We start from the raw sequence: 67,229 nt of genomic DNA on the forward strand, positions 1-67,229 counted from the left end.
AAGCCCTGATTGCATACCTATCATATACTCAATCTTGTGCTTGCATACAGACCTATCTTGTTGTTATACAGGAAAAGTGAGCGCAAACCCAAATAATATCAAAAATATTAAAATGTGGAAAATAATAAATATCACCAAGAGGAGATGCAGCTGGTGTGAGGAATTTCTCAATCCCCCAAGGGAACCTCTGGAGTGGTACACAAAGCGCAGGGACTCCTCTCACAGGTGGAAAAGGTTTTTCACAGGAAATCAGGTAGTAATGTATGCAGCATATGTTGGAAAGAAAAGAAAAAAATATAGTGCAACACAGTTTAATGAACAAACAAAACTAGAGCAAGGAGCTCCAGTTCACTCACATGCTCCAGGAATAAAACAAGCGGTTTAACCACTCTGGGTTCTAAACGGCGCAGCTCTGTTTGGCTCTACTCAGCTCCACTCGTGTCTCTCACTTCCCGCATTCGAGCGGCGTCTGACGTCACCGACCTTTTCGTCACTCCTCCAATAGCAAGGTAGGAATTTGCCCGGCTTCTTTGTCAGCGTCAGCGCGAGGTCTTTCAACGGGGAGACACAGGGAAAACGAGCTGACGGCACAGCAGAGGATCTGGGTTGCTTCACGGGTCACGGCACGCATACAATAACCCTATGCGTTTCATCCTGGTTACCGGACTTCTTCAGGGGTGTCATCTTGTTGTTACAAGTATTGTAAAAAAAAAAAAAAAACCTGCAAACCATTTGTTTACCATAGAAATAATAAAGTAAAAACACATAAACCGGCGCCTCAAAGAAATAAAAATAATAGTCTGACCGAATATAGTCCAATAAAGCTGGGATGAGTATGAGGAAGTATCTTCAATGTAGTCTCAAACAAACAAACATAAAAGACGAGAACATTGAAGAAAAAAAGAGAAAAAGATCATAGTGCAACTAAAAACAAAAGATCACTGATAAGGTATGCAAGAAATGATAGCAGTTTAATACAATGAACAAGCAAACTCATACCAGTGATACTAAACATAGAAATACCATAAAAGAAATAAATAACATTGAAATACATGAAAATAAAAATAGACATAAAACACCTGCTCTTAAAGAAATGTTTAAAACACCTAAAACACCATAAAACACCTGCTCTTGTAATGTTATTCTTATGTATGTTTTTTCTGTGTACTGTTTCTTTAAGAGCAGGTGTTTTATGTCTATTTTTATTTTCATGTATTTCAATGTTATTTATTTCTTTTATGGTATTTCTATGTTTAGTATCACTGGTATGAGTTTGCTTGTTTATGATTGAATTTTATTACTGTGTTTTATGCTAATATGTTAATTAGTGTTTTAGTATAAATATGCTGGCACTTTTTTATTTCCCATCATGCCCCTGACGAAGTGACTGACGTCACGAAACGCGTAGGGTGGACCTTCTTCTGGCAGAGACATTTGGCGTTCTTCCCTTGTAGCCTTTATACCTTTCCGCCCTAGCCTTGGCTCTGAGAGCTCCCCGGCACTCGCGTGTGTTCTTCCCCTGTCCCTGCCTATAGTGGTGACGTCACTGACATCGCGAGACCTCTGGTCCGCGTGGTTTGCTTCAGTGAGTCCCCCGGCAGCACTGAGTTCAGGCTGTTGCCTGTTTTGCTTCCTGCTCATGTGCTGACTCGTGGGTGTGTGGACAGCGGTGTTTTGCGGCGGTGTGGAGCCTCAAGAGCGGTGCTTCCCAGCGGTGTGGAGCTTCCAGAGGTAGAGCTGTGCCATCTCTCTCCCAGGCTTCAGAGTGAAAAGTGACATTGTGCTACAGGCTCACGTTTATCAGCCTTGCTGTAAGTAGGGTTTTCATTTTAGCCCCACTGGATGCCATTGCTTTATAAGTGTCTCTTGCCCAACAATCAAGTGTTTGTTGTTTTTATATTTATTTTTATTCATTGTATTAAACTGCTATAATTTCTTGCATACCTTATCAGTGATCTTTTGTTTTTAGTTGCACTATGATCTTTTTCTCTTTTTTTCTTCTATGTTGTCGTCTTTTATGTTTGTTTGTTTGAGACTACATTGAAGATACTTCCTTGGAACTCATCCCAGCTTTATTGGACTATATTCGGTCAGACTATTATTTTTATTTCTTTGAGGCGCCGGTTTATGTGTTTTTACTGTGTTTATTGGTTTGTGTGACCTATTTTTTTTCCTGGCTGCCTCCACTCCAATATTTGAGTGTATATTCCTATTATGTTAGTTGCCTAATTGTCACTAATTTTTTATATTAATTGCATTAGCGCTGTTCCCACTGCCCTTCCCCTTTATAGAAATAATAAAACCTTACATTATTATTTTATAATACTTATACTTTAAAAAAAATAAAGTTTTTATCAGCTCCATGTAACCAATTATACATGCCACCCACTGTCCTTAGTTCCCTTTTGTCCGGGCAGGACTGCCCTTAAAGTATATCACAACTTGCCCAGCGATTGTGCGCTTCCAAAACACTAATAAGGCTACTAGAACTGTGCAGTATTTGAACAACAGCTGAAAGATCACAGTTATTTATAGGATACAGATAAATATTATACTAAAGGACAGATAATTTCTTTGCAAGTGAACCGCTGATGCAGTGATAACGACCCTACTAATAGTGGGGTGAGCACATTTGTAACAATATGAAACAATCTACTATGTTGTTTCAGGTAATGGGTGTCTTCTGGAGCAAAGGTTACCATCTCCAGTCCTCAAGGACCACTAACAGTGCAGGTTTAAGGCTATCCTCTTATTAGCACAGGTGGCCCAATCATTTTGACTGAACCACCTGTGCTCAAGCAAGGGTATCCTTAAATCCTGCACTGTTAGTGGTCATTCAGGACTGGAGGTGGGGAACCTCTGTGCTAGAGGATTTTAATTTCTATATATGCAATTAGCCAGTAGAAATGAAATGTTACAGTATGCACCACTGAGAGTAACTTTGACCACTGTTAACGTGGATGGACGGAATTCCATTATCACAATGGCTGTCATCTTTATTTTGTGCTGGCCCACTACAGACCAACAAATCTTTTGTATTGGGTGATGACTTATAGGGGTTTGCTCATACCATGATGCATGCATCTTAGGCTACGCTTATAGTGTAGTCGCCAGCGACAGCAACGCCAACGGTGACATCCCGCTGCGGTCGCTGGAAAAATTGACTTCCAGTGATCGCGACCGAGCCGTCGCTCCTCCGCGTCGCTTCTACGTTAAGCGCTCGCGACGGCGGCAATGCATTTGTTTTGCCGCGACGTTGCGTCGCCGGCACTATAAGCGCAGCCTTTAGATTAAAAAGCAGCACACCGATCATTACATTAAAGAGTGATATTAGAACAAACACAAGCATTACAAGTTTTTATGAGTTAAAGGAAAGAAAGGAACACCTGTGGGATGTTTTCTAAAGGCACGTCTCCACGATTTAACCCATTAGACCCAAAGACGTCCGCCTCAAAAGGCCCGATAAACCTACTACTGCCATTTGATGACTTTAGCCATAAGTGGGACTGCACCTTTAGAGTTGATGATTCTATGCAGCAGATGAATGTAAGGCTGCGGCCATGTTCGGGGAGACGGCGAGGAGGCGTGAGCGCGCGAAGCGATCACAATGCCTTAATGCAACGATCGCAGCCATGGACCGCGCGTGCGACATTGCGAGGGGGCGCGTGGTGCGAGAGGAATCGGTTAAATTTGATTCCACGGTTCGACGGCCAGGTCACGTGAGCGGTTCGCCCAATGAGGGCAAACCAGCTCCTTGACGTCACGGCCACACACCCAGTCACGCCCCCCCCCCCCCATCGCGTCTAGCCTGGCCACAAAACACTCCCGCTAAAACTCGCGTGACGTCACATGCGCACGGACGCGAGCGGGCGGTCACCATGGACGCAGTCTTATAAGAAACACTTACCTTAACTGACATCCGATAGATTGAAGTCATCAGATCTATTTACAGCTGTAGAAATAAAACAGGCTGGTGGATAAAAAGATCTGCTGCATTTGGTTTTCTGGGAAACTTGAAGTAACCTTTTTGTCATAAAAGAATTAGGAATTTGGAACTGCCTTGAAGTATTCTTATTCCATTGAATAGACGGACTTATTTCTCTAACAATTCAGCCATTCAATTAGCTGCCTGAAATGGCATTTTCCTTTTGTATAAAATAAATGACCTTGCAAATGATCCAAATTTCAGCCTAGCTGTGAATACATTTTATAACAACAAAATTCACGGCCAGCTTCTGGTATTTGTAGTATATTGTTATTTAGAGGCTCTAATCTCATTCTGGAGCCGAACGCTACTTTGTATAAGTGTCCTACCATGTAAAAACATGCTATTTATGTTGTGTTTTCGTGCATCATCTTGGTTTATCCCATAAATATAATCACAGATGGATTCTTCCCATTAATGTGTCACCTCTTTTTATTCTAAACAAATTCTTCAAAGTGCAGGTCTTCTCTGGGACAGAGGTACAAAGTAGAGATCGACTCACAAGTTCATAATGAAGTTCTCCATTTAATGTGACAGCCAAGAACAGTGGAAAGTCAACGTTTCAGGTCCCATATGGACCTTTCATCAGGATGAACGGATCAGGATCAGAATGTCTTTCTACGCTATGCAGCGTAGAAAATTAGGCCCGGATTCACAAAGCTCCGTTCAGTCAGGGCGAATAACGTGACGTTACCCAAGACGAGGAACGGACCGTATTTTCCCTGAGTTAACGTCTTGTTCATTAAGAGAGCTGTAAGAAACAAAGTAACAGCCGTAACTGAGCTCTTTGCCGTAAGCGTCACATTATTTTAGGACGACGTTGTGTTATCTTCAGATGACGTGACATTATTTTACATGTTGGTGTTACTCCCATCTAGACCCTAAAATAGGGCTTTTTGCTAAAGATGAGAGGGAGAGAAATTGGTTTTACATAATGCTAGTAGTGTTCACGTAATGTTATACGGTGTTATAATTACTGGGCGTTCATTTACAGTAGGTTAATGTCATGTTTAATAGGCTAATGGAGCCTAGTGAATCTGAGCCATAGATGTTTATGACAAAGCCACATCACCCACAACGCCTCTAATTATATCTGGAACATATTTAGTGAGGGGGGCAGGATAGTGATTTGGTGTACATTCAATTTCCAGGCACAAGCAGAGCTTAGAATGTCATTTTTGTGCTTAAACAATATGGATATAAAGTTAGCTCTTTAAGGTCACATGAAGCTCACAGTAAGATTCAAAGTTGCCTATGCCATTTTCGGGAATGTCTGTGTCTGCCTGCGATGAGATGAAGAATTGATGGATCCAGTGGGAGGAGTTAGGGCGTTCGTTTTCTCCGTCACCTTAACGTGGCGCAAGGCTTTTTGTTTTTTTTAGCAAGCGAGATGAAGACAAAATGGCGGTGCCCAACGATAGAATTAAAATTGAAGTGCAGGGCGTGAGTTGAAGATATTTAAAGAAGAATTTAAATCAGGAATAAACATGCATAAGTAGGTCACAAGTCCTGACGCGTTTCGCACCTGTATAGGTGCTATATCAAAGAGTTTTGGGGGGGGGTTTAAGCGCAGAAATTGCGCAACAGTAGAAATACACATCATAAATATGTCGCGTTTCAGGCAGAATTAAAATGCTCATTTGATGACGAAACTGCATCAGCGCACACGTACATCTTGAGATTATGGAGACCAATGGGTTAATTTACGAGAGTCTCCTGGCTGCAAAACTGGGGCCACATCAAATGCAAACAAATTGCACGAGATTTATTAAAGGGAACCAATTCCACTACTTTCAATTGGATTTTGGTTGATTGATGCATATAGTGCAGTGCTTTGCACGAGCATTGCAGCCAGTCTTTAGTACAGGGGTGGCCAACTCTAGTCCTCAAGAGCTACCAACAGGTCAGGTTTTCTGGATATCCCTGCTTCAGCACAGGTGGATCCATCAGTCCCTGCATCAGCACAGATGGCTCAATCAGTGGCTCAATCTTTGACTGAGCCACTTGTGCTGAAGCAAGGATATCCAGAAAACCAGACCTGTTGGTAGCTCGAGGACTGGAGTTGGCTATCCCCTGCTAGTACATAGACCACTCAGTTGCTAGGTATCACTGCAGGCAAAGGGGCAAAGGAAAAAACAGCTAAATTATTGTGTCAAATTATTGGCGAGAAATACATTGAAACGACAGGTTTGGTCCATGCAAAACCTCCTGAAAATGGAAAGGAGATTGAAGCGTTAAAACTCAGGAGATTTGATGCATCTTTTCAGAACCAAGACACACACGCAGACGCACGCAGACACACACGCAGACGCACACGCAGACACGCACGCAGACACGCACGCAGACACGCACGCAGACACGCACGCAGACGCACGCAGACACGCACGCAGACACGCACGCAGACACGCACGCAGACACGCACGCAGACACGCACGCAGACACGCACGCAGACACACACGCAGACACACACGCAGACGCACGCAGACACACACGCAGACGCACGCAGACATACACGCAGACACACGCAGACACGCACGCAGACACACGCAGACACACACGCAGACGCACATGCAGACGCACGCACATTTATTTATTGCTTTATCAAGGAAAAACATTTCTACTGAGACCAATTGGGACTTTTTCGTGGATAATTCTGATGCTGAGTAGTTTGTCAACCAGATGGCCCCATTAATTGGGACTTGTGTTGATCGTTGTATGACAGCTACTACATGCATTGCGGAGTGTTTTTATGTTCTCTACCACACACCAACACACACCCAGGTGGAAATCCCTGCTCAGAGACTTTATTTAGGGTTACCATAAGTCCATAGTAAAAAAAAAAAAAAAAAGAGGATACCAAATGGTTGACCGCGCATGCGCGAGTTAAAGTCGGCCGCGCATGCGTGAGTTATAGCCGCCGCGCATGATCGGTCGCGCATGCGTGAGTTATAGCCGGCCGCGCATGCGTGAGTTATAGCCGGCCGCGCATGCGTGAGTTATAGCCGCCGCGCATGATCGGTAGACTTTAGTTTGTGCATGCGTGGCCGGGGTTCCCGGACACTTTTACTTATTTGAACATTCCTCCCGGGCGGCGACCTTCAATCAAGAAGCCGGACATGTCCGGGAAAATACAAGGTAACCGTAATATAATAGGGCATAACACCAGAAGTGGATTTAACATGAAGACAGCATTTAGTGTTTAGATTACAATTTACAGCATTGTTGCCAATGCATTTTTGTTTTGTATATCGTAGTACACAGTGCAATTTAAAAAATATAAATACTTACAAACCTTGCTTATTACAAGAATAGAATATTCCCTTCATTTAAACAACATTCCAGATGTGTGAGAGAAACATATCCCGTTATAAGGAATGTGCTTGTTTTCTTTTATACATCCAATGCAGTTTTTGCAACAAAAAGTGTTAATGGGGGTGGGAGGGGGGTCTTATTTACAAAAATCCCCTGCAAAACTGGGGGAAATCTAGTGCAACAGCATTGCACCAAACGTATTAAAGAAAAACTGCCATGGTGGTCATTTATCAATATATCCCAGCTTCAAGTCCAGGGCATAACTAGAGAAAAAACAGCACCAGATTTAGCTGACATAAAAATCCCATTGGTTTCAACAGGGATAGTTTTCTGCAATAAATCTGGTGCGGTCCCTTTGCCCCAGTTTTACAGCTGGGACACCCATGATGACCCCCATTGAGTTAAATAGGAATAATGTTCCTTAATAAATTTGGTCCAGTTTTTTGCCCCAGTTTTTCAGTCACGAAGCGTTGATAAGCAGACCCCTGCAGCGCCCCCGGATACATTTCCCCTATAAACGGCTAAAGTCGTTTTTGAAACATTATTCTCGTATCGACATCATGCACTTCTAATTGACGTCTTCTTCTCCATGGCTGTGCAATCTTTTTGCCACTGCAGTGATGAGGGCGGCACCTTTCCCACTCCCGTCCTCCGACAGCATAAACGTCACGTCACATTCGGGGGACAACGTGTTCACCGTTTCCCGCAAGATCCTCGAAAAACTTAAAAAATAAATAAATAAAAATTATGAGCCAGGTTATAATCTGTAATCACACTTCAGTGAACAGGTATTTATATATATATATATAACTCAACCAATGTGTCTATGTATCAAAGTCTGGGCAACAAAACTACACCGGATTTATGAAATAAATAATTGTAGTGAGGTTCATCATAAATCTGGTGCTGTTTTTGCTCCAATCTTGCAGCAGACTAACGGCAAAACCAGCGCAGAAGAATTACACCAGATTTAGTGGCCAGAAGCCGATTTAGAGATGACAAACAAGAGTCGTAGCACTAACCTAGTATATAACAGGGGTAGCCAACTCCAGTCTTCAAGAGCTACCAACAGGGTAGGTATTCAGGATAGCCCTGCTTCAGCACAGGGGGCTCAGTCACTGATTGAGCCACCTGTGCTGAAGCAGTGAGGACTAGAGTTGACTACCCCTGGTATATAATATATTTACACAGTAAATCATTGACACACACAGTAGTTGGCAAAAAACAAAAAGCAAGTGTAATTTTGCGCTTGGGTCAGTAACATTACATCCTGCGGAGTGTGGGTGTGCCTATTTCTAATTTATTTAAAGGAGTTTCTGCATGGGCCTACATCCATTACATAGTATCTGTCTTCCATTTGCAGTCAATTTTAGTCATTTTATCGGCTGTTGTTAATTTAAGAAGGCTTCTTAATTGTGTTCCTATGTGGACCCAGTGGAAATCAGAACCCACTATAACAGGAGTGGCCAACTCCAGTCCTCAATGGTCACCAACAGGTCAGGTTTTTAGGATATCTCTGATTCAGCACCGTGAATGCCAATGAATGTTATCATGGATTTTCACGACCCGTGGCTGCTTTCACTGCTCTATTGATGCACACGCACTACCTGGCACAGAATGCTTTGCAAGGCAATAGACCAAGAGGCGAGAGAAGAAGGCAAATAATTTATAGGGCTCGGGTTTGTTTGCCCCGGGCTCATGAGCAGTTAACGTCTAACACCTACTATTATCCTGGAAACCATAGATCTTATTCACGCTGATATAGTGACCAAGATCAATACTACAGCTACTTTATCCCTTCTATTACTAAACTCCTGTCAGTGCTACCTGTCTGTGCATTAGGACAGGGGTGCGCAAACTGGGGGCGGGGAGGCGGGGCGCTTACAGAGGCCCCGCACTCTTCCCCACAACATTTGAATAAAATACCGGGGGAGCGTGTGAGGCCTATGTATGTCTCTTACCTTCTCTCCGGCGAAGCGTCGCCATGACAATGCGGAGTCGAATGACACCACGGGGTCAAATGGCAACACGTTGTCACATGACATTGTGACATCAATGATGCCGCCGATGCCGGAGGAAAGGTAAAGGGGGGGGAGGGGCACGAGCAGGGGGGGATAGCAGGCAGGGGGGGCGCAAACAAAAGAAAGTTTGCGCACCCCTGCTCTAGGATCAGGTGAAGGGGACCGTCTGATGTACAAATACACACAAATTTAACGCACATGTAATTGTGACGCCCAGTCCAATATTATCGACCACAATTATGACCTAATTAGCTTCATTTTAGACCAGATGCTAATGACCTGACTCCAAATCCCATAGTGAACCTTATTTGTTTCTGGTGGGATTTTGCGTTATTGATGAAACGGCGTGCTGTTTTTAGGATTCATTTTGCCCCCAGTATGGCAGCTGGAAGACTTTAATAAACATATAAATGCAAAACCGGTGCAAGTTGTGGGCAACAAAATTGTATCAGGTAAATCAATTTCTGAAAGTAATAGAACTTTTTTGTAAAATGTACTACATGTTGGGCAATTTTGTTTTAAACCAGATTTCCCTACATGCGTACAGAATTATGTATCACAATTTCCCGGCTGGAAAACTAGGGGACGATTCAGCACTAGATTTATTAGGAATGTTCTCTGTGTTTCAGCTGTGAATGTTTGTTCTTGATAAATCTGGTGCCGTTGTTTTCGCCCTGGGTTTTGCAGCTGGGAGACCTTAATAAAACAACTCCCACAGACCTCTCTTCCCACTGGCTCCTGAGATGTGGCGTGTTTTTTTTCTTTACACTTGTTACCTTGGTGAGACCTAACCTGGTGGCCATATTTTTTCTCCCCTATTTATTACGTGATTCTATACCATAAGCCCCCTTAAAATCTATTTGCTTGAATGGACTGTAAGGTGCCGTACGATTTAGCACAGTTTAGTAAAAGTGGGCCCAAATCCCTTGAGAGCTGGGGGTTCCTCGGCACAGTAAGTAGCATGGTTCATGGGGGACCCCCTGATTGAGATAGTTAATTAAAAAAAAGAGCAACACAAATTGCTGCTTTAAACTTGTATGGTCTATACTTGTTGGCACAACATAAAATGACTATTGCGTACTGCTTAGCGTACAAATGTATTCCGTGTCCTGCTGACTTACTGCGGATGGAGCTTGTACAAAGTTCCATCAACACTAACGGTGATCTTTAGCTGGTCCAGCCCTCTGTTCTCTCTTATCTTATCCACAACAGCAGCCATCCCTGCTCCACACAGCTTGGCGGCTCTCTGTGACACAGCCCCACAGACCTCCTTCACGATGATACTGTCATCACAGGTGCTGTCCAAGCCAAGCTGCTGCAGAATCTTTCTGACCTGAAGAAGAGCTAGGCGATCACTGTGTAAGATAAAAGGAGTTAAAATACAAACAGGACATTTAATTAATATATATATATATAATATATATATTAATTAAATGTCCTGTATATATATATTTGTTAAAGCACAATGAGGTTATTGTAGGTATTATTATGACCAAAAAAGACCGCATACAAAGATAGAGGGCTCTATGTATGAAATATTGACACAAAGTTATTATTTTGTCGCAACTCCCACTGAATATACCTGCGCCAGGCAACATTATGTATTAATCTTAGTTGCGTTATTTTCGGGTGTCTGCGACGAGGTGAGGAATGTATGGAGCACGTGGGCGGAGATACCTTTGCTTATTAGCGCAGTTCTAAATAGTAAAATAGGTGCCGCGAGTGTTACTTTTCTTGACTGTTTTCAGCGTTGGTTTTCTCCGTCACCTTAAAGGTGGCGTACGACTTTATCACCTACTGACATGACCTCATTGTTAGTGGCTTGTGGTACCACTACAACTTCACAACACAGAATCAGTGACCACACCCAAACTGAAGAGTTTGTAAGGACAAAACATGCCATTTGTGGGACTTTGACTGAGCCACCTTTGCTGAAGCAGGGACTGATTGAGCCACCTGTGCTGAAGCTGGGATATCCATAAAACCTGACCTGTAGGGGGGTCTTGAGGACTGGAGTTGAGCACCCCAGATAAGGGCACTGTAACATCTACTAAATAAATTAAAGAAACATAGAACGGGGGACTCCAGAAAAGGCCGGGTGTGCAAACAGCACATATTCCATTCAATCTTCTGGTTCAGCAAAGGTAAAACAAATGCAAAGGGAAATGTCTACTGATAGTCTACGTCGTAGCTATCCCAGGTCTGACTATTCATATTAATCTACAGCCTCACAAACTGTTATTACAATGTGAGACACCCACAAGGGCTGCAATAAACTAACGGCAGTGTTATGCTTAATACGGTAAATATAGGTGATTGCCACCTTTAAAAAATTATTTTTTTAAAGTATAAATATTTTAAAATACATTTTAAGCTAGTAACATTTCCATGGTAAACAAACACTTTGGAGGGATTCACAAACTTTATCTAATCTCATTTGATAATGAATCTGCTGGTAAATCCTTGAATTTACAGGTTAAATTGTTTGTTTTCCCCTTTGCTGGCAAACTACTCATTATGACTATTAACACATAGTAACAACAAACAAACATACTTTAATACAAAACAATGACATCAATATTAGTTTGGTCCCATGACGTGTGACGGCCCCTTCCATGTAACTGTTACCTTTCAATCTGAGACAAAAATTTGGTTTCAAATATTCCTTTTGTCCTCAGTCTTTCAGAAATGTGTCCACGGAACAGCAAGCCACGTTTGGTGAGGTCGATAAGAATCTGCCTTACTATTTCTCCCAGGTACATTCCACTGGTCATCTTCTCATATCTAAACGAAAATGAATCATTTGCTGAAACATTGTATTTTTGTTAAATAACCCAGAACGCTTTGGAAGATTATTATGACGGACGGAGCTGGAGCGCTAACTGGGAGAGTTAGTCGAGAACCAGGCGAGATTTTAAATCTTACTTATTTGCGACATTATTAACCCTTTGAGGCTTGGGGAAACGGTTCACAGGGAATTTAATTTGGGGGAAAGATGCCCAAATGTTCGCGCATGCACTACGGAGAGTTTCACACATTTATAAAGAAGATCGATTATTTTTCTGCTGCATCCTTCATTTTAAACTGAATTCATTGTAATTTAAATATAAAAAAATATCATAATATTTGTTTCTTACATAGCACGTAGTGTAAACAGCACTGTACATTTGTGCAGGCACGAGTCCTGCCCCGTAGAGCTTACAGTCTAATTTTGGTGCTTGTGGCACAGAGAGATAAAGTGACTTGCCCAGGGGTCACAAGGACACATATGACAATGGTATTTTACCAGGTTCATCCTGACGGTGACATTGTCAGAAATGTCAAACTTTTTGGAAATTGTGTATTTTAATGTGAAAAAAAAAAAAAAGTGTGGCATTTCCTTTTTTTTTTCTAATATGGCAAAAATAGTGAAATGTTGCCATTCGAGGCCACATAACCAATATGATTTTTTTAAACCCACAAAACAAAAAGTGTCTGCGTCTACTGAATAAATCCAGTGGGAAACTGTTTTTACAACTGAAATCTCAGAGTCCGCATTTGATAAATAAATGTGTTTGGGGTGACACATTAGATTGCTATCAAAACATTTCTTAGTTTCTGCAAAATTGCATTTGGGGTAAAGATCTGCAGATAGAAATCCTACTATTTTTATGGACTGAGATATATATTTCTGTAAAAGGATGTTATATTTTTTAAACCCTATTAGATGTATGTTGTTTGTTAAACTACACATGTACATATTGCATTTGTAGATAGGTTGTGGTAGAGATGTAGAAGTTAAATATATCTACTTTTATGGGAGGATACCTATACCTGTAAAGAAAATGTCAAACATTTTAAAATTCCTATTACATTTGTTAGAAAAAACAAACTTGAAGAAAAGACTCATATATTCTAATTTAATCTATGACTAACTCTCCTGTTTAAACAGTTATCACAACCTACAATAAATGCATTTGTCTTAAAGAAACAATCAAAGCGTTTTTTTTACATTTATTTAAAAAAAAAAAAATTAAGAACAGAATTGAAGCGGGGCGTCTCCGGAGCGGAATCCCAATCATTTCAGTAATAGGAGGTGCCGGTATACGCTCCGTCTAAGCAAGCTGGGTTTTAGAGTTTAAAGCTTCCGCGTCACAAGGGCCAATAGGAAGCTGAACCTGATGATGTCACGGCTTCCTATTGGCCCGCAGGGCAGGGGAGCTTTGAAACGCCACAATAATGTGAACCCTGGTAACCGTGCGGAGCGGCTGCAGGCACACCGCACAGAGGCAAGTACGTCCGGAAGCAGGGGGCCCCCAGGATTGCTCCTCTACATACACAAATACCTCTGCTGGTAGTAGGCTGTTACCACGCCTAGGTTGGCGGCTATATCGGTTGCAGAGCTGCACAAAGATTCCCCCTCCCACCCCCCTATTCCTTTTATTGTATTATATTATTCGAGCCCTCCCCACCACCCCACAATGTTTTAATTTGCATCCATGTCATTGTTTGTTTTTTATTGTCTGTACCCCGTCCCGCATTTTCTGTTCTGTACCCCTTTTTTAAATTTTTTTGAAAACTGAAAAATAAAGTGTGTTATGAAATGAAAACAAAATATACCAAGAAATTGGGACAAATGGGTCGGCAGCAACCGGGAAAAGAAAATAACCGTTTATTGCGAATCTAAAGGGAGTTCCCCGGGGCGTGTCCCATCAGCAATATCTCTGTTTATAGTACCTGGTAGCCAAGGGAGCTGTATAGACAACAAACAGGGTTCCCCTAGTCAGAAGTCTAATCGACCTTCATTGTTATGCCTTGTTTGTAAGACTCAATTAGAATAGTAATGACTCTTTGGTAGTCACAACATTCCTTACGTGATAGATACAACCTGTCCCTCAATATGTTGTCTTGCTGCTAATGATTAACATGTAGAGCAGGCGTGGCCAACTGCAGTCCTCAAGAGGGAAGATCCACACCCCAAAGAAGGTCCGGAAGCTAAAGAAACCTTGATGTGATAGAACTTACACAAGGCCGTGTAAGTTACTTACTTATTTTATTTTTTCCACCTTCATACACACACCATTGTATGTTCACCTCCCATCCACAGAGTCTATTTCATATACTGATGTTTCAATAGAGGTGTTTTTACCACATTGATCACCAGTCAAAGAAGACATACCACCTACTTATCCTCCCTCACATTGTGCTCCCCCATTTTTCTTGTGTTCCATAGTCCTCAAGAGCAACCAGCAGGCCAGGCATTGGGGATATCCCTGCTTCAGCACAGGTGGCTCAGTCATTCTGAGTGAGACACTGATTGAGCCACCTGTTCTGAAGTAGGGATATCCTTCAAACCTGACCTGTTGATGGCCTTTGAGGACTGCAGGTGGCCACTTCTGCTGTAGAGGGTTATTTAGCAGTGTTCCAGCTGCACAAATGGGGCAGAAAAATGGCACCAGATTAAACAGGGAAAAACATTCCCATTTAACCCAAGAAGTTTTTTGTTTTATACTGTAAACGTGATTTATTTTATGCACCAGTTTTGCAGATGGGAGCCTTTGATAAATGACCCCCGAATAATCATTGCATTACTTGCAGAAATATATTAGCGTTTGTTCCACAACTCCCTTTAACTCTCACAGCACACCGTCTGGACCAGGGGTGCGCAAACTGGGGGGTGCGAGATTTTTTTTGGGGGGGGGGGGGGGAGGGGGCGCGGCAGTTTCAGAGAATCCAGACTCTTCCCCAAGGCATTTAAATTAAATGGCGGGGCACCACGTGAGGCCTCTGCAACTCAACTTACCAAGATTCAGCTGGCTTCGGGACGTGGCGCCATGGCACCGCGGGTCATGTGACGTCACATGACGCTGCACTAAGGTAAGGGCGGGTGCGAGCACTGGGGGAGAGCAGGCAGGGGGGCGCAGCAACAAAAGTTTGCGCACCCCTGGTCTAGATTACACGCTCACGCAAGAATTCCTTTAACTAGATTTTTATATTTTGAATCCCTGTAATCTATTGTCTCATTTGAAAAGCACTGTATATATTGGTGCAAAATACATAAAAATGTATTGACCACAATATTTAATGAAGTAGAGATATTCCCAATGGCAGAATTTAGGGTGTTATGGTCTTAAGTGCGTTATTGGTGATACAAGCACTAACACACGGAAACTCCCATTCAAGTCACGGGGCATTTCCATGAATTAGTGCCCAAGCTGCACTAACGTACATGTATGGTGTGGTTCCCTTTAGAGAGACACTTTAGTTCAGGCAAATGTATATTTATATGTTTGAGGGAATTGCTGCTTTAGATGCAGGGCTAAGCAATAAAATAGGATTCATTTTCAACCATTTTTATTTCTAGAATAAATCTAATATAAAGTAGATTTTTCCCATTGCTACCAGAGGAGGCTCCATAGGATAGCGTGTGCATTGCAGGTACAGTATGCTTCCCAGTCCCATAACAATCAACTAGTGCGATATGAACATGTACATGAGAAGAACCAACTACATCTACTTGTAGCTGGTTTATAAGTGGCACTGAGAGATCACTTTGTTGCCTTAAAATGTTCAATCCCATGTAGTTGGCCAGTTGAATTTCTTAAGGGTTTCTGAATGGGGGAGTGTTTGTCAATCAAGTGTTTTCTTTACCCTTATCGCACTCTGATCTTATTAGAAAACCAATAATCAAGAGGGAGGGGGGTGGGGGGGGGGCGCACTCTGGCTGTACAAGCACTTGCTGAACCCACAGTAACATAACACAAACGTGAGCAGCCAGGGGGAATCAAACCTCGCCCAAGTCTAACTTTATAAAAAATAGGTAAAAAATACTTATAGGTGTCAGATTTAAGTAAAAGGGGTTTCAATTACCTAGGTGAGACCCCTTTAACATGTCAAGATTAAAATTCCCCATGCTACATCCAATATGACAAATTACATAGTTAAATACATATCAGTCTTGCAGGGTTTGTGCATGTTCCATTTAACATGTCACTGGCACTTGTTTACTTTGGTCTTTGGAGGGATTGCCCCTTTAAACTGTCTACAGTTAGCATGGACCTTTTTGCGTTTCCCTACAGACCTGTGCAAAGCGGGACTATCCCAGATAAGCCAGGGCACTCGGTAGCTTTATCTTCAATGCATCTGATTTGCTGCACTTATGATGTGTGCAGGGTACTTGCCATGCAGTAAGACCAACAAAAGGCAGAAGATAAGGGAACTAAAACAAATTCTCAAGTGTCAATGAACAATATTCCCAGACATTTTCCAGACCAACTGGTTTAGCCTTTAAAATGATTACTGGGCACATTGTGAAGACACTACTATAGACCACATCCTTTCCTTAACTCTGTTACTGCTGATCAATTTGGCAATCTATGAATGAGTTTTACCTCTGTTTCCCGGGATTTAAAGATTTTCCATCCACATCTATGTCGTATTTTGTTCGAAAGTCATCCAGACAGCCGTTGTCTCCGAAACCTCCCCATTCTGTGTTGATGCACATTTGTCCCTCATTTCCATCCACAATTTCAATGTTTTTCATTTCTTCCATATAACAAACATTGCTTCCAGTTCCTGGTGAAAAGAATTCAATGAATGTCATCAATAAATCCAATGCCCTACATAGGCTGCACAAAGTAACATATTTATTCATTGTCTTCTATAACATTGAAGCCTCAACCTTTCCCAAGTTTCTATGGGGTCAAAGGCCCCTATTCAATATGTCCTGTATTAAATTCATTGGGGGTTATTCATTAACCCTTAGGGTGCACTTATGACGTTCCCTTAATGTTGTACAGAACAACACTCCGGGGGTCCTTGTGATGTTCAAGCAACGTCGTATACATTCTGCTTGTTGTCCAGGGGGTGATCACGTTCACGGCTCCACTGGATCAGTGGAGTGCAATTACTTATTTAAATATACTTTGGTGGTCTCTCTGCTACAACACTACTACAAAATAATGCAATAATCTACACCAGATTAATAAAATAATTTCCATTGGTTACAATGGTTTTTTCCTTGATAAATCTGCTGAATATAGATGTGCGTAGTCGGCAAACCAGGCAAAATTTGCCTTTTTGTTTCTGTACAAAATGTTGGGAGCATTGGCAAGCTTCCCAGACAATCGCTAAGCATTCAAAGTCAATGCACCCAGTCACATGGCCCTTTCAATACGGCCATTTGTAATAAATTCTAGGAAGACTGATGTTTGTAAACTTTTTTTCTATTAAGGAACCCTATAATTATGTTATGACATTTTGCGGAACCCAAACCCACTCTAGTAGCATGCGTGAGATCAGATGTAAATTCTTCTGTATTTGGCTCTCCCAAGCCCCTCTATCAAGAGCCAGGGTATAGGTGCACACTCTCTCCCCCAAGGGGAAGAGGAACAGAGAAGGCCCCAATCTCAGACACTCTGCTGTGTGACCTGCCTCTCTCAGTGGGGAGAGGAACACCTACAGAATTTGGGAGGCAATCCCCTTAAGTACAGCCAGGAGGAGGTCACTAGGTCTGACCCCTGATTGAGTATACTCAGGCCTAGCTGACACCGCCTCTCCGTCACTCAAGGGCACTGCAGGGAGTCGGGAAACCCCATGATTACTACTGGCAGCCTGTTCTTACCAGGACTTACTGCCAGGAGGGCAGACTGGTAGCCAGAAAACTAGTGCTGGCTACATAACCCTTTAGGGATGCCCACAGAACCCTGGTTGAAACACTGCTCTAGCTGTAAGTCTAATGCTTTCTGGGCTCTTCTGCTTCATCAGAGGAACAGAGAAAGAAACTGCAGACTGATGAAGTCATTGTCATTTTGGTTTGTATAAGTGTGCATGCATGTATGTATAATGTTATTTATGTAGCACCAACCATGTACGCTGCGCTTTACAACATTACAATAGGAGGTAAATGTACATGACAAACTATGGGAATACGCGCAACAGGTAAATGACAACATAAGGCCAAAGAACACCCTGCCCAAAGAGCTTACAATCTAAGTGTAATGTTGGGAGGCTTGCAGACACATTTGTAGTAAAAAGTGCATTATTAGAGGGCAGGGGAGGTCACGTGCGCCTGGAGTTCGTAGCAGAGGCGTAAACGTAAAACGTTTAATGAGCGGGATCTTCGGGTGGATTTTGAATGTGGAAAGTGAAGGTGTGCGACGAATATTGAGTGGAAGATCGTTCCATAGGAGGTTGGAAGCAGTTAAGTGCCTAGAAGAGCAGGAGATGATTCGAGCAGCAGCATCTGACTAACAGAGAGAGCTGGGAAGCAGGGAGGCCAGATACAAGATGGTACATGAGGACACTTTGTTCCAAGGGAAAGTAATTCCAGGATATGTAGCTCTGAAATGGACTATTCTATACAAAGGCAAAGACATCTACATACCCCCACCCCAAATAAACTTATATCCCACCCTTCTTTTATGGTCTATACTTCTATACCAAATGCTCATTTTAGCTGAATACCTCAGCAGAATACCCCTGCAGATCTGCTACTAACGTATGCACTACTGCCACCTGCTGGAACCTATACTGTACTCATCAAATCCTAAGGCCCTGCCTCTACTTATTCATAATTAAGGGGAAATAACGAACATCTGTATCTGTATTTATTGTGTACCATAAAGGGAATGTTGGGCTTTTCAGGAACAATGACCATTATTTAATATGCTATGAAGCTGCTTCACTTTGCTGGATCAGATTTGAGTTCCATTTATGTGAATGGATCTGATCTGTTCTGCAGCACAGGAAAGAGGCATCATACCATATTGAATAGGTGCCAATATACGATAAACACTGAACACTGAACACTATTGTATGACTTGGTGCATCACTACCACTACCTATAGGTCATATTCAGTATAGCTGTAAGTCTGTATAGTCTCACTTTTCAATGCAGTTAAAGCGGCAATCCAAACACTTATCGCGAAACCCCATTCATTTCCGCTTCAGGAACCCCCTGCTCTCAGAGATACTAACCTCCGAAGGGGTTGCTGGTATCACTCTGTTTTTTAAAATTCTGCGTCACGTGGATCAATAGGAAGTTGCTAAGGAGGACATCACCGCTTCCTATTTGCCTGTAGGGCGCGGAAGCTTTGAAAAGCGTCCATAATATGAACACTGCTACCCAGCCAGAGCGGCTACTGGCACCCCCTACAGAGGTCTGCATCTCGGGAAGTAGGGGGCCCCCAGAGCTGGAATTAATGGGGTTCAGCCCCGGATAACCCCCTGCTTAAATCCTGTGTAAAAAAAAATGCACTTTGGATTGCCTCTTTAGGTTGGATTTATTACAAATTAATATGAACTCGATTGCGATTTATTACAAATTAATATGAACTCAAACAATAATTGTCAGAGTCATGGCAAAAAATGTAAATAATAATGTTTTCAAGAAGTAGTCTCGTGTCTTGACCTTTACTGCAAACAAGTAGGACTCACTGGCAATGAACCAGTTAACTAAACAGGACTCCATGGTCAATATATGCTATGATAACAAATGCAACTTCATACTAACAAGTAATTATATAGACAAAGGGGATCTGCATACAGATGAAGACTGCAGAATTTATTCTGCTCAAGCAAAAAGAGGGAAGGTAGCCAAACAGTGAGCGGGAGGGTGGTGCTCACAGGGAATAAGGCATTAGCAAGTGTGTGGAAAGAAAGAATCCCTATGGTGTGGCACTAGAAGAGAGGACACCCTAATTAAAACTTAATTTTATTATATACTTGTTAAAATAAACTGTTTGGGGAAAACCACATATACAAAACAAACAAAATATAGTTAAAAGCACGGAGAGGTGTGGTAGGGTGTTTAATGGAGGAATGTTATATATACCTCTTAATTAAACCTTAATGAACCCTATAATAGATATGGGTAGTCTCTATATCAAAGAAGGGTTTGAATACTTCAAATGATATATCTCACAAATCCCCTGTAACCAATGTAATGTAAATTGGATGGGGTATACACAGTTACTTATAAGCTTGTCTGCTGGATGCAGAGTCAGATTGAAAGCAATAGTGGCTAAAGTGAAGCAACCATAAGCACATCTGGCAATATAAACACATCAAGCCTATTGCTGAACAAGTTATGATAGCTGTAGAGATAGGAGAGACTAACCCTAAGGTCTGAGTGCTCTTGCTGCCCACGGACGCAGTCTGCGAAGCACTCAGACGGTACACAGCCCACACCTCACCGATGAGCCGACGTCACGTGACGGTGACGTCAGATGTACCCTACGTACGTTTCACCGGGGCCCCCGATGAAGCCAGTTACGGTGAAACGTACGTAGGGTACGTCTGACGTCACCTTCACGTGACGTCGGCTCATCGGTGAGGTGTGGGCTGTGTACCGTCTGAGTGCTTCGCAGACTGCGTCCGTGGGCAGCAAGAGCACTCAGACCTTAGGGTTAGTCTCTCCTATCTCTACAGCTATCATAACTTGTTCAGCAATAGGCTTGATGTATTTATATTGCCAGATGTGCTTATGGTTGCTTCATTTTAGCCACTATTGCTTTCAATCTGACTCTGCATCCAGCAGACAAGCTTATAAGTAACTGTGTATACCCCATCCAATTTACATTACATTGGTTACAGGGGATTTGTGAGATATATCATTTGAAGTATTCAAACCCTTCTTTGATATGGGTAGTCTCTATATCTATTATAGGGTTCATTAAGGTTTAATTAAGAGGTATATATATATAACATTCCTCCATTAAACACCCTACCACACCTCTCCGTCCTTTTAACTATATTTTGTTTGTTTTGTATATGTGGTTTTCCCCAAACAGTTTATTTTAACAAGTATATAATAAAATTAAGTTTTAATTAGGGTGTCCTCTCTTCTAGTGCCACACCATAGGGATTCTTTCTTTCCACACACTTGTTCATACTAACAAGATATGAATTTGTAGTTAGACAATGCTTAATCATGTCTTGCTGTAAGAAAAATTACCTCAGGGCAGAAAGAAACAGCTAACTAAATGCTCTGCTCTCTATAACCTATGTAACATTTCATTCCTGCTAAGGGCTGGAGGTTGGGATTGTAAAATGCCTCAGGAATAAAGATATTGGAACTGCAAGAAACCTGTGTCGGATCTGTATTTTCACACGACAAGGATCCTATGGTCTTCAAAGACTAAAAGAACAATCATTTATTGACACACGTCGACAATGTATGCTGCTTTAAAACTGCATGCAAATGAGTTTAGCACTAATATTTTTGCATATGTAATTCTTATTAAATATGACGAGAACGCCCAATCCTTATTGCCACAAACTGTCTTCCTTTATCAGGCTTCTTTAGCAGCGATTTTCATGCATTTTAAAAAATACCCTGAGAATCTACATGTAAAATGTTCAGTTACCACTTCATTTTCACCCCGTAAAGTATCTGAGGCCATCACTAGCTACCAAATAAGATTAGAAATACAAAAGAAACCAGTAAAAAAAAAAAAATACAAATACATAATTTTTCACACAAAACGTTTACATTAAGGTAATTGCGTTTTTCAAAGGAAGCCCATTGTATTGATACATTTTGTTAAAAGTGTTTGTGGGTTCGGACCCTTGAAATCAATGGTTTATTAAAAAAAGATACAAATTCAATGAACAAATTAGATCACATTTATCTTTTGAAAATAACAAACATGGAGAAAGTCGTAACCTGACTTTGTACCGTATGTAAGACGTTACCTGCAATGAGACCAATTTCACAATCTGGGTTTTCGTATGCACACGTCATCATTGTTCCTACAGTGTCGTTAACGATGGCTACAATATCCAAGTCAAACTCCTTTAAAGCAAAAGTAGAGTGGAAAGGTGAATGTATACATAGCATATGGAGGCAGAGAGGTCTCATTATTCAATTGTAAGCTTCTACAGGAGTAAAACTCAGTTTGATTCCCAGTAACAATACCCAGTAATTCTCAGCAAGTCCTTTAATATTAATATTTTTTATTGTATAGTGCTGATAATGCAGACAGATGTGTAAATAAAAAAAATGACAGGCACAATAAGTCCCTGTCCCAAAGAGCGTACAATCTAAAGTTGGTTCTTGAGGCACAGGTGATATGTGACTTGCTCAAGGACATCACAAGGAGAGGTGGCACTGGGTTTCAAACTAGGCTTACCTGCCTCCCTATGATTATGCATCAGAATAAATTGCAAAATAAAAAATAATAAACTCAAAGTTTGGGGTTAGCCAATCATTGTTAAAAAAAAATGTTGACATTAAAATAACAATAAATACAATGAATAAGTTACGTTCTTTTAGCATACATAAAGCTTATACATTTAAAATTAAGTGTAATAAATAATAAATCAAGAATAAATACAAACATATATTATATACATATATTTTATAAATTAATATAATTAATAATAATATTATGTATGGTGTGTGTGTGTGTGTGTGTATGTATATATATATATATATATATATATATATATATATATATATATATATATTCATTATTATCTATCTATACATATATTGAATAATAAAATTAACATAGAAGTTTAAACATATTATCAATTGCCATAACATTTATTAGAAAGGCAACCAATGTATTGATTTAATAAAAAGCATTTCTGATATACTATTATCATACCTTAAAAATATAAAGGCTATATTAAGAGTTAAATGAAAATGTTTTAATTACGACTGCCATGTAAGGTTTTTCCAGCTATAGTAGAAATTCTGCATTCAATTATGAATAAATGATAGAAATCTGAATTATTAGAATCATACAAAAAAATCAATTTATTCTAAATAAACTAGGATTGGAGATATATATGTAATTCAAAGTATTCTAGTAAAATGTAGCACAGTGCAGAACATGAACACATACAGTAACATACAGAGAGCAACATATAGTATGGAAACAAATAATAACAATAATAATAATAATAATAATAAAACATTACAATGTAGCACAGTGCAGAACAAGATCACATACAGTAACATAGTATGGAAACAAATCATAATAATAATAATAATGCATTACAGTGTAGCACAGTGCAGAACAAGAACACATACAGTAACATACAGAGAGCAACATACAGTATGGAAACAAATAATAATAATAATAATAATAATAATAAAACATTACAATGTAGAACTGTACTCACATTTCTTCTCTTAATAGCTTCTCGTAGCTTATCAACTACATCCTCGCCTTCACAGTCAGTTGCCTTAAAACCTTTGGTCCATCCAACAAGAGTTCCCTATCAAATGGTAACAATTATAGTGAAGCAATGAGCAAGTAGTGAGATTATATATAGCAGAAGTTCGTTTTATATGCGACTGGTGTGATGCTTAATTCCCTGAGGCCATGTAGTGGTTCTGATGTTGCTTGATTAAAATGCAGAGGGAACTACAAAGTGATATACTGTACAGTAAGATGTGGGCCCCTATTTATGTTGTGTAGCTACTTCTTGGTGCTGGAGAAGAGATCTAGTTCCATATATACAGTACTAAGCAGTCCAATTCCTTAAACATTATGGCTCATTCAAGTCGGTGTCTTCCAGCACTAGAGGGTTTTATGTCTGAAGACTGCTTAGTACGAATTACCCTAAATGAATGGAAAAAGGGACGTATTTCCCATTAGCCCCGGGGCGGCAAATTTCCCTTCCCCCCACCCCTCCCTATATACAGAAAATGAGCACGGCCAAAACGCCTCCGGGACACGTCACCACATGGCAGCTCTTCGCTGGACAAGCCAGGTCTGCCACGCCAAACCACTCTGACAAGCCAGGTCTGCCACGCCAAACCACTCTGACAAGCCAGGTCTGCCACGCCAAACCACTCTGACAAGCCAGGTCTGCCACGCCAAACCACTGTGACAAGCCAGGTCTGCCACGCCAAACCACTCTGACAAGCCAGGTCTGCCACGCCAAACCACTCTGACAAGCCAGGTCTGCCACGCCAAACCACTGTGACAAGCCAGGTCTGCCACGCCAAACCACTCTGACAAGCCAGGTCTGCCACGCCAAACCACTCTGATAAGCCAGGTCTGCCACGCCAAACCACTCTGACAAGCCAGGTCTGCCACGCCAAACCACTCTGATAAGCCAGGTCTGCCACGCCAAACCACTCTGACAACCCAGGTCTGCCACGCCAAACCACTCTGACAAGCCAGGTCTGCCACGCCAAACCACTCTGACAAGCCAGGTCTGATAAGTGCATGCTTAAATGTCCCATGCATCAGAGCGGCAGCTCTAGGCAGTGTAGCAGGTCCGCATGGGACATTTAAACATGCACTTACTAGACCTGGCTTGTCTGAGCTGTCGGGTGCGGGAGCGCGCGCGGTGGACATTGTGGTGAATTGTCCCGGCGGCGTTTTGGTCGTCTTAGGCCGTACACAGAGTCCTGCTCTCTTCCCCACTGATTGCTGTGGGAGAGCGTGGGGCCTTGGTAAAGTTTTTACCTTCTTTGTGCCACCCTCCTCCTTCAGTGTCGCTGCGTTAAATGAAGCTGCGTGTCACATGGCAACGTGGCATCACGTGATGTCATTTGATGCCACGACGCTGAAGGAGGAGGGCGGCCCCAAGGTAAGTGCCTGTGGGTGGCGGATGTTTAAATCGGCCACTGAATGGAACGAAGACGGGCAGGGGAGCAGCTTCACAGCATATTGAACAAGGGCTTAATATGTCTCTCTATATTAAAGCTGCAACCCTGCATTCCTTTTATCTCAAGAGCGGAACTGTGCTAATTTCAGCTCCAGGGACCCCCTGCTTCCCGAGATATTTACCTCCATATGTGGTGCCGGTAGCAGCTCCAGCTGAGCTGTGTGGGGTTATCGAAATGGCAGCTTTAAGGCTCCCATGTCACGCTGGTCACTAGGAAGCCATCATATCATCCTTTGCAGCTTCCTATTGACCCTTGTTACCAGGACCTTTAAACCTCCGGAGCTCCTACCGGCAGCACCTACCACGGAAGTAAGTATCTTGGTGAGTAGGGGGTCCCTGGTGCTGAAATTAATGCGGTTCAGCTCCGGAGACCCCCTGCTTCCACTATTAAAAAAAAAAAGAAACATGTTCTGCCACTTTAAAAGAGAAATCCATGCATTATCCTCATTGTGTGTTTTTTTTTAAAATAAATAAGTTCTGTAAGATTAGATATTGCATTTTTTATTTTTTTTTATTTATTAAACTCAATGCCATTTTTAATGAGTTTTCATGTAATGAGCATCCTTTGATTTCTATAGCAGGGTTTTAACACATTTCCCCAGCAGTGCAAGATCTTTGCCACACTTTCCTGTTTGGGATAATTTGTTGCCAATATTCCAAGGAGGTTGAGCTGTAAACTGTAACAATAGATAATGTTACCTTAGTAATTTAAGAATATATATATTCTATCTCCTGGGCAGTCACAGGATGTGAGGGAGGTGGTGACAAAGACCATATATGGTGATTGTATTTTATAGGTCACCTGACACTTTTTGCGTCACATTATCCTTTGCTGCTTTGCTTGTCTGGGGTGGCACTTCTCCTGCGAGAGACTGCTGTCACCCAGAATTCTCCAATCAATTAAATCTTCTTTTTGCCTCAACTCCCTGGGTCTGAGTTGCGACAAATTTGTCTCCTAACAGAATTGGTCTAGAGTAATGGAAAAAAACCGGAGCACAGCCCAGCAGCACATCACAGGACACGAGGGTCTTCTTTAGAATGGTTTATTGATAAAAGAACATAGGGCAGAGTTCCTAAAGACGCTCTGACACGTTTCGCGCACAGGGCGCTTTATCACAGAGTAATTTTACCACGACGTGATCGTGCTGCATGTGGCAGCCAGTCGGTAACAAGCCTTTCATTTGCTATCTTTGTTTACTCATTACCTTCTTATACGTTATCCTTACTGGCAATTGCTCACAGGCTGACGCACATGGTGTGTCTATTACAATATCTAGAGACACGTATATACAGCGTATCCCCAGTCACAAACCTCTACAAACATTTTTTTGGAGCACTGGATTGTTTGGACTGCCCTGTGGTCTGAATCTCTATATATCCTAACAGAATTGATCTGTAGCTTAAGTAATTCGTTTTCAATAAAGTTAATCAATGGCTGCATAGATTAAAACAAAAAAAAAAAGATTATTTCTTCATACAGTAGTGCTGCTCGGCTTTTCTCTTTATGATACCGTTGGGGATATTTATTGAAGTCTTCCAGCTGTCAAACTGGGGCAAAACCAATGCAAAAAAACAGCACCTATTCGTTAATCAAACAAAGGGACTGCCGTTCAAAGCAACTGGGGTTTTTTCCTTTGATAAACCTGGTGCAAATTTTACGCACTAGATTATCCCCAGTGTTGCAGTCTGTAGACTTTAGTAAATAATCCCCTTTGTTCCAGTTTTGCCCCATGTGAGTGTGGGCAGTGTCAGTATGAGCTACTGTAGGTAACAGGTACAATACATGACACACATACTGTAGTGAGGAGTCTTTGCACATCATTTTTTCCCCTTGTTAAACCTCCCTGGCTAATGATCTGTATCAAAAATATGGAACGTAATTAACAAGCTTGTTTTATTGGACACAGCATCAAGCAGAAAACCAACATTTCCTTTGCATATTCCCTTAGTACAGTATATTCCATGTCTTGAAGTTGACACAAGACAACCCCCCTAGTATCTAGTGTCCTTACCTTATCAATTCGATCTTGCTTGCAAGGGAAAGAAAAAGTGAAACCGAGTGGAAGAGGGGCCCCTTTGATTCCCATGTAATCGAGAAATTCAGCAATGCACTGCACAATGTGATCAAACAGCTAAAAGACAATAAAGAACGCAAGCTATGTTACCTGCACATAAAAAAACAAGCAATGAAACCATGATATTTTCATAGCAATAAAGCAAGGTTTTCTTTACCTTATGTAACACCACTTCCCTCCTCCTATGGGAGATTTGTCTGATATGGGTGTTATGGTGCTAACCTGTTAGGCTCCCTGCGCTTGGGGAGCCTGGGGTGGCTCGTGCAGCGCCTCCACCCGTGAGGATCCCAGCGTTGGCGGGATAGTCCCTCACGGTAACAGGTATCCAAACAATATATATGCAACACACTTTACTATGGTCCCATAGCGCGCCCGGTAACACAATATAGACACAATAACTGTAACCACTGGTAATTACATTAGCAATTGTCCCCCCAAAGTACGGAGGGTGCACCTAGAACCTGGTGTCCATCAGAACAATCCTTCCCACAGATATATTTGTCAGGGCAGCGCTACCCTCCCTGTGTGGTGTTGGTGCACGTGGGTACCTTCCTGGGTACTCGGGTACACCAGGGTATGCTCAGATAGACCGCATCCGTGATCCCACGATGCAAGGCCTCCAACACAATCCCCATCTCGCTTTACGTCCGGTAGCACCGCGTGGCCGTTCCACCAGGCCTGGGGAATCCTCCGCTGCAGTTCCGTGTGCTCAGCTGGATCTTCAAGGGGCAAGTCCTTTACTATTGGCCAGCCTTCCAGTACTCCACTACGGTGTAGGGAACCTAGCTGGGGCCTACGGGGTAAGGGTCTTGCCTAGTCCAGGGGGCTTGACTAGCTCCCCAGACACTACCTCTCCCTTCAGCGCCTTAAGTCCGCGGAGGAAATCCTGAATGACAGGACCTCCTCTTCCTGCAGCGCCAACCCCAAGATGGCAGCTGCCTTACACAAAGTCCATATGTATGTGGTCGCGCCAAACACAACATGGCCGACGCAGCTCACTCAAACGATGGGACCACTGCCTGGGAGGCGGCAAGGGAGGGTACCCTGCTACACTTATATGAACCGGGGAGTGGCACTCAAAGGTCTGTGCATATCCCAAATGCCGAGATATTTCTTTTGTAACTTTTGCTAGTACTTGCAAGAAGAAAAACAAAGATGGCGGCAGGGTTACTCAATCAGAAGCTGAAATGGTATTTCATGATGATATCATGGGTTTATATTGGCCAGAGTGACCATATTCTACATCTGCGTCGCCCCAAAGGCGGACACCTGAAAGGGTTCTACAAGAGCTGCTCGCCTCTGCACCGAACCAGCGTGCTAAGAGTTAATATCTGCATTTGCTTACTGCTATGTGTTTCGTCAGCCCTACCCTCTGGAATGTTAATGACTCAGGAGGACAAAGGACTTTGAAACCACAGCTGCATTCAATCTGATCCCCTTCAGTCTACTTCTGCGTCACCCCAAAGGTGGACAGCCTTTGGCGCAGGCGAAGGGCAGCTAAAGGGTGTGAGCCGTTTGCTGATGTTTGGTGATGTAAAAGCTGCTCCATTGCAATATGAAACTCACCAGCCCTTTCCCAATTTTCCAACTCTAACTGTCCAAGAAATGTCTGTGAATTGACTGTATAACCTCTGTTCATTTAATGTAACCATGTATTGTCATAACTCTGTGCCCAGGACATAATTGAAAACGAGAGGTGACTCTCAGTGTAATACTTCCTGGCAAAACATTTGATAAATAAATATTGTTGCTCCCAAATAAGAATTATAGTAAGGGATTTTTTAAATTATGTATCTCAGGAAACAGAGAGACACACTATCTTGGAGTGTGCGGTTCCGCTCCAGAAAACCCCCTTTTTAAAATAAGGTTAAAAAAAAGTTATACTGTATATGTAAAAAAAAAAAAGAAATGGAAGTGGAATTTCCCTTAGAGCAGGGCTGGGCAACTCCAGTCCTCATGGGCCACCATCAGGTCACAGTTTCAGGATATCCCTGCTTCAGAACAGGCGGTGCGGTCTTCGACTGAGCCACTGAATGAGCCATCTGTGCTGAAGCAGTACTAGCCTCAAACCCTGACCCTTTGGTTGCCCTTGAGGACTTGAGTTGCCCACCCCTGCATGAGGCTGTGGCCCCAGTGCGCGTGGCGCGTTTGTGACGGGGTGCCTGGCAGCGCTCGTTCCCAGCAGCGTATGATGGGGAGGCGTGGCGAGGCGCGGCGGCCATGACGTCACACGGCTGGTTCCCCTCATTGGCTGAACCACCGCAGTGACGTGGCCAGCGCTCCTGTCATCGACAAAATCTGTGTCTTTGCTAAATGTGGTCATGCATTGCGCATTGTGCCGGGGCGCGCAGTCAGCTACTGGGGCCGCCCCCATAGAGGGCCGTAACGTGTGTGCACCGCACATGCCATCGCCGTCACAGCTGCGGCCACTGGGGACCCAGCCTCAGAGACACTCTGTTACAGACAGACAGTGCTAGCGAATGCTATGTATTGCAGAAAAGCCTTTACATATACAGTCACTCAGAAGGTTTTAATAAAACTTTTGCACGTTAATAAAATTGGTTAATTTGGACATTCAAGGGAATCTAATAAAATATGAAGCCAAAAAGCCCTTCATTTAACACCTCAGCATTAACTTTTGTGAAACAAAGTTATCATATTTTGGCAAATACTTACATTTAAAAACCAAGAAGTGGACTTTTTGGACCCTGAAAATTGTCAAAAAGCCTTTGATTGAACGGCTGAATTGAATGATCGAGCAGATTTATGGATTTCTTTTAAACCATTGCGGAAAGTGGAAAAGTTGTAAAAATCCCTACTTCATGTCAGGGTCAATTTAGAAATATATTTTTTGTACAAATAGGCTTTTTGTTTTTTTTCTTAATGAATTTATGCGAGAAGAACAAAAAAGTTACAGCTAACAAGTACATATAACAATACTCGGAATCCGTGGCGGATCTCTCACTAGTTCCGCTGGGCGGCCACATTTTGGGGCAGCAAATTCTCAGTTTTCTCTTTTTTTCCCCATATACAGACGCCCTGCTCTCTTCGCCACTGACTGCTGGGGGAGAGTGTAGGGACTCTGCAAAGGTCTCCTACCTTCTCCTTCACGCCGCCCTCCTCCTTCTGCGACGTCAAATGACACCGCAACGCCATGTGACGACTTGTTGCCATGACCGTCACATGGCATCACATTGTCATGGCCACGCGACTCTGTGGCATCATTTGACCCCGCGCCGCTGCAGAAGGAGGAGACCAGGGGCGGCAAAAATGGGAAGTGCCCATGGGGGGCAAATTTTAAATCCGCCACTGGTCAGAATACATAACATTGAATGGCACAGAAACCTTGCAGACCAATCTGAAAGATGTGTGCATGTATGTTGAGAATAATAAACCTTCATCAGCCGCAATATACAGAAATAATGTCCCCATAAACCTTTTCAACCGTTATTTTTTTAATGTAGTAAACTTTAAAAATTACAAATCAGATAAAAGGAACATTAATGAACACTATTTTAAATGAATATGTATAAAAGATTATTAATAAATCTATTAACTATTCTGCTGTACCAATGTAAAAATATTGGGTAAACCCACCATAATACAGTAATTAAATATAGCATAATTTAAAATTGCTAACTGGTTGACTAATTAATACATGAATTAAAATAATTTAGTGTTGATATTAATGACAAAAAAAACATCATGGGTCACTTATTTCTAAGGCTATGTATTTAATAGAGATTCCAGTGTTTGCTAATTCTTTAAATTTAAGAAAAGGTATTTATTATTGTTTTCTGTACAAATTTTCCATTTACTCAGTAATAATTAATCTAATGTCCGTATGAGCGAGTTAACTAATTAAAAAATAAATGCCCAATATGAAGAACAGATTGATAGAAGAAAAGATAGAAAAATTATACACCAAAAATGTGACCTATTCGGACATGAATGCAAAAAGATGTTGACCGAGGTCACATAAGTCCCCTTTTATCATGCACTCATGGTGCAACAATAATGAATAGTAGGGAGGATATAGTAATCCTTAGAGGAGCCTAACTGATGCCAGTCACCCACAAAAGGCAGGGCTATATGGCGACAGGACGTCTAACCTGTTAAAATGAAAATAATAAATGTTTATTAAGATATCAATACGCCGAAACAAGTGAAAAGTATGTAAAAGGGAATTAAAACTTAGAATAAAATATTTCCCAAGCTGGGAGGTGCTAGTGCGGTTAGTGATAGTGCTGGCTAGTAATGACAGGGTTAAATGCACAGCGAACCAAACGCTCTTGTCACACTCTAATGTAGCCCTCCATAAATCACTATAAAGTAGCTGCATGGTAAATGGTGTCATACAATAAAGTTGCAAAATGTATCACTCAGTAATAATAGGACAAATAGGCAATAGTAAGCACTGTATGTATAACATCCATATAAATCACACCATCAACCACAGACAGCAGCTCAGTGTAATATGTAACACACTAAAGTAGCAGGCTGAGTACACAATAATACAACTATGTTGCAAATACTGTAGTACCAAGGGTAGCTTATTCGGACATGATCATACAAAAAAAAATGATAATTTTTTAATGATATTTTACGCCCAAACGCATATAAAGGCATTTGCTGTTCTACTGTATACAGGAGGGCTCCGCTCATACGGCAGGGTCCGTTCCAGGGTGCCACCGCGAAGTGAAAATTACCGAAAAGCGGAGCCGCTGATTTTTTGTGTCTCCTACCCGTCTGCGCATGCGCAGACTCGGCCGCTCCTCCATTCTGCAAATGCACGAACTCGGTCGCTCCCCCATTCTGTGCATGCGTGAACTCGGCCGCTCCCCCATTCTGCACATGCGCGAACTCGGCCGCTCCCCCTTCTGCGCATGCACGAAATCGGCCGCTCCCCCTTCTGCGCATGCACGTACTCGGCCGCTCCCCCTTCTGCGCATACGCAAACTCGCCCGCTCCCCCTTCTGCGCATGCACGAACTCAGCCGCTCCCCCTTCTGCGCATGCACGAACTCGGCCGCTCCCCCTTCTGCGCATGCGCAAACTCGGCCGCTCCCCCTTCTGCGCATGCACGAACTCAGCCGCTCCCCCTTCTGCGCATGCGCAAACTCGGCCGCTCCCCGTTCTGCGCATGTGCAAACTCGGCCGCTCCCCCTTCTGCGCATTCGCAAACTCGGCCGCTCCCCGTTCTGCGCATGTGCAAACTCGGCCGCTCCCCCTTCTGCGCATACGCAAACTCGGCCGCTCCCCATTCTGCGCATACGCAAACTCGGCCGCTCCCCATTCTGCGCATACGCAAACTCGGCCGCTCCCCATTCTGCGCATACGCAAACTCGGCCACTCCTCCGTTCTGCGCATGCGCAAACTTGGCCGCTCCCCCTTCTGTGCATGTGCGAACTCGGGCGGCCCCCTTCTGCGCATGGTACCGCCGTATTGGCAGATCGTTGAGAAGCGAAACGCCGACAAGCAGGGCCTTACTGTACTCTGTTTCAATAACCAATATATCAATGGAAATATTGGATAAGAGCTACCTCTTCACCAGTTCCTTGCATGATTTCCAAAGGAATTGAAAAGATCTTGTTATACATCCGCACATATTTTCGGCGTCCACTCCTGATTTTCACAAGCAGGACTCTGAAGTTGGTTCCTCCAAGGTCCAGAGCGAGGAATTTACCTTTTTCTGTAAAAAATGTTGCCATTAAAAATAAATCCCCTTGAGGAAATATGACATTATATTGTTGATGGGGGGAGATTTTAAATGGGAATCTTATGTCAGATTCTGTTAGGAGGCTGTGGGGTGATAGCTTTGATGTTAATCTTTGAAAAGGCTATTATCTGTTTTTTCTTTTTATTATTATTTGTGTTAATGTGAATTTTTACATTATAAGTATGAGCAATACAAAAAATAACTTTGTGTAAAATTATATTTTTTTTCTGTATCTTTTTGCTTTTTTCTGTATTGTAATGTTGTTTAATGTTTAAAAACCCAATAAAAAAACTATTAAAAAAAATTACAAAATCCCAACCTGTATAAAAAAGGTAATATTACATTATTTATACCATATTTACCCACACAAACATATATATATATATATATATATATATATATATATATATATATATATATATATATATATATATATATATATATATATATATATATATATATCTATATATTCACAGTGCTTTTTTAGGAAAAAAAAGAGATACTGGTACTGTACTCAGGGCCGCAGACAGCTTTCCCAGGGCCCAGGACTAGAGTGTCCACTGGGCCGTGGCCACCCCCCCCCCTTCAGTGTCAGCAGCCTTGCGAGAACCCCATCTCTCTCTCTCCCCCCCACACCCCCACCTGATGACATGCAAATGGACACATGTGTCACCTTTTGTCTGAAATCCATTTTCACATGGAACCCTTATAAGCAAATGCTATATATATATATATATATATATATATATATATATATATATATATATATATATGTATGTGTATGTGTGTGTATATATATATATATATATATATATATATACACAAACATTATCTACACACACTGTATATATGCAAAGCGGCATCCACCTCACTCGGCTCCTCTAACCCAGCGAGTAGTCGATCCTGATCTCAAGGCAAAATCAATAAAGCATAAATGAACGGATCTGCTAGAAGACAGTGAGGCGGAGAGCAGCCTTATCTGCCTTAGGATTTAAGGAATTAAGTTAATACACCTTTTTTTGCTGGTTGCTTGTACGGCACCTATGCTTAATCAAAAAGTTTATATATATACTAGCTGAGAGACCCGGCGTTGCCCGGGATGTAAATGCGTAATAGGTAGTATTATTTATAAATCGTGGAACAATAGGTGAGTATTTGTTGTAAAGGTTGGATAATAATGTTGAAAAGAAAGATGGAATAAAATGTAATACGATGTTGTTTAAAAATGGTTTATTGTAAACACACCACAGTACAATGTATATTTTGGTGACATAACAGATGTAAAAATGTGAGGCGTGTGTCCTGCTAGGGTGTGAGGCGGCAGGTGGCGCGTGGGTTGTGAGTGCTGTCTGTGAGTGGGGGTCCTGCTAGGGTGTGAGGCGGCAGGTGGCGCGTGGGTTGTGAGTGCTGTCTGTGAGTGGGGGTCCTGCTAGGGTGTGAGGCGGCAGGTGGCGCGTGGGTTGTGAGTGCTGTCTGTGAGTGGGGGTCCTGCTAGGGTGTGAGGCGGCAGGTGGCGCGTGGGTTGTGAGTGCTCTCTGTGAGTGGGGGTCCTGCTAGGGTGTGAGGCGGTGGGTCAGTGATGTCGGTGCGTAGGGGCGGGAGGCAGCAGGTGTGTGTGGCGGCAGGTATGTGTCGAGTGTGGCGGGAGTCTGTTGAGTGCATGCAGCGGCTGTGAGGCGGTGGGTGAAAGGCAGAGGCGGGCGGAGTAAGGGCGGGTGAAAGGCAGAGGCGGGTGGGCGTGAAAGCAGAGGCGGGGAGGCAGGAAGGCGGGCAGGAAGGCGAAGATTGGTGGGAAGGGGGGAAGGGTGTGGGAGGGGGGGGAAGGGGGTTGGGTGTGGGAGGGGGTAGGGTGTGGGAGAGGGGAAGGGTGTGGGAGAGGGGAAGGGTGTGGGAGGGGGGAAGGGGGAGTGAAAGGGGAGGAGGGGAGAGGGAAAGGGGAGGAGGGGGGAGGGAAAGGGGAGGAGGGGGGAGGGAAAGGGGAGGAGGGGGGAGGGGAGAAGGGAGGAGGGGGGAGGGCAGAAGGGAGGAGGGGGAGGGGAGAAGGGAGGAGGGGGGAGGGGAGAAGGGAGGAGGGGGGAGGGGAGAAGGGACCGAAACGCTGGGCTTGTGTGCATTTTGGACATGATAAATTTACCTTTTTGCTTTATATGAGTGTTGTGCCGCTGCCTTAACTAAAAGAAACACACTACGAGGAACGTCCCCCTTAAATTGAAACATATACAGTAGCATTCGTTAATACCTGTTCCATCTGGTGTTCCATAAACATAAGTCGGTAACATTTTCACTGTTGCGGAGTCGTGAGTTTCTTTTTTGAGCCCGTATTTTAGTTCTGCCATCATTCTCATTTTAATGTCAGCGAGGTTTGCGTCAGTAACTTGCAGTGGAGACAGAATCTCTGTAATTTGCTCATGTTGGGACATTAGCCTACAAGCCACTGCTGTGACCATAGCCGCTCCCTTACCGCTCCCACTTTCGGAGAGTACAAATCGAACATCGCAGTTTGGGACTAATCTCCTTACAACTTTGTGCAATCGTTTGGCATATCTGAAAAACGCACCATGTTTGCAATAAACTGCACATTGTTAAAAGCAATGCATTTCCAATCTAAATATAGCTCAATCCCCTTATAACGCTGTTCTTTGGGTCCAAAGAATTACATCGCGCTATAAGCGGATCGCGTTAGAAATAATGTACAATTGTATGCATTGTACAATAAAGTATTTAAGACACCAATAATCGTGTTGTAAAGAATTCATAAATACGAAAATTGGGAGCCACTCTTGCAACGCGTTATAAGCGGATTCGCATTGTAATTGTTCACGTTATAACGGGGTTGAGCTGTAACATCCCATAAACCTGTATTTTCACATAAATATTTAAAGTAGTCATTTTCCTCATTTTTTTAATCGGGGGTCACCTAAAGTTGTACCATACGATTCCTAGCACCAGGAACCCTCTGGTCCCCATGATATTAATTTTGTTATGTGCCGCAATGAAAGTAAAAAAAGATGGCCACGAGTTCGTCCAATAGGAAGCTGCATATTCATGCTCTGATGATGTAGTGGCTTCCTATTGGCTTGTGGAAGTGAGGCTTAGAAAGTGGCCATATTGATTTCCCCAAATGACCAAAAACACCAGCACAGCTAAATATCTTGTGATTCACCAGGTCCTCAGAGCTAAGAATTGCAAGGTTCAGCTCTGCAAGACCCCCGTTTCTGATTCAGTTAAAAATATATATATATATAATAAGAGGGATTGCTGCTTTAAGCTAAATATTTCAATAGGTTTTCTGAAAGTCAAACTCAATACAATATATAAGGGATAATTAAGAGATTACATGAATGATGTATTTGCTTGTGAGCTTGTGTAACCCCATTAGCAGAGAGAAACATAATTGCACCACTTTTGCATTTGGGTCAATGATTTTTGAAAAATACGTGAAAATCGTAAACCACCTATAATCGCCAATATTGTACTCAAACCGAGCTATTAAGTTTGCAAAATGTTTGTGAGATGTGAAATTTGTGCCTCTGGATACAAAATGGCGACTGGGTCAAGGCTCGGTCTAGTGGCCAATAGTAATGCAGTGACATCAGTAGATAACATTGCAGTGCTCTATTGGTAACCCTACAGCCGTGTGTGTAGTCCAGCGGCCATCTTTGTAGTTTTTTTCCCATATCAAAATCGACACAAAGAAAAATCTAAATATATGAAGAACAAGTGGGGGTCCTGGAGGTTGAGGGACCATGGAAGAGCTCGGGGTCCCACCCCCAGCCCCCCAGCATAGGTAAGATTCAAAATATATATCCATTTGGAGTGGGAAGGATTGCGGCTTTAAAACATTTGCACGAACATTCACAAAAGGAACGGAAACGTTATTGGACACCTGCACCCACAAGAGGTAGAGTCATGATTGACAACCATGACGAGTAAATAAGTGATGAACATATATAAATATTTTATCAATTAACCGGCTATTATGTGTTGTATTTATGCAGCAGAACGTGATGTTTTAATAAAGAAGCAGCTCCTTTAAGAATGTAGTTTAGGAATTGATAATACACGGAGTATAAGGGTGCATTTATTGTGATTACATCCCCTTCTACAAGAATATATTGGATTTATCAATAAAGTAACAACAACAAAAACTTATCTGAGTCTGAGAAATAGTTTTTTTCCCCTGTTCATGTGATGACTTTGAAGCAGTTTAAGTTCTTAGGTGTACATTGATTTTTGAAATATTATTGCTCATATATTTATACACTTTTGAGTGGAAAACTAATCGTTCCCTAGACACGCCTACTCCATGAAAACAGAAAATAAAGTAATGCTGGTGGTGGTCCTGCTCAGAAAATGGGCCTTCCTGAATGGCCCAATGAGGTATGTGTATCAATCCCTCACCTTGATAAAGGTTGCATGTTGCAACCGAGACGTCGTATTTTGGGCGTTTGCAAAGACCGCTGTGCCCTCTTCTATACACTTTTTACCCCCTCTGTTTTGATAACGCGTTACTAATAATGATACTTGTGTATTCATTTAAAAAAAAAAAACTATATTTCCTCCGTTGCAAATACAACATGTGATAAGGGGGGTGAGGTCTTCCCATATACTTACTGAGGGTGCGTTTTGTAAACGGTCCCATCCATTCCCACGGTGGTCCTCAGTCTGCCTAGCCGCTTATTTTTCCTAAGACGGGTAAGGATTGCAGCCAAAGCGGCGGCACACAGATTGGCGGATCGGAAGGAAACGATGGTGCAGACGTGTTGCACGGCGATGCAGTCTTCTTCGGAAGGCTCCAACCCAAGGTCGGTTAATATCTGCTGTGTGTTATACAGACCTTCATTATACCTACCAACAAAGAACGGCACAAAAGGTGGATTAAAGGGGCTTGGCAGAGGACCGGGACGTCCGAAACGTTGCTCCAATTTTTCCTGTACTTCTCCCCTGATGTTAGATGGATGCAATAAACCTTTTTTACATTGGAAACTTGCCAGAGAGTGCTGCTGAGCTTTTTTCCTGTCTATCTATCGTCGCTGGATGGTGATCCCGGCTACACTGCTAGCACCCTGCTCCTAAAGATAAGTTATTTGTCCAACTCTTGCCCAATTAGAGTGCCCTGAACACATTATATATATAATATATATATATACAGTATATAGCACCCTTATTCCCCCCACCCCCCCCGGATATGGTAATATTGTATCCTATGCAGTCTGCAACTCACATGCTAGGCTCAGGGACCGAAACGTTGGCTGCCCTGTGTTGTTAATACACTTTACTTACTTCATTATATTGCGGTGTGCTGTCTCTTTGTTACCTGGATTTCCCTGGATACCCTGTACATGTTTCTATATGGGACGAGCATCTGCCTTCATTTGAGAAACCGTGATTGCAAACTATTTTTTCATTGACAATATATATATATATATATATATATATATATATATATATATATATATATATATATATATATATGTGTAGCACCTTTATCCCCCCAACCCCCCCCCGGATATGGTAATATTGCATCCTATGCAGTCTGCAACTCACATGCTAGGCCTCTGTGCAGGAGCTTAACCCCAACGCTGCCTGTTCCTATCAGGAGTTATAATGTTAGGGCCAGGGGGAAAGGGGCACCAGGGGCACTTGGCTACATCTATATATTTTTCATGAGTGACAAGTATGGGGTCCCCGGAGCCGAGGCACGCTATTTTTAGATCTGGGGACCCCCAGGTTCCTAAGACTCTTACCTGGAAAGGTGCCGGTGTTACCGATCCCTCCAGGGTGACACAATGGTAGTTTAAATCTCCAGTGTCATCTGTTGCTTCTTTTTATTGGCCGATGTAACACAAGGGAATTAAGTATGCAGAGGTACACATTATGTATGGGGAGCCTGGGGTCCCGGAATCCATGGGGAAACATGAAATTAACGTGGTTCAGCTCCGGGAACCCTCTGCTTTCCACCCAAGAAAAACAAAATGGGAGTAAGGGGGGTGGGGGGCAGGAGGTGAGCTGCTGCTTTAAAGTGGCAGCCCAACGAAACAGGGAAAAAATAGCTTAAAGCTGCAGTTCAAACTGCTGTTTTTTTTTTTTAATATATATATATATTTCCCCCATTCAATATGTGCATCAATACAATCTGCACACTGACAAGTGATTAGCTAAGCTGCAGATCGATCTGTTCTCCTGTGATCGATAGCTTGCTCCGGGCTATTTAACTCCGTTCTTGCACAGCATTCTGGGCAATGTAGTCCTGGAATATGATTGACTGGGCAGTTACTCGTTACAATTTGTGCTAGAGAGAGGTCGGGGCTCAAGAGCCAGAGCCTATCAGAAGGCAAAGGGGGCTGTCACTTTAGAAATGCTTCCTACATTAGAAACATTAAAAATGTCTTTAAAACATTTCTTTTTTTTTTAAATTTTAAATGCTACAAGTATTTTCTCATAGTACAGAACTGATTTATTTAAAAAAAAAAAAAAAAAAAAAAAAACATGAACTGCTGCTTTAAATATATACAACATAATGTTATTTTTCCCATTTCATTCATTATTAGAAATGCTGAAATAAGCATGAATCACTCAAACATGATCCAACTGACTCTTATGGGAAATATGCCATCTTAATTTCAGTCTAAAGGAAAATATTAGATTACAAAGCCCAAGAGACTCTGTTAAATGAGTACAATAACACAACAAATATATAAGGTAAGTACCCACGACTGGTACCTTTTATAGGGGCGAACCCATGTAGCCAGCCAGAAAACACACCTAACCATGCTAATAGAAAATATTTTGCTTCTTTCTTTTCGGGAAAATAATTACAAATTGTATTTGTTTGTAGCCCCTGAATATGGCAGTGTATGTAATGTAATATTGTGTGTGTGTGTGTGTGTGTGTGTATATATGTGTGTGTGTGTGTGTGTGTATATGTGTGTGTGTGTGTGTGTGTGTGTGTGTGTGTGTGTGTGTGTGTGTGTGTGTGTGTGTGTGTTCATATCTTACTTCTCCATAGCAGCTACATGATTTGTATCAATTTTCCCCTTTGTAAGTAGAGCTGTAGATATCTTTCCACCAAAAAGGAGGCCTCTCTTTGCCATCTTTAAGAGAATGAGTCTGACCAGTTCTCCCATGTACTGTCCACTAATCAGCTTCTCAAACCTGTCATAAAAAGAGCGAGGATAAGATGTAACATAGGCAAGCATTCAATGAATGATGCAATTAATGATGAATTATGCAGTACATTAGGACAATTAGACATCGATAACAGAGCCAGTCCTTTACTACTATAGGAATTGACTTAGCTTTCCTCTTATACTTGTATTAATAACATTGTATCTCCATAGTACATACATAGTAATAGAGGACAATTTTGTCTATCTATGTAGGATCTGCAGGCACTTGCATAGAGTATAAACACATCCTAAAAGTACTTGACTATACAGGGGTAAACAGGCTTATACATTTGCCAACACTGTTCTCTAGGACAGGGGAGCGCAAACTTTTTTCCCTGCAGCCCCCCCACCCCCGGTCGGCAGTTTCCCTCTCTCTGCGCCCCCCCCCCCTCTTACCTCGGTGTCACATTGCCATGGCAACGTGACGTCAAATCACCTCACAGCATCATTTGACGCCGCGTTGCCATGGCGATGCGTCTAAGAAACAGCCGGAACCAAGTTAAGTGAGGTTTACAGAGGCCTTCGCTGCTCCCCCGGCACTTAATTTAAGTGTCTTCGGGAAGCGCGCGGGGCCTCTGTAAACCCGCGCTCCCCCAGCAGACAGTCTCGCGCTCCCCCAGTTTGCGCACCGCTGCGCTAGGAAATGCTCATCAACTTTCCTGTCTTATAGAGATTTGTCCATATAGTATACATACAGTAATATTAACTATACTGGTCACTGATACCCACTACCATTGTAAATATTCCCCCCCACCCCCTCAAGATTTTTGCACCATTTATTTTATGAATATTTGATTAAATGTTACGCTTTAAGTGTCTTCATTTTCATACCGGTAGTTCGGTTACACGTTTATAGGCAGGCCTGAATAATTAGTTAATCTAAGTGTGCACACAAACAAGAGGTGTCCTGGGGTTTCTTTCCCCAGCTTTGCAGTTTGCCCATATGTATTAAGCATTCTTCCGCCATAAGACACCTTCCGGCTTCGAGAACACCTTATAGCCCATTGGCTTGAAATGCGTCTTATAGCAGAAGACTGCTTAGTTAATACGGGTCTAAATCCTTGTATCCGTACTGTATATACCAGCGGTTACCAGCCTCATTCTGCTCTGTACTAGCATAACAAAGTAACAGATTTTCCTGTAACATTTAACATGTGTCACTGTCTATACAAACAATCAAATATCTACTTGGGCATTAGTAACGTTTATAGTACTTTGTATACCACCAGTTCACTTGCACCACAGGTCGGGAACCCTTGCTATATACAAATAGTGCTTACAGTTGTTTTCCAGGGTTAATAGAGCCTAAGTCCATTTCTTTGTCAAACGACGTTCTGATATCCTCCAGTAAGCCATCATCTCCAAAAGCTCCCCATTCCGTGTTGATGCACATTCTCCCCTCGTCACCTTCAACAAGCTCAATGTTGTTCAGGTTTTCCATATAGCAGGCGTTGGTACCAGTACCTACAAAGCAGTAAGTGATGTCCTGCCAGCTTTAGCTATCTTTATTACATTGCCCAAACACAGCGGAAAGTTACTTATTACATCTAACTATCACAATGGGGACATTATTGATAATAGATTAGCTGCACTTAAAGTAAATAGATTTTAGAGGGTAATTGTTCAGTCTACTGACCACAAAATAATGCATCATATTTATCAAAGGAAATAATCCCTGTGTCTTTAATGGGGATCATTTATCAAAGTCTCTCGGCTGCAAAACCAGTACAAAACAGGTGCAGAAACATTGCAACAAATGTATCAAACAAGAAGACTCCATAGTTTCCGTTCAATATGATGAGAAGTGGAAAAAAACACAGTTAACAATGTATTCATTTCAAAAATGAAGTGAAGTTCCTGCAGTGCTAACTGTGTATTGCACAGCTTCTCGCCTAAGCTATATAGATTTCGAAATAATAACTAATTAGTTTCGGCGCATATGTATTAAGGCAAAAGTGGTGCAATTCTGGGGTAAAAATGTGCACCCTATGTATCACGAGAAAAATCCAATTAAAAGCAATCATCATTTTTTTCTTTGATACCCCTGAAGCAATGTTTTGCACCAATATCGCTCCTTTTATGCCATGATACATATGAGCCTAAGGCCGCGCTTATAATCACGGCGACGTCACGCTGCGGTTACCGAAAAAATCAAATTGAATTGAGTTCCAGCGATCGCGACCACGCCGTTGCGCCGCTCCTACTATAAAGCGCACACGTTGGATGCAATACATTTGTTTTGATGCGACATCGCATCACCGTCGCGGGGACTATAAGCGCGGCCTAAGTTAGGATCAGCTATTGTATCCCCTATTGATTTCAGATCATACAAATACAGCTTGATTGGGTTCCCCTTGCCTGTCCGTGTACTAAACCAGCTACGGAATTCACAACCAGGTGTCCATAGACACAGATGCAAGCTATAAATATCATTATTGCCAAGCACACATTTTCTCTGTCATTAAAATGTTAAAAAATGAAATGGTACTTTAGTACTTTAGTGTTCTTTTATGTACCTACATGGAAAATGGATTTAACCCTCAAACAACTTCACCAAGAATATGTTTATTTTTATTTTGTTACCAACAATAACGCCAACTTCACACAACTGGTCATCATACCCACAGGTCATCATGGTCCCCACAGTATCATTCACCAGTGCCAAGACTTCAACATTTGTGCACTAACGAGATAAAACATATAATGTCATGAATTATCAGAGTTACATTACATTACAATTGTCTATATGTTTCATTTAACATGCCGTTAAACTATCAATTGTATTAATGAATAATATAAGACATATCCCCATAGAGTTCAACCTTTGTTACGTTCTAACCAGGCGAGTTACTCATCCTATATTTATAGGTCTATTGAACCAGAGGAATGTAAACAGAAAACTCTGGTTAAATATTTGCCAATTGTGGAAGGAGAAATAAAAATTCAAATAATGGCAATCATATTTCTCCCTGGATCAACAAAATTCCTACAGTATTGTCAACTTTTTTGTTAATTTCCTATATACCTTTCTTTTCTAAAAAGATGTCTAATTCCATAGTTTCCACAATTTCAGTGCCCTTACTTTGCTGCTGGTGAAATCTCCTTTCCTCAAATCTTAAGGAATGTCTCTTTGTCATTTGTACATTCCATGGGATAAAAATTCCCTTGAAAGGTCCTTATAATTACAGCTGAACCCCGTTATAACGCCGTGCTTGGGGTCCACATAATGCGATCGTGCTATAATGGGGTTGAGCTGTACCTTGAGTATATTTGTAAATAGTAATCATATTACCTCTGAGATACCCCTTAATTTGAATGTAAGCAATCATATTCGAATAGTCTTTCCTCACAATCAGACTGTCCATCCCCTTTATTAATTTGGTGGCTCCTCTCAACATATTTCAGTTCCATATACAGATATTTTAGAACATATATATTTAGTATATTTCTAACAAAGACTCTCTGGGACATAACACCCGATTCGCCCCAAAGTCGTCTCGCTAAGAGAGGATCCCCAATATGTCTTCAATGCCCCTGTCCACCAAACCAGCGTTGAAGGGTTTAACAGCATGAGGACAAGGGCCACTTCAAAGAGCACCTGGAGTCCATCAGCCCCTCCACCTTCCATGTATGTACTAAGGTACTGTGTGGTGATATGCTGCTTTTTTCATTTCTACAAAGAACCTATGGGACATAGCACCTGAGTTTCTCTAAAGGCGCCAGCTGAATGGCAGCCACAAGGTGTCGCTGTTTGCAGCCATTCACTTATGTTTGCTAATGTTCTATTGCAGTCTGAAACTCACCAGCCCTCTCATCCCCTGTACCCAATGTTTCAACCTACCCTGCCTATAGATTCTAAGCTCCTTGAGGCAGCGCCTCTTCAAACACTTTGCAGGCCTCTCCTACCTCTTCCAACACAATTTGAATCCTGTCTGTAAATAATACATATGCCCATCATTATATCTCTTACTGTCCAAGAAATGTCTGCAAATTGAATGTATAAACCTTTGTTCATTTAATGCAACCATGTACTGTATTATTATTTTCCTGTCTGTCTCTTGTGTAACAAGATAATTGTATTTAATTGTAGTTGCTATCAAACTGACTGTAAAGTATTGCGATGTCCCCTTAAATGGAGGCCTGTATTTACTTAAAAAATAAATGATGATGTATATAAGCGAAATACAAACAAAAGTTAACTAATATTAATTTCATATTAAATTACTATCTCTGTCATTAGTTGAAACTGGTGTGTTATTCTTCATACACATATAAATGTTATGCTCAATAAATACCATGTACTACAGTTAGAATAAGGAGAAGTATTTATACTATTGTACATACCTGTTGTTTCTTTAGAGCTTTACGCAAAGAATTCACCACGTCCTTTTCCTGAACTCCTCGCACTTTAAAGTCTTTTGCCCATGAAATCAAGACCCCCTTCAGCGGAAAACATATAGGCGATGAAGTATAAAAGGAAGGAGAGAAGCAGAGAGAGAAGTTTGTTTTGACACATGGCTCAATTTTCTGCCTGCGTTTGCAGTTTGCATTAAATACAAGAAAGAATTTCCTACATTTGATCCAAATGTTATTTTATTGGTGTACGCATACAACGTTCTATTTGTGGGCGCCAAAATACTTGACTAAAAATATTTGTAATGCTTAAGGAGCCCACGAGTGTAATATAAGTTGATTTCCGTGCGTCCGTTTTACACCAGAAAATGTAATTTGCCACACTTAGTGCATAGACCAGGGGTAGCCGACTCCAGTCCCCAAGAGCAACCAACAGGTCAGGTTTTCAGGATATCCCTGCTTCAGCACAGGTGGCTCAATCAGTCGCTCATTCTTTGACTGAGTCGAAGACTGAGTCACCTGTGCCGAAGCAGGGATATCCTGAAAACCTGACCTGTTAATAACTCTTGAGGTCTTGGAGTTGGCTTCCCCTGGCATAGACTGCAGAACTGGAGATAAATATTGCACTGGTTTCAAAATCCTTTGCTTTCAATTGTATTTTTAATTTTGATAAATCTGGTGCTACATTTTGCACCTGGAATAAAATAAAGAGAGGAAAGGAACCCTACAGCATTCACTCACTGTGACGTAGTAAATAATATGAAAATTGATATAAAAGCCTTTTAATGACTATTAAAAATAGTATGAAGGGATCAGGTGTTAATAATCCATGACCTGTCCCGTATAAACCACTGGCTAACCAATGAAACACTCTTTATCAAATGTTAATCGCATTAGCAGGAGGTAAGCCAATTGTATAGTATCTAAAGTTAATGGAGTTCTTCGCTGTATTAGTGGGAACTACTGTACACAACCCTTTATCGGCGTTGAATAGTTGTGTTATACACACACAGATATCTGCCCACTATTAGTAGGCAGCTATAAATATACCTCTTTACTAAAACATATATGGTGGAGCGGAATTAATAATAACACCTACCAATATGCACAAATGTGTATGATATACACCAACTGGGTTGAGATAGAAATTACAATATAGCTTAAGAATTTACAACATTTTAAATCTTATGCCCCTATGGGGTTAAATCACTCCGCTAAGCGTGTATTCGTGACGTGCACCATGAGTATTGGCACTTAGTTACTGTCTATTACATCCATTCATGATGCTACTGTAAATGTGCTAGAAATATAATATTTGCACACATATCAGATAAGTGTGAATGTAATCAGATCTTATGATTCAACATGCTATTTCACTGTATTACACTGCAGCAATAAATCTATGCTGAAATAATCTACAAAAAAGTAGTTATTCATGTCCCATTAGAGTTGGTATTCTGGGTCACAAAATATTACAGAGAGTATATAACACCTCTTGTATCTTACATGTAATACACAGTACCGTCTAAATCACAAGGAGATTACACTTGTATGTCATTACTCTCCTGAGGTTAACGGAACTGGTATACAATGTATATACAAAGTGCTCTGAATAAATGACAATGTATCAGTGTCTGTTGACTTTAGTGTATTTTTGGGCACATTATAATAATGTATCTTTAATGTCTCAAGGCACGGCTCATAAAATCGCATCCAGTTATGGCCTCACTTAATAGCATCAATCCTATGGTGTAGCATATGCCATTAACCCCTCACTGATCATGCTCCCCTTCTAAATAGGAATATAGATATTCTGGAGGGTACTTAAATCCCTTGTTAGTCTGAGGCATATTCTAACAATATAAGAAAGCCTCGAGGCACGGTTCTTACGGCCGTATCCAGTTATAGCCTCAGGGATTTACCCCATACTCTAGTATGGTTAAGAGTATTCATGTCTGTGAGTGAGTTAATATTCAAAGCATATCAAATATTGCACTGGTTTTAAAATCCTTTGCTTTCAATTATATTTTTAATTTTGATAAATCTGGTGCTACTTTTTGCACTACTTTTTGCACCTGGAATACTTTGATTTATATCGCTTGTAATGTTCTCATGTCAACATTTTTGAGAGTTTGATACCTTTATAATGTGGCAGTCAGTCCAACCTAACATACTGAAAGCAACTTTCTGCCAAACGTCAGAAAGGACTGTCACAGGGTCAATGACGCCAGAGTGTTGGTGTATATTGTGGTTCCTTGAGTCGTTATCTCAAAGAAATGGTTCCGCAAAAGTGATAAGCAGGCATTCAAGAAGCCCCATTAAGACGTATCAGAGCTTGAAGCGGTATTAACCGCCATTGACTTAACTTGATCTGGTAGTTAACACCAGTCAAGCTCCAATAATCTGAGCTTTGTGAATCTGTGCCATACTGCCCTAGGCTGTGTTTATAGTGCATGTTCACGACTGCGTGATGTAACACGCGAAACATACACCAAGCTGGAGGCTATTGTGAGATGTTCTGCAGGCGTGGCTGACGCGTCACGCAGCTGGTTCGCCCTCATTGGCTGAACCGCTCACGTGACGCGTCCGTCAAAAACAATTTGAATTGTATTTTGAAAATTCCCGCTCGCGCACACTATGGCCAGCCTCATCGAGGCATACATGTTTGTGTTCGCGGCGCTCTATTTCCCACAAGCGCCTGCACTATAAACACAGCCTTATGCAGCATGCCACATCAAGCGAATGGTGGGAATCACACATCCCTAATGAGTCTTTCCAACCTGGGTGTCTACTTAAGGTGTAGGGGAATGCAAATAGAAAATGACTACATGCCTTCTCCCCTTACTCAATTTGTATGAGACGTAGTGGTGGTTCTCAAGCTTAACTGTGCTTTGGGGACCCTCCGGTTCGTGAGAAATGCTGTTTTCTTCCCTTTTGGCAAACCAATATGGCTGCTGGATCAGCCTTCCTCACACGGGCCAATAGGAAACACTACATCATCAGGCATTGCATCACCATTATTGGGTATGACATTATGCCCTCCTGTTGGATGAGTTGGATGGCAGCCATCTTGACTTTTTTACATTTCATTTTACTAGGACATTCATAGGTCGTTTTCTTGAGAAGCTGAGAATAGCAAGGTTCAGCTCCAGAGGACCCACTGGCTCAGATTTATGAAAAAAACCACATTAATTCAAAATATGTGGTGTGTATTAAATGTGCAGTTAGCAGCTTAAGGCCTCTGAGGCCCAATTTCAGCCATGAGGCCTGATTAAAGCTGAATACGTCTCATGATAATAGAGTTAAACTGAAAGGATCCATCCCACTTGAAACACCATTAGTGAACATGTGCTAACAACCAGATTCAGGGCTGCCGACACAGGGGCGAGCAGGGATAAGTGTCCCAGGCCTAGCTGGCCGATCCCAGAACTTTAGCCCGCTATCGATGGTGCGCTAAGATTACTCTACAGATGCTCCACCCCTGGTTGACATGCCACCAGCATCCCCCACACACTCAACAACCCGGGCCGAGTTCAAGACTTCGGTCTTGGGCCTGACCGGATGTACCATTTTTCTTATAAGAACAGCTCTGTCTTTTTATTGCAATTTTGGCATGGTTTCCTATAAACATGTCAGAATGCAAAAAGGCGAGACATTTTCTTACCTCATCTAACTTGGTCTGTTTGCAAGGAAATGAGAATGTAAATCCAAGTGGAAGCTTCTCTTGTATGTGTCTTCTCTCCATAAAATTAGACAGGCAGTCAGCAACATAGTCAAACAGCTGTGTTTAAAAATAAAATAGAAGGAAAGTTAAGAAAACTATTCATTGAACTCCAAAGCGGTCTTCTCCACCATAAAACGTCCCTGACAACGAGAAGACATCTTTACGGCATATTGAATAGGGGCTAAAGACAGAACTTAAAGGTCTCAATCTATGGTAAAAGACAAAAAAAGCAAGCTTTTGGAAAAAATGTACCCATTTAATTGGATATCTTAAATTAATCTAACCCTGCTTAAAGCAAAGATGTTGCTGCTTTTGTTTCTTTGGAAATTAATTAGTTATGTCATTTCTTAGGGGCTTTTGTGTGGGGTGGGGGGGTTGTGTTGTCAAACATTTGTTTTCTTTATTGGCCAACCCTGTCCTTATCAGAGAGCCAATTAAGATAACAGGAAGGGGAGAGAGGTGGCTCTGGCTGTCAGAAGCAGTCAGAAGAAAACAAACTCTCCGAGTCCCAACTCATTATGTTTACATATTAACTTTAAAAATACTTATTGGTGTCACATTTTTGTTAAAAGGGCATCAATCACCCAAATAACACCCCTTAAATATGTCACTGGCACTAATGCACGTTGGTCCTAGGAGGTATTTCCTGTTTAAGATGAATGTACAACAGTAAACAAAGATGCCCCAATGCACGTCCAATACACGTTGATTTAGTTCATGGATATAGTTTCTTCTCGTAAATATAGGTAATTTAGTTAAATCTTGCCAAAATCTGTTAAGCCTACAACCACATCAAGGTAGCAGGTTCCTACATGCCTCATTTTATACTGTGTCCTTTTCATTTCTTCCACTACATGGAGAAACGAGGAAACAAAACAATGATCAGGCAACTGCATGGGTGCCGAAGCGGTTAAATGTGGAAGCACTGGCTGTGCTGTGCGTGAGGTACAGAGCAATTAATACTGGTTAATAAACTGAAGCTGAAGATACATACTTCAGTCCCACTTCCGGTTCTTAGGTCGTTGGGCATTGGGTAGAACTGGCTGTCCATCTGCACCTTCTGCTTTCCATCTTCAGACACTTTTACCCTCAAAATTCGGAACTTCGAGCCTCCAAGATCAATGGCAAGAAAATCCCCCTTTTCTGTAAGACACATGTGCGTGACTCATGAGTGTATATAAAAAATGGCCTTTGGTTAAGAGCAAAGCACTTTAAGTTGCAACCCAACGGACCCATTTAGCTAGCGAAGGACTGGACTTCCAAGTGGCCCTTGAATCATGTGCTTCTGATAACTTCATTGCAGTTCGTACTACTATATACAGCAACTCACTTTTCAACTAAAATAATCCAAATATGATCCAAACATAAATTTAATTTGTAAAATGTGCACGTTATTTTTCCTTTAATTCTTGTCTTGGCTAATACAACTAAAATTACTTAAGATGCTCCTCTGGCCCTCCGAATTGTTTTTCTTTTGATCTAACCACTGGGAAAACTAGTTGAATAGATGGAGTTTACAACCTGTCAAAGTAATTCCCTTTATGAGTTGTTCATTTAGCCCAACCAAAGAAGTTTTGCTAAAACATACCCAAAATATGAAGTTTTCTTTCAATTATGCTGGTTAAATACCAACAGCAAACAGTGAAAATATTTCCGTGCGAAGCAAAGTTTAAGTGACTTTTTAGAGTTAGGCCGTGATTATACCAAAAAACAAAGCGACGTTGCGTAGCGCCAAAACAAAGAGTATACATCCCCGCAAAGTGCTTATACCTACGGCGACTGTCGCGCCGCTTGCTACTGCAATGCGCGAGACAGTTGAAGAGTTTTCCAAATTTGTTTTCTGGTTGCGACGGCCGCGTCACGTGACGCAGCCGTCCAATCAAAGAACAGATGTCAGCCTTGTCTCCCGTACAGTCGCGCGCGCAGGAGAATGTGCTTGTGCACGTCGCTCTGTGCTGTCGCAACTGGGAGCCTGAAACATGTTAGAGGACCTCTACAGCGTCATGTGAACCCTGTTTGTCTTGTTCCTCAATAAAGACGCTTATTTTTATTGCACCTGATCCAGCCACCGTCGCATCTTTTTTCTATATGCACCTCAAAGCAGTGCACTGCCTGCACGTCCCCTCCATGGATACCCCCTTCAGTATCTATCTTGCAGCTGCACGCTAAACACAGGACTTCTGGCAACATTGCCAAGTGTGAGTACGCTTTATTATTTTTCTTCCATGGATGTTATTTAGTCTAGCTCCAGGGGAGTGTTATCATGCTTGGGATTACTAGCTGGGGTCCCACTGTTCATTTATTTTGAGCAGTGTGGCCAACCTATGTTGTATTTCCCTATACCTCCCCATTATAGAAGTATTATTTGACTACATCTGCTATTGCCTGTGTTGATGAGGAAAGCGATATGAATTATTGGATTTATTACTGGACTAAGTGATATATGCATTTTCTCTGAGCACAGATACAGAGCTTGTCTCTAATATTGCCTGATGGTCATTTACACTCTGACCCTTAATAAATAGCCAGTGACGATGCGTTTCTAGTGTCCTGGAGAAGACTTTGGCCCATTCCTATGAATGGAGCTGATCTCTTTGTTGGAATGGGTAAGCAGCTTCACAGAATGTTGAATAGGAATCTCTTTGAGATCTTGATAAATCACTTTATCTCCCAGTGCTTTCCCAGGATGTACAGTACTTAGAAAGAAAAAAAAACAACATATGTCAATTAGGGTTACCAGATGTCCAGTATTTAACCGGACTGTCCGGTATTTGGACACTCTGTCCAGTAAAAAAATGTTTCCGGTATTACCTCTCTGAACATAGTAACCTGACCAGCTTGGGGGGCTGTGGGATTTCCCCGACCAGGGAGAGAGCAGGGCTGTTTCTAGGGGGCTGGGCAGCTTCCTCCATCCTGATTGGCAGCTGGGTAAAGCAGCCAATCAGGATGAGATGTCAGGAGCCGGGGGTCGAGCCAAGGAATGGAGGAAACAGCATGTTGGTGAGAGGGGTGTGTGTCTGTGTGTCTCTGTGTCTCAAGCGCGTCACACCATTGTGTCCAGTATTTTTGGAGAAGCCACCTGGCAACCCGAATGTCAATGCATCTTTGCTGTTAAAAAATATATATCTTTTTTTTGTATCACTTTTTTTTTATTGAGAACAACATACATCCAAATGATAACGACAATGTCACAGGCACATGACAAGATTTTTCAACTAAGTTAAACAACATGTTGTCCCAAAATGGGTATTTTTCAGTTGGTGGGGGGGTGGGGGAGGGGGAAGGTCTAAGGGGGGGAGGGGGGGAAGACATACTGGGGGGGGGGGGGGGAGGATGGGGGAACTTTGTTTTATTCCTCCCTTTCCATCAGTACGAGGACGGCCTAATGCTGGCCTAGTCCTAGCGGGCCGCTCCAGGGGTCCCAGGTATTCCGAAACTGTGGCATTTTTTTATTGAGCATTGCTGTAAGTTTATCCATGGCCATGACCTCGTCTATTCTTCTCAACACCATGTTTCTCGCTGGGGCTTTGGTGTGTTTCCACGCCGCTGCTATTGAGCATCTGGCTGCGGTTAGGATAGCTGATACTAGTCTACTCAGGGGGGGGGGGGGGCAGGTCGTCTATCGGTTTGCTCAGCACGAAGGTCAAGGGGTCCAGGGGGAAAAGAAGCCCCGTAGTTTCTTGTAGAAGCTTCTGGATCTTTGTCCAGTACCTCTGAATCTCCGGATATGACCACCAAATGTGGGCCATGTCCCCCTTTTGGCCACATCCCCTCCAGCACAGGTCGGGAGTGCCGGGGAAGATCTGGCTCAGCCTAGCCGGGGTCCGATACCACTGGAATAGTATTTTATATATGTTCTCTTTTGTCACTGTACAGATTGAGGTCTTTGTGGCCAACTCCCAGATATCCTCCCACTCGTCCATATCTATCTGTACATTGAGGTCCTCTGACCATTTTTGCATATACTTGTGGATTGGGGGGCTGGTTGCCGACTCCATCCCCCTATAGATCTCTGAGATCAGACCTCTCTGGTAGGAGCCCTTGCCGCAAAGGGATTCAAACCTGGTTAATAGGGGGAATTTAGCGTTTGGGGCTAGGGATAGAAGGAAGTGCCTAATTTGCAGGAATTTGAACAGATGGAGACCTTGGTGTTTATGTTTGTCGCGGAGTTCTTGGAAGGAGAGGATCTCCTCGTTTTTCAGCAGATCGGCAATCAGCCTTATTCCTAGACCTTGGAATTGGTCAAATTGTTTTTTGGAACACCCAGGCGGGAAGTGTGGGTTTCCAAAGATGGGAGTAAGTTGGGATGGGGTAGCTAGCAGGCCATATTTCCCTTTGTTTTTGAGCCAGACATCCCATGTGCATCTCATTACCCCCAGAGCGAATCGCCGTGGTCCTCCCTCCCTTCCCACAGGAGACCAGAGGTGGACCTGGAGGGTGGCAGGTGCAGCATGATGTGATTCGATCGCTAGCCAGCAGGTGGAGGCCGGGTCGTAGTTCCAAACTACAGCCTGTTTCAACTGGGCCGCCGAATAGTATCTGATCACGTCGGGGACCCCCACACCTCCTCTTGTCTTGGGGGACAACATCACAGACCTTGGTACTTTGGCCGTTTATCATTCCAAATGAATTGGAACATAAGGGCCTGGATATGTTTCAGGGCTGCGATTGGGACGGGGACAGGGATTGTTTGGAAGAAATAAAGAAGTCTCGGCAGGACATTCATTTTTATTGATATAATTCTTCCAAACCAGGAAATTTGGAGCGTTTTCCATTTCTCCAGGTCTTTTTTGATTTGGTTAAACAAGGGGGGGTAGTTGGATTGGTATAGGGAGCTATAGGTGCTTGAGATTCTGACTCCTAGGTATTTAATATGGGTAGTGCTCCATCGATATTTATAGTTAGCTTGTAGGAGTCTCCATTCCTGGTCTAATAGGGATACGTTTAGAGCTTCTGACTTGTCCATATTGACTTTGTAGTCAGATAGTGTGCCGAATTGGGATAACACTCTTTGGAGATTGGGGAGGGAGACGTGGGGGTCCGCGAGGGTCAGGATCACATCATCAGCAAATAAAGAGATTTTGTATTCTGTTTCGCCAATTCTAATACCTTTAATGCTCTGATCTTCCCTAATTGTGGCCGCTAATGGTTCAATTGTTAGGGCGAATAACAGAGGGGAAAAGGGGCAATCCTGCCTGGTTCCATTTCTGATCTTAATGGGGTCCAAGAAGCCCCCTGAAATTTTTACATGTGCTGTTGGGTTTTGGTAGAGGGCTCTAACCCCCTGCAGGAAGGGGCCACTGAATCCAAATTTCAGCATAGTTTGATCAAGGAAGGACCATTTGATTCTGTCAAATGCTTTTTCTGCGTCAAGACTAAGGATCATCGCTCTGGTTCCTGTGAGGCGCACATGGTCTATTATATCCACAATTTTGTGGGTGTTGTCAGAGGCCTGTCTACCTGACACAAATCCTACTTGATCTATATGAATGAGCCGTGGGAGAATTGGGTTGAGCCTGTTTGCCAAGATCTTGCTATAGAGTTTTAGATCGGTATTCAGAAGGGAGATTGGCCTATAGTTGCCACAAAGGAGAGGGTCTCTACCCTCCTTGTGGATAATTGCCAGGTTTGCTGCGGTGATTGTAGAGGGGATCGGTTCCCCTTGCAGGAAAGAGTTGAATATATCTAAGAGGTAGGGGGAGAGAATCTGCAAGAATGTTTTATAATAAGCGTTGGTAAACCCGTCCGGGCTGGGCGTTTTAGCTAATTTAAGGGAACCAATGGCTCCTGATAGTTCCTCCTGGGAGATTTCTTTATTTAGATCGTCTAGTTCCTTGATCGAGAGGGATGGGAAGTTACAGTGCGCCAGGTATTGTGTAATTGTCTCGAGGGATGTCGGGTCATGGTTAGGGGGGTGTAAGTTGTAGAGGTCCGAATAAAAATCCGCAAATTCCTGAGCTATCTCCTTCTCCATATATGAAATTTGACCGTTTTTAGTGCAGATTTTAGAGATTTGTGATTTAACTCGGGTGCCTCTGAGTTTAGTGGCCAAGAGCTTATCGGCCTTGTTGCCCTTGTCATAAAATTTTTGTCTGGACCATCTCAGTGCTCTCTCTACCTCTTCGAGTTGGGTGTGTTTGAGGGCTGCTCTAGTTTGGTTTAGTTGTTTGAATATTTTTTGGGAGGCTGTGTGCTTATGCTGTTTTTCACGTTGCGCAATCTTATCTGTAAGGTCTTTTTGAAACTTGAGTTTCTGTTTTTTCTTATGGGCTGCGACTGAGATTAGGTCGCCCCTGATTGAGGCCTCATGGGCCTCCCACAGCATTGCTGGGGCCGAGACTGACCCCTTATTAATTTGAAAAAAGATAGAGAGTTTTTCTCTAACTAACATCTCTGTTTCTGGGCAGTGGAGCAGGGAGTCGTTTAGCTTCCACTTGTATGGGTTTTTCTTTACGAAGGGCAGAGAGAGAGTGAGTTCAATGGGGGCGTGGTCAGACCAGGTGATTGGGCCTATATTTGAGTGAAAAATATATATCTTAATGAAGCAAAATATACAACATTCTTTGATGGATGTATCAATGCAAAAAACAGTGTGTAGTGCTGCAATGCTCCACTTTTTGCTCTCAGCTGCATCATATGGACTGTAAGAAGCTTGTTGTCAACTGTTTTACACATGGAGACCGGCTCGCCGACATGTTTCCCGGGAGCCAGGACTGAAGACTGTCAAGTGGGGATAGGGCGAAGCTTGTCAAGCTTTGGGCTGCTGGTTACCACGGTTTTACATTTTGGATATTGCGTTTCTAGATTTGTGTTTTATATTTTCACCTGTAAATATTTACACCACTTTAAGTTATTACGAATAACTATTTTCTAAAGTTACGTTTTATGTTCAATCCTGATCCACAAGGATATCCGTAACCAAGTAACTGCAGCGAATGATAATATTGAGCTGAGTTCACCACTAATAGGATTTGTTTGTTTGTTTTTTCTCTTGACGTTCCTTCACTGGGTAACTCTTCCATATTGACACTCCCCAAATCCCAAACTGGTGCACCTGGGGCAAAAGTGGGGGGAATACTGATATAAATGCAGCGCTGTCGTAATAATTATTTAAATGCACAAAGAATTTCTCTTCACGTATTTGATGCAAAAATGAGTGTTGTTACAAACTTGCCTGGATACATATCCCCCTCTATTTTGTATTTTTTCCAGTGTTCATTTGAAATTATTTATTAGTTGGCGTGAAGCTCTCGTAGACTGCAGTTCCGGTGCTGTAACTATGGGCAAAATGATGCCATTCAGTGTGTTTACGGCTCACGCTCAATATGAAGTCACTTAACACGTTTACCTCTATTCAAATGCATCGGACCCACATCTTCTCCAGCAAAGGGAAGTGGCTTTACAGCAGGGGCAGTCCAGTGGTTAAGCTCAATAAGTCCCTGCTTCAGCACAGGTGGCTCAATCACTTCCTGCTTCAGCACAAGTGGCTCAGTCTCTGCTTCAGCACAGGTGGCTCAATCAGTCCCTTCTTCAGCACAGGTGGCTCAATCAGTCCCTTCTTCAGCACAGGTGGCTCTTCGGCTGAGCAACGGATTGAGCCACTGAAACAGGGATATCCTAAAATCCTGACCTGTCGGTATTTAGGACTGGAGTTGGCCACCCCTGATTTACAGCATAAAGAATAAGGGACTGTTGACCTTATTTGCTATGCAGGCTTCTGTCATAAGACTGCTTTTGGCAGTTAAAGACACCTTACAGCTCACGTAAGTCAGTTCAGACTGCTTAGCAAGTATGGGCCTATATTTCAGAATTTCCCCAACCTCCTTCTCACAGGGGCAGCTCAATGTAGGGGGTAAAAAAAACCATTTATTAGTATAATTGGCTTCCTTAGAAAGGTTCAATCAGCCTAAATGTACATCAGATATGTTACCTTATGTTGGGCTAGCTGCTGTTAAAGGAGTCTTATGTCAGAGACTACAGGTGTTATGGGCTCATTTATCAAAGTCACTTGCATGCAAAAAGACAGAAAAAAGCTGTAGTGGATTTATCAGACTAAAAATATCTTATTACATTTCCTTAGCTAAATCTGGTGCTGTGCTGGTATGTGTGACTGCCCCACAGAGCCATATATTATAGGGGACACAGAGAACCACATACATACTAACAATAAAAATAGTAAATTACTCCTTTAATGTACCATCGCAAAGTCTTTTTGTTGCATTTTTTTTTTTTTTTAGCAATCCCACCCTTTTTTACCTTCTGTAGCTGAATTCTGGAGAGATCAGTTGCTGACAATTTGCCTCCCCTGGGAGTTTAAAATGGCCACTGCCATTCACACTCATGAAAACAAACGATATTGCCATGGTAACCGTCGATGTTAGTGATACAATAGACAGGTTAAAAGTTAGAGGCAGACCAGCAAAACGTGAACTATCAGGTTATGTTGTGAATGTTTGTTTTATGTACACAAAGTTTACTCACCCGAACCGTCAGGAGTTGATCTGACAAATGTTGGTAACATTTTCACTGACGCAGTCGAGTTTGTATCCTTCTTCAGGCCTTTCTCCATCTCAGCTTGGAAACGAGACATAATATCCAGTAACATTTCATCTGACAGACGCATGTGGTACAGAAACCGGTCAACCTGATGTTGGAAAAGTAGAAATATTTCATAAACCCGACAATTTATTCACCTCTGGAGTTCCCTTGTAGATTAAGTACATTTTAAGTTTAAAAGGCAGGCCACACCCCACCCCAAAAATGCACGTACTTGTTCTTTAAAATAAATAAATTATATATATATATATATATATATATATATATATATATATATATATATATATATATATATATATATATATATACTTAGTTAAGTTATGGTGGGTAAAAAAAAGTGAAAAAAAACCTCCACAGTAAAGCATATAGCAAATGGAAATATTACTGTATGCTCATTTGCATGTCTTAGACAGGTCTGCAACCCCGCCTTTCACCATTATCACCCAGCACAGAGCGCTTCCTCTGCAGCAAGGGATTCTGGGAAATGACATGCAAATGAGCACACAGTGCCACCTTTTGCTTCAAAACCATTTAACATGGTCCCATGAATCCCAGAATACCTTGCTGCAGTGGAAGTGCTGTGTGCTGGGTGATAATGGTGAAAGGCGGGGTTACAGACCTGTCCAAAACATGCAAATGAGCATACAGTAATATTTGCATTTGCTATATGCTTTACTGTGGACGGTTTTTGTCACTTTTTTTACCCAGCATAACTTTACTAAGTATGGTAAAACCCATCCTCATTGCTTCATTTTTGCATAGCCAGTGTAACCACTGATGAGACCCATTAAGGTTGAAACAGTCTGTCAGTGGGTGGGTTTACTGGCTATGTATCTTAACCCAGGCTGTGAAATGCAGCAAGCTTAAGCTTACAAGGGACCATGTTATATGGTTTTGAAGCAAAGGGTGGTACTGTGTGCTCATTAGCATGTCATTTCCCATAATCCCTTGCTGCAGTGGAAGCGCTGTGTGCTGGGTGATAATGGTGAAAGGCAGGGTTGCAGGCTTGTCTAAGACATGCAAATGAACACACACACACACACACACACACACACACACACACACACACACACCCCATCCCCCTCTTTACACAATTTTTTTTATTTTTAAACAGCAGCTTGAACTGCTGCTTTAAATAACTATTGTCACTCCCAACATTCCTCTCTCATAACCTCTGCTTGTACCTCAGTGACATTACACCTTTCTATTTGTAATTTAGCAAGTTGTTGCCACATAGAAGTTATAATACAAAATAGTGTTTATATCACAGGAGTCATTCTCCAGCCATGTTTTCACTGAGCATAAGCAACAAACATATCTACTTGTAGTAGGAACATTGCTTTATACATAGGGTGACCAGACCCTAGGACCAGACCAGACCCGTTTTACGGAGTCTGTCCTGACTTTTTTTGGCTCTGTCCTGGTTTTCTGTACCGACTGCACATGCGCAAAGAGTGCTTTCTGACCGTACATGTGCAATCCGCACTTCCCGGCTGCTCTTGTGCATGCGCGATCGGCACTTGCTGGCTACTTTTGCGCATGTGCAACCCGCAAGCTCCGATCGCGCATGCGCATGAGCAACCAGCAAACGCCATTTGTGCATGCGCAGTCGGCAAGTCACCCCAACTAGATATATTTGTGTCAAAAAGAGTGCTAGCTACTGGGATCGTGACCTCATGCATACAACAATATGTATGGCATATACTTGGGAATGACCAGTCTATTGAGACATTGGTCCCTCCATCAGAGAGGAAGCTAATGTTTACAGATAGTGTGGGGCCTGCATGAAAGGGGATGCCGTGATGCGGTTGCAGGTGTATAATGCTTTGGCCAACGAATTGCTTATGAGAAGAAAAATAGATAGTATTTAACTATACAATTTGTCAGATTGGATGTAGCATCGGGGCTTTTGTTGTAAATATAATAATAATAATAATAATAGCACGTTCTTGTATAGCGCTGCTAGTTTTACGAAGCGCTTTACAGAGACATTTTGCAGGCACAGGTCCCTGCCCCGTGGAGCTTACAATCTATGCTTTTTTGGTGCCTGAGGCACAGGGAGATAAAGTGACTTGCCCAAGGTCACAAGGAGCCGACACCGGGAATTGAACTGCTTCAGACTCTCAGTGCCAGTCAATGTCTTTACCCACTGAGCCACTCCCTCTCCCATATGAACATGACTTACCTAAGGAGAACTGAAACTGTGATTTAAACCAGGCCCTCCCACTTCAAATGCCAGGGATATTACCACTGACCAAAGAGATTTATTATAATTAATAAATCTGGTGCTGTTTCCCTCCCCCCCCCACTCTGGTTTCGCCCCCGCAGTTTTGCAGCCGAGAGACTTTAGCAAATAAACCCCCTTTCGTTTGTTGTGGGGAAACCCTCACGATACACAAGCCCTAAGATGTGTACCCCAATCTTACCTTTTTGATCTGATCTTCTTTTAGTTTTGTGAAGAAAAACGATATCAAGTGTACAGCGAACATTTCCAAAAAACAGGTGTATGACCTCAAGAGTGGAGGGGGTGGGGGGGGTGGATAAACCGGACAATAATTCAAAAAGAAAAACACAAACTCGTATCTACAGAATGGGGAAAGATATCCTTCAAAACACAGCCTTGCTGTAGCTGCCAGCAACTGGAGTTTGTTGCAAATGTAAAGACAAGGGCTGAAGTGATTCACTTGTACTCTTTACTCGGTTCAATCATTAAACCGCTGTCTCTCTACCACGGGTGTATTTTATTGCTGGTACCTGGAACCCGGCCAAGTTGCAGGTGATAAATGATTTGTTGATATTCCCCTCCAATTTCTTTACATTGGAAAAATAACCTTTGGTTTGTCGAAAACAAAGTTACGGTGGAAATATAGCCTGATAAAACTTTGCAACCCTGGAGTGATCCGGTATCAAGTTAAAAAGAACTATTAGCGTTGACACTTTTTTTTTTCCTAGAAAACCAAAGCAGATTGGAAGTAGCTGTCTTCATTATTTAGTTCGTGGTCGAAGTGGTTGATAAAAAGTAGTGTGACGGGGTCTGGTTTAATAAAAAGGTTGACACAGATCTTTGGACAGGATTGTAGAAAAGGTTGGTGCTGTAAAAATAGGCAGGAGAGACTTGTTAAAATAAATCTACTTTCTATTTAAATAGCAAGTGGAATTGTAAGGTCTAAAAATGACAAAGTGGGCATACTCTATTATCCTCGCACTTTGGCCTCTGTTCTCCACATACCTCCGCAATGATAAGCCTTTGTAGAGGCAATTTCATGTGGATGTGCTGCAACTGATTTAAGATAAGACTTTGCTTTGTTTCACAACTCAGAAATGTACTTCTGCATAATAAATAGCAAATAAAAAGATCACTTGTGAGCACATTCATATGTCTTAGACAAGTCTGCAACCCTGCTATTCGCCATTATTACTTAGCATACAGTGCTTCCACTGCAGCAAGGGATTCTGGAAAATTATATGCAAATGAGCACACAGTGTCACCTTTTTATAAATATATAATGAGGCAGTGAATGGTTAAAGCTGCAGAACAAGCAATATCCTACGTGTTGTTTTTTTTTTTTATAAATCAGTTCTGTACTATGAGAAAATACTTGTAGCATTTAAAAAAAAAACAAAAATCAACTCTGAATTACATTTTTTTTAATGTATTATAATGTAACAAATATTTTTTGTTTCTATAGCAACCATTTACAAAGTTACATACCTTTCCTGTTCTGAAACAGGCTCTGGCACACCCTTTTTTGAGCCCTCCCTCTCTCTAGCAGTGCACCCATTGTATCTAGTGACTGCCTGGTCACATGATCTTCCCCACAGAACTTTGCATATTTGATCGTCTTCTGCTGCACTGACAGCCATTTAGTAAACCCCCGAGCCGAATCTTCGCCGATTGATAACAGGAGAAAGGATCAATCGGCAACTTGGCTAATTACTTATCATTGTGTGGATTGTATTGATGCACATATTAAAGGGAATAAAAAATAAATAAAAAAATAAATAAAAAAATAAAAATGGCAGCTTGGACTGCTGCTTTAACTCCCCCCCTCTGCATGCAGGCAGACCACACCCTAGATGCATGCTGTGCTAGGATGTGGACAATTAACTCCTGGGAAGGGCTTTAAAAGGCAGGAAGTTGCTCCATGTCAGTGCTACCTGTTCCAGAACCTGCAGAGATGTCTAGAGGCTGTGGGGAGTGCCCAGAAGGGTGTACCTGGGAGCTGCAGGACCCTGCAGCCATGAACAAGCCATATGTCAGAAGCCCATGTAACAGTTATCCCTAAGCCAGATAAGGATAAATTAAACTGTGCAAGCTATCGCCCAATATCAATTATAAATGTAGATGTCAAAATTCTTGCCAAAATGTTAGCAGACAGATTTAATTAATATTTAGGAACAGGAGACATGTTTAGGCAATATATAAAGGCACTATATAGTAACCCGTCATCAAATGTCAAGGTAAATGGGCAGGTCTCGAACATATACATATATATATATATATATATGTGAAAAAATGTTTGTCTGTCTGCACCGTCTGTGATTGGCCGGCGGACAGCAACACCTCATTGGCCTGCGGGGTGGCCTGACATCACGGCCACGCCTACGCAGCCCCTCACACTCGCACCCTTGGCCTCACTCTCCATTTGGTGACTACCAGGAAAGCAACTTACTCCTACTCCTCCATTTGCTACGAGCGCTTCTTGCGCTCTGGTTATTGCCAGGACCGCACACTGTCTCTTCCCCCACCCCCCATCTCTTGCGGCCCTTCACTGTCTCAATTGCTATCATTATAATAAATAGAGGATTGTTGGTCTGTAAAACAGGCCAAAGTATCCGGTGCTCGAAAAAGAATATTAGCGGTGTAGAGCTGGAACAAACGCTGTAGAATAAAAGTACAAGTCCAATATAAATATAAATTATCTTTAACTGTGCATGCAATGTCTTGTATATAATGTATACCCTGATCATTATGTAACTGTATTTGTAACCATGTATTATTTGTCTTAACTCTATGCCCAGGACATACTTGAAAACGAGAGGTAACTCTCAATGTATTACTTCCTGGTAAAATAGTTTATAAATAAATAAATAAATAATAGGTTGTAGGTCTAAGTCTGTGTGTATGTGTGTTAGATTTCATGGAAAAATGTCTCTAATAGAGTGGGAGTATACAGCTATATCAACAACTGGCTGATCACATTCAGCACTATCATGTTGCAGCTTTTTTACTCACAACACAGCAGACTGGTAATGAAAAGTCAAACCGGAGCCCCGAATAAAAGCTAACCATCTGCAGGCGAGGTGACCGGCTGCAGATTAAGTTGTACTGTCTGATTTGTAACGGCAGCCAACACAGCCACAGTAATGACTAGGAGGGATCTTCCCTACAATAAGGGTTTCTATAGGCAGAAGCTACATCTTAAAGTGGCTATACCACGTTTTATTTCTATTTTTTATCTAGGTGTTAAGCTGGGGGTTCCCAGAGCCGAACCGCATTGATTTCTGCTCTAGGGATCCCCTGCTTCCTGAGATTCTTACATCAGAAGGGTGTGCCGGTAGCAGACCCAGAAAATTACTATGAGGACCCATCAGGTCAATATGAAGCCTCAAAGTCATCCCTTGCTTCTTCCAATTGGCTCGTGGGACCCTTAAACTGAAGTGAGATACCTTCATGTATTGAAGGTAAATATCTCAGGGAGCAAGGGGTCCCCAGAGCTGATTTTTTGTTTTAAATTCCTCGTGTATTTATTGTTGGCTCCAACAATATACATTGTGTGGATGTAGCAGTGATGGGGGTTGCCAGGTTTCCAGTATTGAACCGGACTGTCTTGTATTTGTACAGTCAAGCAAAAAAATTCAGGTAATACTGGACATGTATGTGTCCGGTATTACCTCTCTGGACATAGTGACCTTACCGGCTTGAAGGGCCAGCGGGATTTCCCTGAGCAGGGCTGTTGCTAGGTGGCTGGGCAGGGTAATGCAGCCAATCAGGTGGTGTCAGGAGCTTGTGGGTGGGGTAAGAAGAGGAGGAAACAGCATGAAAGAGCTAGGAGCGGTTTGTGTGTCTCGAGTGTTTTGCACCTTTCACCATTGTGAACTATTTAAACATAGAACATTTAGAAACTTTAACCACAACAGTTTCTGGCTGACCTTACCAACTGCCCTTGGTACAGAATCGACTTAATTCCCGACCCTGATTCTGCGCTCGACTATTTCCAATCTGAGTTCTTAAAACTCTGTGATACCCATGCTCCACTACACATAATAAGAGTATGGGGGGCCCACCTTCCGTGGGTTACAACTGACGTTATAGCACTCTACCAGTTCAGGGATGCCTTGTGGAAATGCTACAAAGTAACTGGCACTACCAAGGATCTTAATCACTACAAATGCCTGCGGAATATGTGCACAAGGCAAACAAGGCATGCAAAAGCACAATATTACTCTGACAATCTTCACCAGAATACATCAAACCCAGCTAATTTATGGAAGGTTATCAACAATATATTCCAGCCTTCTAGCCATCAACAACCATGTAATATCATTAAGGGGGATATTACTCTGACAAACTCCACCGACATTACAAATGCATTCAATGATTACTTTGTGGTGTGTGCTACTAACTTATTAGAGAAACACAACCCAAACCACAAACCTCATTCTGTGAGTACCCCTACAGCCCACCCTCTCCCAACACTGCTCACAATTTTCAATTTGTCCCAGTATCCGAAGAGATTACACAAGCGCTCCTCAAATTAAAACTAAGCAACCAATGCGGACCTGACTTACTGCAATCTAAGTTCCCAAGACTTGGTGCCCCAGCCATTGCCAAACCAATTGCTTCCCTAGTCATCTCTATCCTGTCTGCAGACCATATCCCTAAGACCTGGAAAACTGCCAGAGTTGTTCCAATCTTCAAAAGTGGGGACAAAAACACTGCCTTAAACTACAGGCCAATCTCTCTTCTCCCAATTCTATCCAAAGTCATGGAAAAATGTGTTCACTCCCAATTAAGCGATTACTATGCCAAGACAAATTTCCCTAGCCAATTCCAATCGGGCATTCGCCCCAAATACTCCACCGTAACTACCCTGCTAAAAGTTTGCAATTAAATCCAGTGTGGAATGAAACTGGGACAACTCACTGGTGCAATATTCCTAGATGTTGCAAAGGCTTATGATACTGTTGATCATGTTATCTTGCTTAAACTCCAGTGCTCTGGAATAGGGAAGCATGCTTAAACTGGTTTCATTCCTATCAGATAGATCCCAACATGTGTCTCTTTCCGGTTCCAACTCCAACCCCTTGGATATCACCTGTGGTGTCCCGCAAGGCTCTGTTCTGGGGCCCCTACTCTTCTCAGTGTTCATCAATGATCTTCCCACAGCTTGTAAGGAAGCCTCAATACACATGTATGCAGATGACAATCTTATATGCACACAGCCCTAGCCTCTCCAACCTTGGACACATACTTCAATCTGACTTTTTGAGAAATGAAAATTGGATTTCCCAAAATAAACTGTTTTAAAACACTGACAAGACTGTAACAATGGTATTTGGGACCAAGGCTACATTTGTAAAGCTTCCAATGACTGAGCTCCAGATCAGAACCAAAGCTAATACCATCCTAACACCTGTCACTAGTTTTAAATACTTGGGCATATGGTTTGACTCCCATTTAACATTTGGGATGCACATTGATAACCTGACATCCAAAACCTATGCCAAACTAGGTGTACTTTATAGAAACAAATCCTCCCTAAGTCTGCTGGTCAGAAGCGTATCGCACAGCAGATGCCAATGCCAATTATCGACTATGGGGACATAGTATACGGCTCAGCACCCCAAACCAACCGTAGCAAATTTTATACCCTCTACCATTCAATATGCCATTTTGTTCTCCAATGCAACTATAACACACATCACTGCGAAATGCTCAAAGTACTAGATTGGTCATCACTTGAACTAGGCGCAAAGTTCATCTCTCCTGCCCTGCATTCAAATACTTTCTGGGCAAGCTACCAGTCTACCTGAACAAGCTCCTCACCCCTACCACATGCAGCACTTATCTGAAATCTGACTCCAATAGACTGTTCATGGTCCCAAGGTTCAGCAAAGTATCTGGCCGCTCCTCCTCTTACCGTGCACCCCACAACTTAAAAATCTACCGGAGACTTTCACAGCCGCCATCAGTCTAAGTTATTTCAAAACTAAAGCTGTCTCACATTTTAATCTGGTCTGTAACGGTTACATATGCCTATAATATATATATATTATCTCTAACTGTGCATGCAAATGTCTTGTATATAATGTATACCCTGTTCACGTATGTAACTATGTATTGTAACCATGATTTGTCATCTTAACTCTATGCCCAGGACATACTTGAAAACGAGAGGCAACTCTCAATGTGTTACTTCCTGGTAAGGCCGAGATCACAGTGCCGGCGACTGCTAGCGAAAGTTGTAATTCGCCTTGCGGCGACGTCGCAGGCGACCAGGTCTTTGATTGGTTCAGAGGCTGTCACGTGGCGACAGCCTCTGAAAAATCAAAAATTCACACCGCCACGTCGCGCTTACTATAAGCGCTTGCGACGGCGACAATGCCTTTGTTTTCGAACAACGCCGGCACTATAAGCGCAGCCTAAAACATTTTATAAATAAATAAATGGTATCCAATATTTCTGGAGATGCCACCTGGCAACCCTAGTGACATGGCAGTAGTGTTGTGTACATTATTTCGCTGTATTGCGTGAATCAGATTTTCAATGAGTGAAACGCACTTTTAACTGCAGAAATAGGACATCTTTAGATAGGCTTTTGAGCCAACTCCTGAAATACGTGGCGTTGTGTGTGTAGCATTACATACTACATTCTTATCTTCTACAAACGTCTGACTTAGAGCACAAAGTTCAAGGTAACTATTGTAATTCCAGCTTTTGCATAGAAGTCAGCTTATTGATATTCAGTAGTTTAAGGCAATGGTAATTACAAAGCATGAATGGGGCAAAAATCAGTCATGTTGCAGTTTTTACAATTACTGCTATAGTGGCATAAGATCCCTTATGACAATATTATCAACCTCTAAACGTTTCCATGTATGTACCTTTATTAATTGCCAACAATGGATTTGTGGCAAACATTTAGGTGCCAATGTAAAACAGCAATCTGCACTAAACTGTCTTTATAAAATGTTTTTATTTTAAAAGATCTCTTCTTGCCCTTTGCAACACGGTTTTTAATTTTTTTAATTCGATGATCTGCCCTAGGGATAACATTGGGATTAAAGTGGAGCTTTCGAAAGAATAGTCCCTCTGCCTCTTCTGTTCCCTTACCTCGCGCGGGGTCACGTGACCTACGACGTCATTTGCCGCCGCATTGCCATGGACACGAGTCCTGACGCCGGCTGAGACAAGGTAAGTTTAGAGTTGCAGGGGCCTCACGCGATCCCCCGTCATTTAATTTAAATGTCTTGGGGGGGGGGGGGGGAGCAGGGCCCCTGCAACACCGTACCCCCCCAGAATAATCTCACGGCGCACCCCCCACTTTGCACACCGCTGGTTAAAGGTTTGCCACTTTAATCTGTTAGCAGAAAGAAACCCTGGTTCCTCTTGCTGCAATCTGCTCTGTAAATTAGTTTTACGTTATTTAAAATCAGTAGGTATTTATTAATTTACCTGACATAACAGGAACTAGGGAATTTAAAATGGCTGCAGGTAGGAAACTGCTGCTCAGCCAATAAGTAACTGGCATCAAGTTACTGATCAACAGGAAGCTGCCCAGCAGCGATCTTGGAAGGCGGCAACATTCCATTTTTATGGAGCAGTGGGATCTCCGGTCTGACATTGACTCTGAGTCACTGGAATTCAGATCGCCTGTCTCACGAGGGGCATTGCTGACTTCCATTGGAAAAGAAATGTGATTTACAGTTCTCAGTCTCTTCCACTCCACAACATGCGAGACCTGAATACAGCCATAGTTACAGGGTGCCATCAGAAACCTGAAGCCATTTCCAACTTGATGGGAAAGCTAAAGAAAAACATTGCAAAGTCCACAGTTTAAATTCCCTTTTAATGAAATGCTGTATAGAAAACCGCAATCCATTACCAAGAATATTTGGCAACGCTCCACATTCATTATATGTTCTAAGTTCCTTAGAAAGCGAAGGCTATGTAAAGATTTACAGGGTAATTCAATATACGGTGACTGAAAAACAAAACATTCAAATCAATGGGGGTTATCGGACGATCACACGCTTCACAGCCTATTAAATGACCCCCTTAAAGTTTATATAGTAGTAGTATTTTGGGGTTTGCCTGGGCATTTCATTTTTTTTCTCCCACAAATACACAACCAAACCCTTCTTATGAAGAAATATTTATGATGTTAGGCTATATTATGCAGTATAATAAAACAGGGTTTAGAAATAGAGCGATAACAACTTGCAGGCTTTCATACAGCATTACATGAAAAGGAGAGTAGTTCAAAGTATGTGCTTTGGTACTGCATTCTGCATAGACAGTTACTACCCCAGCTGCACTCCTGCAGCAAGTGTGAAGATACTACAGTATTTGCATTAGGTAATGTGTGTGGATTCTAGATTTCAGTTTACCGAAACAGAACGGCAGAGTTTTTGGCTGCGTCACAGGTTTGGGAAACTAATAATCTAGTCACAGTCAATGTAAAATGTGGAGTAGAACTT

The 67,229-nt window shown here is 42.2% G+C and overlaps 2 protein-coding genes across 6 annotated transcripts in view; both read right to left on the reverse strand.

Moving 5' to 3' along the window:
- Positions 1 to 4,490: 4,490 nt before the first annotated feature.
- On the reverse strand, positions 4,491 to 59,193 carry LOC142501262 (hexokinase HKDC1-like). 2 transcript variants are annotated; one of them, XM_075610908.1, is made up of 18 exons: positions 58,952 to 59,193; positions 56,451 to 56,613; positions 48,964 to 49,112; positions 47,910 to 48,026; positions 44,237 to 44,332; positions 42,476 to 42,575; positions 41,173 to 41,356; positions 39,723 to 39,878; positions 37,338 to 37,571; positions 34,963 to 35,267; positions 32,548 to 32,696; positions 26,943 to 27,062; positions 23,431 to 23,526; positions 21,994 to 22,093; positions 16,689 to 16,872; positions 11,947 to 12,102; positions 10,440 to 10,673; positions 4,491 to 8,019 (listed from the first exon to the last, which is right to left on the reverse strand). In XM_075610908.1, the coding sequence occupies exons 1-18, from the start codon at positions 59,012 to 59,014 to the stop codon at positions 7,866 to 7,868; spliced, it is 2,760 nt and encodes a 919-aa protein (XP_075467023.1). In that variant the 5' UTR covers positions 59,015 to 59,193; the 3' UTR covers positions 4,491 to 7,865. The 2 variants fall into 2 exon arrangements, with proteins under 2 accessions (XP_075467023.1, XP_075467024.1); XM_075610909.1 differs by lacking the exons at positions 32,548 to 32,696; positions 34,963 to 35,267; positions 37,338 to 37,571; ... (6 more) ...; positions 56,451 to 56,613; positions 58,952 to 59,193 and adding an exon at positions 30,105 to 30,181.
- Positions 59,194 to 66,579: 7,386 nt separating this feature from the next.
- The window catches only part of SUPV3L1 (Suv3 like RNA helicase), a 79,631-nt gene continuing 78,981 nt past the window's right edge, over positions 66,580 to 67,229 (reverse strand). For all 4 annotated transcript variants that reach the window (XM_075610912.1, XM_075610913.1, XM_075610915.1 and 1 more), the window contains one exon: positions 66,580 to 67,229. This exon is cut by the window's right edge and continues 962 nt beyond it. The gene's annotated coding sequence lies outside the window, so the exon portion shown is untranslated.

The sequence above is a fragment of the Ascaphus truei genome, chromosome 8, assembly GCF_040206685.1.
Source record: "Ascaphus truei isolate aAscTru1 chromosome 8, aAscTru1.hap1, whole genome shotgun sequence".
In the NCBI taxonomy this organism is placed as follows: domain Eukaryota; kingdom Metazoa; phylum Chordata; class Amphibia; order Anura; family Ascaphidae; genus Ascaphus; species Ascaphus truei.

Coding starts and splice junctions, on each gene's coding strand:
- LOC142501262 (XM_075610908.1), bottom strand. CDS start 59,014: ATGTTCGCTGTACACTTGATATCGTTTTTCTTCACAAAACTAAAAGAA. Junction 48,027..48,963: donor GAACCGGAAGTGGGACTGAA/GTATGTATCTTC, acceptor TTTTAAACACAG/CTGTTTGACTATGTTGCTGA. Junction 37,572..39,722: donor CATGTAGCTGCTATGGAGAA/GTAAGATATGAA, acceptor CTTTGTTGGTAG/GTATAATGAAGGTCTGTATA.